The sequence below is a fragment of the Erinaceus europaeus genome, chromosome 11, assembly GCF_950295315.1.
Source record: "Erinaceus europaeus chromosome 11, mEriEur2.1, whole genome shotgun sequence".
Classification (NCBI taxonomy): domain Eukaryota; kingdom Metazoa; phylum Chordata; class Mammalia; order Eulipotyphla; family Erinaceidae; genus Erinaceus; species Erinaceus europaeus.
The window spans coordinates 79033967-79106055 of NC_080172.1; the positions used below are offsets into that span (position 1 = coordinate 79033967).

At 38.0% G+C, this 72089-nt stretch overlaps 1 pseudogene; it reads left to right on the forward strand.

Moving 5' to 3' along the window:
* Positions 1-21317: 21317 nt before the first annotated feature.
* On the forward strand, positions 21318-48429 carry LOC103120970 (small ribosomal subunit protein uS13-like; annotated as a pseudogene).
* Positions 48430-72089: the final 23660 nt, after the last annotated feature.

Here is a 72089-nt window from a genome sequence, read left to right on the forward strand (position 1 = left end):
GTTTATTGTAGGTACAATTAGAGGCCTGGGATGAAGGTGCACCTCTATCCTAGATATAATTTATACTTTCTGTGCCCAAAGTATGGGAGTACTTTAGATTTATGTGTGTTTCAAACCACTGTTAAGAGCTACTAAATCCACTTGAGGGCTAACTAATATTTATAACTTCTTGGCTGTTATTTTGATTTTTCTCTTGATCTGATTTGCTTTTGACAATGTCCTTTTCATCCCCAGAAGCTAGAGGGGGCTAACATTACACTGATCACAATGAAGATCTTCCGCTCATTGTCATTGAGATAGGGACTCAGACTTTGCTCATGGACTCAGGATGGTATTGCTCGAGCCCAGGAGTCCACATAGTCCAATGTTCATTATCACCAGATCAGCAAATGATCTCAACACACTATCAAGAAATAACTTTATTTTGCCCTATGATCCAACTTCTTTCATTGATCTAAGAAGAATTGTTAGTTTTTCAGTTTGTTCTTTTTTTTTTTTACTTGCTGTTAGAATGGAATGGCAACTTCCAAGCTTCTGACATGCTACACCATAAATCCTTTGAGAGCTGGGAATTGTTGACATAGTCTAGACTTGTGTTGATTGAATACTTTCAAATCTCTTTTTAGTTTAAATGTATCTTTACAAAAAAAGTATCCCATTGGTTCTTCTACTAAAGCTTTTTATAGCTAGTTTCACAACTCTTTCCTACATTTTTTTAAAACTTCTATTATCTTTGGAATTTAGAGAAATATTTCTTATTATTTGTAGCAATGTATTTGCCAAGTGAATATTCTACATTTGAAAACATAAACTGATGGAACTCAAAATTATTTCTTCTTCTATAATTCCAGTTACGTGTCTGGTTCCTTGTGTTTTTCACTTATTCTTTTCCCATGGTGTCTGGGAATGGCACCTTTTCTTATCGTTCTGGTCAAATTTTTATTCACAGACATCTTTATCTTTCCTGTTTTTCTATTTTAATTCTTTAATATTTTAAAATATTTATTTATTTCCTTTTGTTGCCCTTGTTTTATTGTTATTGTTATTAATGTTGGCATTGTTGGATAGGACAGAAAGAAATGGAGACAGGAGGGAAAGACAGAGAGGAAGAAAGATAGACAGAGAGGGAGAGAGAAAGATAGACAACTGTGAAGCGACTCCCTTGCAGGTGGGGAGCCGGGGGCTTGAATCGGGATCCTTATGCTGGTCCTTGCGTTTTAAGCCACCTGCACTTAACCTGCTGTGCTACAGCCCGACTCCCATCTTTCCTGTTTTTATAGAAGTAAATATTTCATGCCCCCCTGATTTCTTTTTTTTCTAATGCACTTTTAATTATCTATTGTTCATCTCTATTATATGAGAACAAGTTAATGTGAGAATCAAGACAAAATTTTATATTGGCCTTATCCATCATTACCTGTAGGACTCAAACTGTGCGACCTGATTTCCCTCTACTTACATATTCATAATTTGGTGGATTCAATTCACTCAGATGGCCCTTATTCAGAAATCACAACATTAAATAATCTAGTAAAAAAAATCACAAATGTGAATGGCTTATTATCAGTTGCCATTTGGATTCTTCTCATCAAAGAATGGAAGCTTTCAACATAATGGGATTCTTATTCTTATTGTTTTTAGGTTTTTGTTTTTTTTTGTCCCCATCAGGAGTAAAAGTACAGTTAATTGCCCAACTCAGTACAACTCTTTTTTTTTAATTGATTTACTAATGATCGACAAGACAATAGGATGAGAGGGGTACAATTCTACACAACTTCCACCACTGGAGTTCCATATCACATTCCCTCCATTGGAAGCTTTCCTATTCTCTGGGAGTATGGACCCAGGGTCATTATGTGGTGCAGCAGGTGGGAGATCTGGCTTTTGTAATTGCTTCACCACTGGACATGGGCATTGGCAGGTCTATCCATATTCCCACATTGTTTCTATCTTTCCCTAGAAGGGAAAGGTGGGATTCCAGGACACACTGATCAAGTCATCTGCCCAGGGAATTAGGCTGATGTTATGGTAGCATCTGCAATTTGGTGACTGAAAAGGATTAAGATATAAAGCAGAACAAATTGTTTCATAGTCAGGAACCAAAAGGAAAGAATGCAGCAAATGAAATTTTGGAACTTCGTTTTGGAAAAAGCTAGAAAGTCTATTTTAAGTATATTCCAAGGAGCCCATGACTTTACTAATTTTTCTTTTACCATTGTAGAATACTGACTTTATTAATTTTTTTTACTTGACAGAACACCACAAATTTAGCAGCTTAAACAATGTTCACTTATCATCCAGTTTTCACAGGTGAGCAGCTAGGGTGCAGTTTGATCAGGTTCTCTGCTTAGGGGCTCACAAGGCTGAACTTAAGGTATCTGCTGGGCTGTGTTCTCACTGACACGTGGCATCCTCTTCCATGCTGTTGACAGACAGCTCCTTGTGGCTGTAGGACTGAGGTTTAATTTTTTTCCCTCTGGCAGTTGATCTGGATTACTCAGTTCCTAGAAGGGAATTTTATGTATTATGACATTCCCAAGGGAATAACTATACTGTGATGCTTATAAGTCCTGTCCACGTTTCAGGGGAAGGGTATGTGTGCCAGGCATCAGAAGTCTTGAAGGACCATCGTAAAACTCCACTCAGTCATAGCCATTAAGCCATCAAACATGCTCAGGACCAAGATTTTAGCCATGTGTAAATCAGAGAGTGACAATGGGAAATACGAATGAGATTGTGATTATATCCCAGGAATTCTTTTTTTTTAATTATTTATTTTTTAATTATTTTTCTTTTTTTTAATTATATTTATTTATTTATTCCCTTTTGTTGTCCTTGTTGTTTTGTTGTTGTGGCCATCATTGATGTCGTCGTTGCTGAATAGGACAGAGAGAAATGGAGAGAGGAGGGGAAGACAGAGAGGGGGAGAGAAAGACAGACACCTGCAGACCTGCTTCACTGCCTGTGAAGCGACCTCCCCGCAGGTGGGGAGCCGGGGCTCGAACTGGGATCCTTCTGCCGGTCCCTGTGCTTTGCACCACATGCACTTAACCCACTGAGCCACTGCCTGACTCCCTTAATTATTTTTCTTATTGGGAGATTAATGTTTTGCATTCAAAAGTAAATATAATAGTTTGTACATGCATAACATTTCTCAGTTTTCCACATAACAATACAACCTGCACTAGGTCCTCTGTCAACCTTTTTTTATTTTTAATGTCTTTATTGGGGAATTAATGTTTTACATTCAACAGTAAAGATAATAGTTTGTACATGCATAACATTTCCCAGTTTTCCATATAACATTACAACCACCACTAGTTCTCTTGTCATCCTTTTTGAACCTGTATTCGACCCCTACACATCCCAGAGTCCTTTACTTTGGTGCAATATGCCAATTCCAGTTCAGTTTCTACTTGTGTTTTGTCTTCTGATCTTGTTTTTTCAACTTCTGCCAGAGAGTGAGATCATCCCGTATTCATCCTTCTGTTTCTGACTTATTTCACTTAACATGAATTTTTCAAGGTCCATCCATTGGCTGAAAACGGTGAAGTCACCATTTTTAATAGCTGAGTAGTATTCCATTGTGTTTATATACCACAACTTGCTCTGCCACCCATCTGTTGTTGGACACCTGGGTTGCTTCCAGGTTTTGGCTATTACAAATTGTGCTGCTAAGAACATATGTGTACACAGATCTTTTTGGATGGGTGTGTTGGGTTCCTTAGGATATGTCCCAGGAGAGAAATTGCATGATCATAGGGTAGGTTCATTTCTAGCCTTCTGAGAGTTCTCCAGACTGTTCTCCACAGAGGTACACCAGCAGTGCAAGAGGGTTCCTTTGATCCCAAAACCTCTCCAGCATTTATTACTGTTACCTTTCTGATGTATGACATTCTCAGAGGAGTGAAGTGGTATCTCATTGTTGTCTTTATTTGCATTTCTCTGACAATCAGAGACTTGGAGCATTTTTTCATGTTTTTTTTCAGCCTTTTGGATCTCTTCTGTGGTGAATACTCTGTCCTCTCCCCATTTTTGAATGGAGTTATTTGCTTTCTTGTGGTTGAGTTTGGCAAGCTCTTTATATATTTTGGTTATTAGCCTCTCGTCTGATGCATGGCATGTAAAGATCTTCTCCCATTCTGTGAGGGGTCTCTTGGTTTCTTTTGCTTTGCAGAAGGTTTTTAATTTCATGTAGTCCCATAGGTTTATGCTTGCCTTAGTCTTATTTGTAATTGGATGTGTTTCATTGAAGATGTCTTTAAAATTTATGTGGAAAAGAGTCTGCCAATATTTTCCTCTAAGTATCTGATAGTTTCTGGTCTAACATCCAAGTCCTTGATCCACTTGGAATTTCCTTTTCATCTGGTGAAATATAGTGGTTCAGTTTCATTCTTCTGCATGTTTCAACCCTTTTTTTCCAACACCATTTGTTGAAGAGACTCTGCTTTCCCCATTTAAGAGTCTGGGCACCTTTGTCAAAGATTAGATGTCCATAGGTAGGGGGGCTTACTTCCAGGCTCTCAGTTCTATTCCACTGGTCAGTGTGTCTATTCATGTTCAAGTACCAAGCAGTTTTGATGACAATGGCCCTATAATACAATTTGAGATCTGGGAGTGTGACGTTCTGTTTTTTCTTATCAAGATTGTTTTGGCAATTCTAGGTCTTTTCTATTCCCAGATAAACACTTCTGGCATATGGTCTATTCTCCTAAAATGTGGTTGGATCTTGATGGGGATAGCATTAAATTTGTATATGGCTCTGGGTAGAATATTCATTTTGATGATGTTGACTTCTTCCAACCCATGAACATGGAATTTCTTTCCACTTCTTTGTGTCTTTTTCAATTTCCTTGAGTAGTGACTCATAATTTTCAATATACAAGTCTTTCATTTCTTTGATTAGGTTTACTCCTAGATATTTTATTGTTTTTATTGCTATAGTAAAAGGAATTGCTTTCTGGATTTCAACTTCTTCTACCTTAGTGTTTGCATAGAGGAATGCTACTGACTTTTGAATGTTAATTTTGTAGCCTGACACCTTACTGTATTGCCTGTTGATTTCCAAAAGCTTCTTGATGGATTCCTTATGTTTTTCTAGGTATACTATCATGTCATCTGCAAATAGGGAGAGTTTGACTTCTTATCTTCCAATCTGTATCCCTTAAATTCCTTGCTCCACCTTGATTGCTATGGCAAGAACTTCCGACACTATGTTGAATAATAATAGTTATAGTGGGTAGCCCTGTCTAGTACCTGATATGAGGGGAAATGCTTCCAATTTTCACCATTGAGTATGATGTTGGCTGTAGGTTTGATATATATATAGACTCCACTATTAAGAATCTCTTATCTCTTTTTGAGATCTCTTACTTCTTTTTTAGTTGTCTCTAATTTGTCCTCCATCTTGCAAATTCTGTCTTCAGCCTCATTTATTCTATACTCTTTCCCCTCTACTGTTTTCTGGAGTTCATCTATTTTGTTACCCTGTTCTGATACTGTTTTAGCTTTTTCAGCTATTTGTGTTCTTAGCTGAGCTCTTTCAGCTTTCAGCTCTCTAATAGCCTTGAGATAGTGTTTTCTTCCAGGGTCTCATTTGTTGTTTCTGCATTTCTGATGACAATTCTTTCAAACTCTTTACTCACTCCTGTGATTATTTCCTTAACTAGTGGTTGGATGTAGACCTCATTATTTTCTGCTTCAATCTTTGGGGGGCTTTGAGCTGGACTCTTGTCCTGGTTCATTTCTCCAATATTTCTTCTTGTTGGTTTAGCCATTCTTATATAGTATGTTATGAGGTCCCTCTCTCAGTCCTTTTCAAATTACTGATCACTCTTGCCTGGACTGACTAATTAATGTCTAAGCAAGGTACTTAAAGGGTTCACAGTTGTTGAAATTGACAGTTATTTCAATAGTATTTTAATTCCTGAGTTGGAGCTCAGTGGCTTAAAAGTCTCTTTTGTTCTTTTTCTTCTTGTAGGCTATGGGAGCCTGAGGGCTTCTGAACTCTAAGTAGGCTTCTTAGCTTAATCACTGACTCCTGACCAAGAGATAAAGCAGGGTAGGGCAGAGATAATCCAATAATTATGCAAAGAGACTTTCACAGCTGCATCAGTAGGCCACTGAGGTATAGATCTTCTCCTGAGTTTCTTGGTTAGTTCTTGACCCCTGGTGTCAGCACAGGGCCTCCCTGCCACTGCTCCAGATTCTGAGGGCAGTAGCAATGGATACTAACAGTTGCATTTGGTGAGTCTTTGGGGAGTCCTCTCCTCCCTTCAGTCATCTTTTTGTTGGTGAAACAGACTGGAGGTGGTGTCTCCACTGGTAAACTGTTGGACTGTTACCAGACACTTAATCTCTCCCTTGGCTCCTCTCTGTCCATGAGCCACATGTGTTTTCACTCACCAGTGATTTGGTAGGTTCCTGAAGTCATTCTAGTCCTGTCTTCTTGCAGTCACAGATGGTTTCCTTTGGTATTCCTAGTTGACCCAGGAGAAGAGAGAAACATAGCTGCTGCTACTCCATAGCCCTGCCTCCAGAAGTCCTCAATTTTCATCCCTCTGTCAACCTTTTCCAGGACCTGTATTCGACTTTACTAATTTTGCCTGATCCCTATAACTAGCATGCAGGTGGACTGAATGTATTCTAGGAAGATGGTGTCAGAATTGAGAATAGGACTAGAACACTTGATCAGGGCAGAAAGTAGCTCCTAAATATGGGAAAAGTATATAAATACCATTGACTGTAGGGTCATCATTCTGACCTAGGACCCAATTCTATCTATATTTAGCACATGACCCTGTGCTACCTCTGCATCCCTGCCAGTCTCAACTCTCATTCCATTGTCATATCTAGGAACATTCTAGGATGCACTCATTTCAGGACCATTCCTTCTCTAGTGGCACAGTATGTTGACCCAGCCTCCCTTTCAGGGAGTGGGGCAGTTTCAACCGTTATTCTTCTACATTGAGGGCAAGGTTCCTATTGAGGCCTACAAGAGGGTTCACTCTGTTGTTCCTGATGGAGATGACCAGTGATGTGGAGAGAGGGATGTGTTAGAGATCTTGACCCATCATATCTATGTGGGAAGCCTAGGCTTCCCTTACTACGGTCCCAGATGAGGGGGTGGCCTGGTAGTGACCAAAAGGGACATCACATAATGGGATTTTTTTTTTGTCTCCAAGGTTATTGCTGGGGCTTCATGCCTGCACTACAAATCCACTGTTCCTGGTGGCCATCTTTTTCCATTGCTGTTATTGTTACTGTTGTTGCTGGTGTTGTTGTTGGATAAAATAGAGAAAAACTGAGAGAGAAGGGGAAGATAGAGAGAGGGAAAGATAAGCACCACAGACCTGTTTCACAGCTTGTTAAGTGACACCCCCCACACACACACACACACGTAGGTGTGGAGCCAAGGCCTCCAGCTAGGATCCTTGTGCCAGTCTTTGCACTTCACACTATATGCAATTAACCCAGTGAGCTACCACTCAGCCCACAATGGGATTTTTTACTATACACAGGACATTACTAAATTTCAGAAGCATATACACATAAAGTACCCATTCAAATTCTAATAGCTATTTATTTGTGACCTCCTGTTTTATAATCTTACGTTAAAGTTTCTAAATAATATGACAGCACATTTTAGACACTTGAGTGTTTACAAATATTTTCAATTTAATTATCATCAATAAAATATACTTATGATATCAAATTGGCTTACTCATTTTCAGAGATGTACACACATATTTATGTAACATTTATTATCTTTATCCCTACCTTTAAATTTTTGGTAATTTTCTTTTTCATTTAGGTGCAATTTAGATATGACTCATAAATATTTAGCCAGTCTACCTAGAAAATACCTTGATTAATATCCTGTTCTTCAAGGATTTGACACACTTAGCAAATTGATACCAATATTATTCTTAATTTATTATTTTTAGCTTGAAATTTAAATTAAATGTAATTCTTTATTGAACTTTTTCAGATAGAAACAGAAAGAGAAAGAAGAAACAAGGAGAGGAGGGAATAGAGAATGGAAAGGATACCACAGTACTAAGGTTTCCTCCTGTGCAGTGGGGGCCAGGCTCATATATGGGCTACATGCATGACATGGAAGGCACATTATTATCTCATTGTCTAGGTTAGGGATGTTGCAGGCTTTCAATTTTTCTTTTTTATGAGTAATTTAATATTCATTTACAAACTTATAAAATAATAGGGGTATAATTCCAGACTGTTCCCACCACCAGAGCTCTGTATCCCCATTCCCTCCACTGGAAACCTCTTTAGTTCTCCGAAGGTCACAGATATGGTCTAAATTTCTATAAGTATCTACAGTTATATATATTTGCCCTTTTTTTTCCCCTGTGGTCCTGCCTCCTCTTCCTTTCGAAGTCACACCTACACCTATTACTACTACCAAATGTCCTTCCCCTTTTCCTTTTTTCTCTCTGGGTACTGATGGAATTGGAGTTCAGAGTCCTCTGGCCATCTCCTCCTAAGACTTCTCTGCAAGTATGAACCACAATTCTTTGGAGGGTACAGAAGGTGGGAGTTCTTAAAACATATCCCCTGGAAGTTTCCAGATGGAGCAAATGTGTCCATAAGGTGAATTGAATTATATTAGTGGTGAGAGCAGTTCATTGTATCCTTATTATGTGACAGTAACCCTATATCAAAGAAAAAACTATTTTACAGATAAAGAGGCTAAATATCTTAGAAGTTATTTACTATGTTCACATTCTGCTACTGAGTGGAATATTCATGATCTGAACCTATAGTTTTGTAACTCAAGAGCCTATGTCCTTTCTTTACTGCATTGTTTCTCCATTATGCCTGAATTCTCTTTTCATTGATCATATTGTTCTCTTAATATCTCAACAGCCTATCTTATATTTCCTGTATAGATTACTAATATTTCCAGAACTAATTAAATTGGCAGAATAAATTCATTTATTAACTCTCTAAGTGGCTCATATAGATCACTGGGTGGTCATTAATGACATAACTATTAATATATGTTGCAAAGATGGCAGAAATGAATGAATCAACTATGAGGTGGGGTCACAGACCAGAGTGTTCCCCAGACTTCCATGGTGACGAGATCAAACCATTAAGTTTGTGGTGGTAAACATGAATTGAGACTCTGCTCTACAACTTAATTGGTGTGTAATATTTCACAACCCACTTAACCTCTCTCTTAACCTTTTTCTCATGTCTATTAAATAAAAATATAAGGATACTTACATCATAGTGTTGTCAAGAAGATTAAATGAGATAATGCATATAAAATCAGATTATGTTCCTGAGAGAACTCTATAAATTTAAGACTGATTATTATTTTATTAGAACACCACCAATAAATTCTTCTGATACTGAAACTACTTGGGGGAAGAAAGAAAGTATGCTGCATGTTGCTGTTCTATTATGTAAATCTTTTCACACTTGGACTCCTACATTGCTTTACAGTCTGGATCATGCTTAACTTTCTGTCTGCAACTTAACATCCTGCAAATGATTTATCACTTGCTCTACCATCTGTGTCTTCTGTTAAATCTAGGTTACAGTATAGTTCTTAGTATTTTGTGTCCTAGGAAGATTTCACTATATATTTTTTATCTTCTAATGGGCATATACGTCTTCAGTCTTCCTTTTATAATATTCTTCTATATCTCAGTATGAGTGAAAGGGAGTATATGAATTGATCAATAATAACAAATAAGCTTTTTGACTGTGACATATGCTGAGTACAATCAAGTCCCAGAGGGCAACACATACAGCATGGTAAAAGTCTGTCACAATATGTATGATTTATGTATGTAAATACTAGGTCATAATCAATCTTCATTTGAAGAAAATCACATATTTATAAAACAAAATAATTCAGCATTTAACATTACTTCTGCTATCGGCATTGTCATTTAAAGCTATTGTACTTTATGGCAGAATTAGAATAATCAATTATGGCACTTACCAAAAAAAAAATCATACTGGAAAAGCAAAATAAGATAGAGATAAAACAGGGCAGTTTTTTAAAATGACAATTTCTTCATTCCCAGTAAAATATACAGTGAACAGTAATTAAGAGGACAATTTTATGGCCAGTAGATAATATTTGGTGCGTCCATTTCCCAGGGGATATATACATAGCTGAAATACACAAAAATATCTCCATGTATTTTAATTAGTATGATTTGGTAGTATTCATTATAATAAATCACTTCAGCTATAATGTTAAAACAAAGATGTAGCACACAAAACAAAATTGAACAAAGGTTCAAATGGGATATTATTAAAATGTCAAAGTGAGTCAGCAGATGGGGTTTGTATGGCTCAGTGGATTAGTCACCAGGCCCCATTACCTTGGGGACTCTAGTGAAATCCAGTCTCAGTAGAATGATCAGAAAGTAAAAATAAAGGGTATGTGCAAAAGCAAATAAATCATTTCATCTGTATCCCCAGCTAAAACACAGAGGTGACTTTTAAATTTTTTTTCCCCTTTAATCACACTACATCATTACAGTACTGCTACATTTGTTTGTATCAGAGTTTTTTTTTTTTTCTTCTTCTAAGGCTTCCTGTAAGGTTGTATAAATGGAAATAGAGATTAGAAACTATGCATATTTGTCATGCTCTTCACATAACAGAGTCTGTGCATGCAGTGGCTGGATGAAAGCATGCTCTCTCCTTAATGGAACATCAGCACAATGTACAAGTGAGTGGGGAGGCACCACTCAAAAGCAGTGGCTTTGTAACAATTCCATAAAGAAGAAATTAATTTTTTTTTTACTGTCTTTCATCCTGGTCAGCTCCCTAAAGCAATTACTAGTACCTACTCTTTTTAGACACAAATTGAAATGTAGCCATTTACATTTCCTCCGAATTTTGACAAATCACTTTGACTTTTATTGCGGCTCTACAGTTTAACACACATCAAACTTCACAATCTGTACTGGCAAGTTAAGATTTAGAACACGAATACACATCCTGCAGGAAAAAAAAAATAATAATATGGGTAGAAAGTCCTTTCTTAGATTAAATAAAAGCATTGCTGGGTATTTTGTGATGAAATGAAAGTAATTGAACGTTACATACTAGAGTTTGTGAAGTATACCTACTGGATGATTTTTTGGTAAGAACTCAGAACTGTATGGGTTATACTCTACTACATAAAATAAACACTTGCCGAATGCAGAGTCTCCCAAATAAGTAGCTCTCAAGACAACAGCTGCGATGTTTTTATGAAGTTATCCTTGCCCTACAGACAGGAGTCAAAGCAAGCTAAAAGAGTAAGATATGACACTCCATACTGATCAGAGTATAGTGCTGATTTTTTGGTAGCATAAATAAGTACCAGATTCTATTAAAATTTAGTCTACCCTTTGAACCCACTAGTGCCAAATACATATATGATGTTTGTATGTATATGTGTTTCTAATTTTCAATATATATGACTATTTATAAGCAAAAACATTTTGAAAATAGAAGTCTCTTATTATTACACCATATCAAATATACTATGAATTGTTTTTCTCACTCAAAGACTGCTAAGAATCTACAAGAACCCATAGCCCAAGGGACTCAAACATGCCTGGTGAAAATTGGAAATCAATAGGAGTCTATAATAACAAGAAAACAGCATTATTTTCATTGAAGTAAAAGATGATACCCATTGCAGACTTTGTAGAGAACTGTTGCACACAGGCCAAATAATGACCCTCTTCTGCAGTTTTTCTTAACTGTTATTCCTAGGCTGGACACATTTGGTTGTTATATATAAAAAGAAAAGCAAATTATGAAATTAAATGAAAAATTTTTGTACTAAACTTGTGCTAACTTTATATTAAATATTTTTCTAAATTTATTAGGAATGTAATTCATCATCTGAATTTTGCATCTTTGTTCATTTGTACTCCTTGGACCAAAAGTGCAAATTTTCACAGACATTCTTCATTTGAAATATTTAGCAAATACATTCCATTCTGGCTGACGGTAAACTCCATTTCCAATACAAATCTGTAATTTAGTCTCCAGGGTGATTTGGTCCCACCCCTTGCTTAAGCAAAATCTACCAATTCAACTTAAAAATGAACATTGCTATCCACTAGTGGCCAAGCTAAACCAAACATTTAATTTCATTGCAAATGCCTATTTTTTTCCCAGTTGAAATTACAAAAGTCTTTTTTTTCCTGTTGCTCTTGATCTTAAGCCTATTACAAGATGTGTCCAATTCAGAGCTGTCCTTGAGCTTTCTAGCTAAGACAGACACAGTTCAGCCATACAAATGTATACTCATTATGAAAGACATGAATGCATCTATCCAGAGAAAGGCAGGTTCTGTACTCAATGACAGCCTCGCTCAAACAAACACAGAAAGAGATGTCACTCCAGACTGCAGTGCCTTCAAAAGATTTGCAAAATGTAAAGCAAAGTTAGCTTCAAAATATTCATGACTAGCCTGTCAATTTTTAAGCAAAGGGGGATGCCTGGGTTTGATGGGTGCCTAGGTCATTTCTCATTTCTCAAAAGACAATGCCTAGCCAAATGCCAATATGTTTCTAACACTTTTGAAAACATATTATAGGGTAGGGTACCAATTTATTAGTGTATATATAAATGTTGTCCATGTGGTATCACAAATATATATTTCAAATTGAAGACATTTTTGAAGTGGGGGGGTTATAGCTTGAAAATTCTACAAATCAACATTAATAGTTTTCAGAGAAATTGATAACTTTCTTTCTGAATGGGAAGTAAGTTACTAGTTACCAACGTTCTGTAGCCCATAAAATTCAGAGGCAATGATTTTTTTCTACAAATTATCATTTTTTAAAAAAAAAAGATTGCTTTGCCATAAGAGAAAGAAACAAAAACACAGATACTCTTAAAATGATACTGAGGAGTGAGCCTAATATTCTTTGAGCCTCAAACATGCAAGTCCTTTCCTATACCACAGAGAAATCTCTCTAGTCTTCAAATTGACCTCTTTTTGTTTGTTTGTTTTTTTCAATGTTCAGAGGGGTTGTTTGTTTGTTTGTTATTAGGCTGATATAATTTGTTGAAAAAGAAAAAAACTGAGATTTGGAAAGTGACCTGAGATAAATATCTTCCATGCCTAAGACCCTACATCCTATACCTGGCAACACATGGGAGCACCAATGGCAGAGATAAGAACTCCATGAATGGTCTGTGTTGATTTGGTATTTCTCCCTCCCCAAATTTTCTCTTTTACTCTGCTTCTGTCTCTCATAAAAATATAAAAATAAAATAAAATAAAAAATTGGTCTGGAGAGATCATCTTAAGGTGTGAAAAGATCTTGGACTTGATCCTGGGCAGCATATTAAAGAAGAGGGGCAGGTAGTGGCACACCTGGTTGAGCACACATGTTACAGTGTGCAAGGACTCAAGGTTCAAGCCCCCAGTCCCCATCTTCAAGAGAAAAGCTTTGAGAGTTCTGAAGCAGCACTACAGGTCTCTCTCTCTCTCTCTGTATCTCTGTCTCTCTCTGTTTCTCTCTCTCTCTTTCTCTCTCTCTCTCTTTCTCCTTCCCTCCCTTCCTCCCTCCCTCCTTCTCTGTCATCCCCTCAGTTTTTGGCTGTCTCTATCCAAAACATAAAGATAATTTTTTTTAATTATGGAAGAAGAAGAATAGGAGAAGGAAGAGGAGGGGAGGGAGAGAGGGAGGGGGAAATGGAAATGATGAGAAAATGCTCACTTGAAGTATAAATGAAATAGTAAAAGGCCTAGTATAATTCTGCACATAGACATTATAGTTAATAAACATTTGGGTTTTCTTTAAGTAATCAGAATTTTTCATAGAGTTTAATATATATCCCATCATTCAGCATTTGGATTTACCATGATACTTCCTTTAGAGAAAGATGCTTGTCCCTTTTACAAAATTAGGTATATTTTCTTAAGTGTGCAAATTCTACAACCTCAGGCTAGTTCTGGGTATAGGGAAAAAATATGATTTGGTATGAACCCAAGAACTACCCTCATAAGACTTTCAGAACTGACTTGAGTTGCACTTCTGGGTTTGCTGTATTTCCTAACAAGAATTCTTTCTTAATTCATCCCAATAATATTGTCTTTCTTAACACAGCACTGAGCCTTCTTTGGCTTTTACTTTCATTCACAAGTGGAAGTAGGAGTGGGGGCTGAGAAGTTTCAACCTTATAATTTTAGGCATTTTGGAATGTCCCTAATCTGCTCCACAGTATCAGAATTTTAGTGCTTCTACATTTTTTCCCCATAAGTTTTTATGATACTATCATACCTGCTTGATTTTTTTAACAGAAGATGACAGATAAAATTTACCAATAAACATGGCATTATATTTATTTTATATTCAAAAAACTAGCTGTATTGAACAATGCAGAGTTTTCTACTAAATAACAGTATTTTGTATACATAATGTAGAAATGAAAAATGAGATAACAGGCCCTGATAAGGGCAGATTGTATACTCTAGTGCTGTATGCTGATTTGTGCCTTGAATGTGTAATTCTTAGATTGTAATCCATTTACCATCTTTCTGTGACTCACCTCAATGAGATTCATTTTCTTGTCGGGCTCCTTGCTGCTCACAGGTAGTCTAATATGCCCTTCATTCTGAATTTTTATTTATTTATTTATTTTAAAAAGGAGACATTAACAAAACTAGAGGATAGGAGAGGTACAACTCCACACAATTCCCACTACCAGATCTCTGTATCCCATCCCTTCCCCTGATAGCTTTCCCATTCTTTATCCCTCTGGGAATATGGACCCAGAGTCATTGTGGGTTGCAGAAGGTGGAAGGTCTGGCTTCTGTAATTCATCCTGAATTTGTACCTCTGTTTCTCAGTTTTCACCAGATGCCATTTCCTTTCTGGTTTGCTTTACTAGTGACCCATCTTTATCTTGTTGGTGGCATATAAAAGAAGGAAGTCCTCGTGGACATTTTTTATTAGTGATTTAATAATGATTAACAAGATTTTAAAACAATGGGTACAATTCCACACAGTTCCCACCACCAGAGTTCCTTGTCCCATCCCCTCCTTTGGAAGCTTCCCTACTTTTTATTCCTCTCTGGGAGTATGGGCCAAAATGCCCCCATGGGGTGCAGAAAGTGGAAAGTCTGGCTTCTGTAATTGCTTTTCCATTGGGCATGGATGTTGGCAGGTCAATCCATGTCCCGTGGAAACTAGCCTGTTTCTATCTTTCCCTGGTGGGATACACTCTCGGGAGGGGAGGTTCTGGGATACACTGGTAAGGTTATCTTCCCAGGGAGGTCGGGATGGTGTCATAGTAGTGTTTGCAACTTGGTGGCTGAAAAGTGATAAGATATAAAGCAGGACAAATTGTTTAATAAACAAGAATCTAACGGCAAGAATAGAGCAGATGGGACTAAAGTGTGGGAAAAAGCTAAGAAGTCTATTTTAGGTATGTTTCTACTATGGACATAGAAGGAAAAGACAGGGGTGTAAGGAGGATTGCTTGAGTGCACGACTGGCAAAATAGCTCAGCTGGGAGAGCACCTGCTTGACCAAGCAGGAAACTTTGTTTCTAACCTCTGGTATACCACACAGGAGTACTAAGGCACATTGGTGCTATGTGCTCTTTCTCTCTGAAAAAGTAGGGGCAAAGAGGTGGAGAGCCCATGGGGGGTAAAAAAGTTAAATCAGAAACTAAGAAGTAAGTAACCCAAGGAGGCTCCCCAGAGTCCTGGAGTCCCAGAGCCCCCAAGCCCCAAGGCTTACAGCTGTTCTATTGAACAGCTGTAAGCCCTAACCTCCCTTGCCTACTCAAGAACAAGTGCTTGACTAAGGGTATTCCCTTCCCTGATATTTTATCACTCCTTCTTCTCAGCCACTGCTGCCTTCTCCAGAGGGTGGATGTGAGCTGCTCAGATGAACCAAGTAAGGATAGACCTAAAGGTATCTAGTAGAAAGGGTAAGTGAGAAGCAACCTTGGCAGTGATCTCCAGATGGTGCCTGAGAGTGCAGGGTTTTGACATATGCCTTAATGATCAGGATGAGCAGACTGGAGTTAATAGTGTGGGGGGTGAGAGGTGAAGAAGGAGTGTTTGTGGGGGTTAGGTGAGGGGGTGGGGGAAGGGTCTTTCCTGACTGCTGGTAAATACAAAAAATAAAAATAAATAAACAGTGAGAGCCTAGGAAAGTGTCTCAGAGGATACAGCCCTTAACCTTACCAAGAGTGAGGCCTTGGGTTCTATTCACTGAACTCCTCCTCCCTCACCCCCACATTCAGTTGACCATTTCTTTTTCTCAGTCCTCTGTATTAGTCTCTGAGTTTCTGAAGCTCCTAGCTCATGAGAAAACTGAGCTCCTAAGGACTCTGGCTTCCTCTTCTCTCTCAGGATCCCCTCTGTCCATGCTGCATTTATGCTTTGACCTAGTCTGGAATTTTTCTAAACCCCTTAGTCCTGGTTGAAGGGTTTCTCAGGAAGTGTTTGCAAGTCAGTGCTCCCGAAATCCCTGGCCATCAATGAGACTCCAGGCTTAATGCTACTCACCTTTATAGATAAAGGACCTCATGGCCCATTCTGATGCCTTTGCCCTGGATACCCAGTTTGCCATCACCCCTTAACAAGTCCTCATCCTCTGTTTTGCTTATGTTGCTTTTCTGCCCCTGCCAGTCCCTCTATTCCCACCCAGTTGGGTGCCAGGAACTTGCAACTCTATTACACTCTGTGTTTTTTTTCTCAACAACATCCCACCATACAGGTTACCATGGGAGAGGGGTGGTCAATATTTTAGACAGAGTGCTGTGTTGCAGAGACCCAATCTAGACTTCTGTCTCTGTGTGTAAATTCTATAGATCATGAAGGGAAAAAAAAATCACTTAAGATTGAACTTTCTATTTGGCCAGCAAACTAGGACTTTGAAATAGAAATTAAACAGATTGTCTAAAGATATAGTTATATTATGTATTATTATACAATATCTACATGATATTTCTTGCTCATCTGTATTTGAGGATAGAGAGTGGAGACTCAAGTTCATTACAAAAGACTTTTTTCACATTCAAAGATAAGTTCTAAGGGAGAGGAATATATTTGTCTTATGCACAGTTAATTAATAACGGTTAAATAAATGAGTGACTGTATCAACACATTAGCACAAGTTTCATTATTAAGTTGGATAACTATTATTCAGCATAAGGCACAGAGTAAGAACAAATAAGTTTTGAGGTCATAAAAGAATATTTCTATAAGAGTCAAATTGCATCCCTTGTTCTCTTAACACAGAGAACTGAGGAAGAAGCAGTCTACTTGTTTAAATGTGGTGTTAGCTATAAAGGTGGCATTGGTAGGAGACATTTGCCAAAGACATACTTATTCTGATTCTTATCAAATGATAATACAAAGAAGTATTAGAAACATAATGATAGTAGATCTATGAAGTTCAGAATTTCTATCTCTTCTTCATTTGAGTTCAAATATGAGTGGGAAATATCCAACATCTATCTGGAATCTAGATGAATAGCTGTTGGCCAGTAAAGCCAGTAAGGGGAATCTACAAAACAATGTATATGAAAATATATTTTGACTTTTTCCTTTTCTTGTTACCCAGCCCTGATGAGGCTTGCTACAAAGCTTTTCTTTAAAAGCAATATCAGCATTTTTACAACTGCTCTGACAACTAAGACAGTGACTTTTCAGAACATGTATTGAAGATCATTGACACATCCAAAATAATCTTTCAGAGCTAATGAATAAGGCCAGGGAGTTAGAACAGAGGAAGCATATCACATCTCATGTCTGAAGCCCTAAGAGTCTCAGCTTAATACTTGGAGCCACTATATGCTAGAGCTGAGCAGTGCTTTGGAGTCTCTCTCTCTCTCTCTCTCTCTCTCTCTCTCTTCTCTCTCTCTTATGAAATAAATAAATAAATAAATCTTTTTAAGTTATTTTTAATCTGACCCCAAATCCACATAGTATGGATGTTTCTCTTTCTTTCCACACAATACGCATTCCTCCATTCTTTGCCCAACCCCTTCCTGGGAAGCTCACCAATGTCTTTATTTTTATGAAAGAAGAACAAATGATCAAATTAATCCACAAGACAAGGTACAGCTTGCAATGAAGTATAATTAAAAGGTGCCACATATTTACCAACTGGCACACCTGTAGCTTAGCATATGGGACTAGAAAAACCCTTCACTCTGCTGAAAGAATCCAGCCACCTGCTGAGAAAGCTTTGTCAGTCTGACAGCGCCTGACTTAATTACTTCAAATCTAAAATAATTAATAACTTCCACATTTTCCAACAGGAAAGCTCTTAATACTGTTCAATAAAATAATTCATAGCATGCATAACTTGATGCAGCTAGAAGCTTTTTTATTTTTTCCTCCTGTAACTTTGGGTAAGTAATTCACTGCATATTTGAAATGATGTTTTCTTGCTGAGCCTCCCACAGGAATATGAGTTCAGATCATCACAATTCTTTCAACAAACCCAGTCTTCCTCAAATGCACTAGGGAGAGCCTTACTTTCCCATCCTCCTCCCCCTTACTAATCCTTCTGAGTCATGGACTTCATTGTAAATGGTCTGCAGAGAATTGTAGTCTCAAAGTCTAAATATCTGCTTAAAGTAAGTGTAGGAAGAGGCTGTGTGGGGAGATAGTTGAATGACAGAAAAATTACTAAGAAAAGGAAATCAAGATAGACAAGAAAAAATAATCATAATAATGAAATAGCAAAGAAGGATGAGTATGGGGTGGGAAAAGATAGCATAATGGTTATGCAAAGAGACTCAGGTGCCAGAGGCTCCAAAGACCCAGGTTCAATCCTCTGTACCACCATAAGCCAGAGCTGAGTAGTGTTCTGGTTAAAAAAAAAAAAAAAAAGATACTGGGTACTGTGCAGCAAACCCTGACAAAAGGACTTTTCAAACTTAACCCAATTACCAAATAATGTGATGATAACATTAACTATCCATTGTCTTTTTGACCCCTAAGAAAGCAGGAACCTCACATCTCCACTATAGGGCCTCTACTTCCCCCAGTCCTGGAACCCTTGGATAGGGCCCACTTTCCCGCATGCCTCTCCCAATCCATATCAAATAATATTGCATCTGCCGATCACAACCTAATCAACACAATGATTGCCACCACAACATGCTTCGCCTCAGACGGTGTCCAGAGACTTCACGTGTGGAATGACAACCCTTCAGCTTCATTACTCGGGTGAGACCTTTCCTTTCATGGTATACTCTGCTTCCATCTCAGGTGGTTCACTTTCTAACAAAGTCCCAAAACCTAGATATACACCAGTTTCTGTGAGAGAGAGCATATGTTCACACGTATCCGTAAACTACTGCAAAATATATACCTGAAAGCAGAAGTACACGAGAGTTTGCAGTGAGTACCCTCCTAACACTTCCTCTCCACTATTCCAAGCTTTGGGTCCATGATTGCTCAACAATTTGTTTGGCTTTGTATGTTAACTCTCTTTTCAGTCACCAGGTTCCAGATGCCATCAGGATTCTGGCCAGGCTTCCCTGGACTGAAGACCCCACCAATGTGTCCTGGAGCTCTGCTTCCCCAGAGACCCACCCTACTAGGGAAAGAGAGAGGCAGACTGGGAGTATGGACCGATCAGTCAACGCCCGTGTTCAGCGGAGAAGCAATTACAGAAGCCAGACCTTCTACCTTCTGCAACCCACATTGACCCTGGGTCCATGCTCCCAGAGGGATAGAGAATGGGAAAGCTATCAGGGGAAGGGGTGGGATATGGAGATTGGGTGGTGGGAATTGTGTGGAGTTGTACCCCTCCTACCCTATGGTTTTGTTAATTTATCCTTTCTTAAATTAAAAAAAAAAGAGGAGGAAGAGGAGGAGGAGTATAATAGGCCTAAATTTTACTTCACTATGATTTACTTTTATTCAATATCTTTAGAGGTTTGGACTATGGCTCCGGGTCCCTTGCCCCAATGGCCAGTGGAAGAGAGGGTCAGAGCAGCCCCCTGGGAGTCCTGGGGTGGCTCCGTGTAGGGAGCAAAATGCTCAGAGACAAGCAGTCAGCTCTGGGAGAGCCTCAGTGGGACAACTCGTTTATAGGGGGAGGGGGGGAATCAGGCAAATATATCCATTGCTGGGGGTGGGGGGTAGTTGAGGCAATTATTACCCAAACACAGAGCAACACAATGCATAGTCACATTTTTCCCTACAGACTATTTGATCATAAGTAAAAGGTTACCATACAAGGTTTGATCACAAACTTCACAATGTTAATTTTTCTGGAGGTAGATTGCAGGCACTTTAGGGCGGGGGGGAAGGGAGGCAGCTGAGCAATCAGGATGTTTGGGGTGGTTTTCAAGATAGCAATATACAGTAATCTATGGTCTTTGTTTAAAAAGGGAGGAGGGGTGGCATGTGTAGAGAGGCACCATGTCTGGGGGTCCAAGTCATAAATTCCAGAGGTCAGGAGGGACCTGCCATATCTCAAACCGCAGGGGAGAGAGTCTGGGGTTGACCTGCTCAGACTCTCATGGAAACAATGCCTGGACTTCCCAGGGAGTGGGCCCAGCCCCCAATATAGAAGTAGCTAAAATGTGGCAGGGGGTGGTAATGTTAGGGCTGGGCAGTGACACACCTGGTTGAGCACAGACATTACCAAGTGCAAGAATCCTAGTTCAAGCCTTCATCCCCTCCAGTAGGGAGAAAGCTTCAGTAATGGTGACGTAAGGCTGCCAGGTGTCTTGCTTTTTCTTGACTTCTCTATCTCTCCTTCTCCCTCTCAATTTCTTTCTGTCTTATTAAATAGATAAATAAATAAATAAACAAATGGATAAATGGATAAGAGCAAGAATCAAAGGCTAAAATTTTAGCAATTAAAATTTGGGGATAGAGGACCTAATGGGGGCTGTATTGTTATGTAGGAAGACTGAGAAATGTTTTGCATGTACAAACTATTGTATTTAATATTCAATGTAAAACATTAACCGCCCCCAGTAAAGAAATTAAAATATATAAAAAAAATAAAATAAAATAAAATTTGGGGAGATTTTAATGGTTTACAAAACAGGCTCTTACCTGAGACTCTGAGGTCCCAGGTTCAATCCCTGGCACCACCATAAACCAGAGGTGAGCAGTACTTTGGTATAAATGTGTTATTAATTAACAAATAAATTAATTTTTCAGGGTTGGTGAAATAGTTCATTTGAATATAGTGTGGTACTTTGCTATGTATCCAGACAGATTTGAGCCTAGCCTCCACTTCATTGAAGGAAACTTCAAGGCTAGACTTTCTTTCACTCTCTCTGTTATTATCTTCAGGAAAAAAAAATTTTTTTTGACAAAGATGTTGTCTGGAATCAGGAGAAAGGAAACTCTTGAGAGGAAACTCCAAGTTGGTCTTGAGTGTGAGAGTGAGAACCCCTTAAAGCTTGCTAAAATCTTCACTGTAGGCCCCATCTCCAAAACTTCTGATTCAATTGGTCTGTGATGGGATTAGGGATATGGAATTTTTGTTTTTATAATGTGACTCTAAGTATTACTGGTGTGTGTCACCTGCCACCCACTCTTTTAGAAACACTCCTGCTAGCATCAGCTCTGGTGTTTTGAGATCCCTGAATTGTCTGACAACTACTGATGCAACCATTGAAGAAACCAAATGAAATTAGGGGCTACTATAATCAAACCAATAATAGTCCTTTTTTTTCTTGTTTTCTGTTAAGTGAAGTAACAATGCATTATTACATTATGTAACTTTCAAGTGAGCACCACTAAAATTCAACTTCATTTAATTCACCACTGAACCAGTAAAAAGATATTAAGCAAGCAAGAAAAAAAAAATTGTGTGTGCCTCTTCCAACTAGTTAAACTTCATGTCAGCAATGAGGTAGCCGCAATGGCATCAAAAATCCTCAGGTAGACTTAATTTGTCTCAAAATACTGCTAGATCTTTAGGGGGAAGTCTTATAAGTAATTAAAGAAAAATCCCTCCCTTTGCATATTTTATTTCAAAAGTTGTTACTAGGTGTTATCATGAGTCAATAGATCTTAACCAGGAAAAGGAATTTTTACTCCCTCCTTTAGTTGAAGTGCTACCCAGTTTTCTGTACAGGGGTTTGACTGCAGACAGTAAGTGAAGATCTTTTCTGTTTATATACATCACTGCATATGCCACACCAACAGTGGGTCCCTAGACTATCAACACAGAAGAGGAATCCCACCTTCATAAAAGGGATGAAAGCACCGAGACTATCAAAATATGTCTCAGCATTGTTTCAGACAGTCAGTGAGAGGGAGTAAAATTTGAAGAAAAAAAAAAGAAAGAAAAAATTCTGACTGGTCTTGGTCTCTAGGTACCCTTTTCAATATGATCAAAACATCAAAGCATTTACTCTTGAGCAAAGAAGAAGGAAATCTCTAATTTTGACAGATCTATCTATTAATAATAATAATTAGTGAGCACTGAACTCTCCAGAGGAGCTAAGTTACTTCTAGTTATCACTTAGTGCTTTAAACACCAAGATTTTAGCACCAGGCAGCTCAAGGTTGAGGCCTACTATACCCTTTATTATATGTATGATTTGGAGACTGTCATTTACTTCTCTGAAGGTCAAGGTTTTTTATCAGTTAACTAAGGATAATAATAGAGCCCAGATAATAGTGTTGTTATGGAGAGTAAATGAAAAGTCTGATAGGTTGTCTGGTGCAGAAAGAATTTTTTTATGTCAGTTATTTTCACTCCCCTACAAATCCATGAGAGTAGGAACTGGTTTACAATCAGAGCCTCAATCCTAATACAGATCCTGGTATATATTTTATATTCTATTAATGATTTTGAAATAATATGAAAGAGCAAAGAATGTAGAGAGGGAATGAATGACAGACTGTAGATGATAAAAAAAAAAAAAATCTAATCCCAAAACAAAGAATGGGAAGTTTTCAGAGGCTGTATGTTGATCTAGAATGCAATAATATGTAAAATACACAAATTTATTTATTTATTTATTTTTGCCACTGGGGTTATCACTGGGGCGTGTGCCAGCACTACCAATCCATTGCTCTCAATGGTCATTTTTTCCTTTTTTTTTTCTTTCTACTTTTATTTGACAGGAAAGAGAGAAATTGAGAAGGGAGGAGAAGATAAAGAGGGAGAGAGAGAGATAGACACCTGCAGACCTGCTTCACCACTCATGAAGCAGACCCCCTGCAGGTGCGGAGCTGAGGCTAGAACCTGAGTCCTTGTGCATGGTGATATGTGCACTTAACTGACTGTACCACTGTCCAACCCCCAAATTCACTGCTTTTACAAGCAGATGATCAAGTGTCATTAGGTGGCATTGGTATCTCATCATGTCTTCCAGGGTAACTACAGCAAAAGAAGAGATAACAGGATTTCCAATCCTCAGCTTGCAAGTGACACACAACACCTCTACTTATATTGAATGACTACAACTAATAATACTTCCCAGATGTAAAGCCAGTAGGGAATAGAATGTGCCAGATGACAAAAGAAAAATGAGACCCACAGAGAAGCACTTAGCAGTCTCTATAATGCCATGCATCCTGATATCAAAGTTTAAGAAAAGTCACTTGTCAAAAGATGTATAAAATTATATATACTGATGCCAAGCAGATAGCACAGAGGATTAAAAAACATATTTTTCATGCATGAGGCTCAGTGATCCCAGACTCAACCCCAACAGGACCATAAACCAGAGTTGAGCAGTATTCCAGTAAAAGAAAGGACAGGATGCGAGGAAGAAAGGAAGGAAGGGGAGAAAAAGAAGGAATATAGATATGAAAAGAATCAACAAAAATAGTTATACTAAATTATTTTTGTTTCAAATATATATTTATTTATTTTTGGATAGAGCAGAAAGAAATTAAGAGTGAGCAAAAAAAAAGACAGAGAGAGATACTACAGCACTGCTTCATTGCTTATGTGGGTCAGGAACTTGAACTTGTGTCCTCACACATGGTAACATGTGCAATCTATGAAGTGTGCCACTGCCTAGCCCCTAGTTTTTTGGGTTTGTTTTGCTTTGTTTGCCTCCAGGGTTATCACTGGGGCTAGATGCCTGCACTACATATCCACTGCTCCTGGAGGCCATTTTTTCCATTTTGTTGCTGTAGTTGTTATTATTGCTATTGTTGTTGTTGGATTAGACAGATAGAAATTGAGAGAGGAGGGGAAGACAGAGAGAGGGAGAGAAAAATAGAGACCTGAAAACCTGCTCCACAGCTTGTGAAATGACCCCTCTGCAGGTGAGGAGCAAGGGGCTCCAGCCAGGACCCTTGCACAGGTCCTTGCACTTCGTACTATCTGCGCTTAACCTGGTGCACTGTTGGTCTGCTTCTAAATTCTGCTTCTAAGACCCCTTCTGTTTCATTGGTTTAATCCCCCTGCTTAACACTGTATTCTATTTACAAAACCACTGTTAACTAAGCACCACCCTGCCTCCAGGGCATTGGTTTAATCCTCACTGTTTTGCATGCTTTTTCCTTCTCCCCACCCCCTATCCTACGCACATCCTCTTCAGACCTGACACTTCTGCTTCCAGATATATAAGGACAGGATTGTGATTAGAGATAGCTTAGATTGCACTGCATTCCACATGAATAAAGACTGAACTGCATCTCTCTCTCCCGCCCGCGAAGCTAGCCTGGTAGTGCACCACCTCCTGGCCCCCAGGTTTTTTTTCATAACCTTATGGTATAGTTATTTGTTGTCATGTATGCTCAGGTGCATAGGAGAGGTCTCACTGAAGTACAATATATTTTGAGCTGAAGTAAGCATATCTCTTTCTATAACTTTTACTCTGTTGCTTTTACAGACACAGGCAAATATAAACTATAACATAAATAAATCCACCTTCTTTTAGTTTGCCTTACATAATAATCCTCTCCATTCACATTAATCTAAGCCCTAGAAGGTGAAAGAGAGATACAAATGTCTGTTGATACCTAATATTTCCAGGTTCCTCGGGGGAATGGGCTAGCCCATTGGCCCCCAGAAACAGGCAGAGAGCGGGGGACCTCGGGCCAGCAATGGCAGGAGTGAGCTCACTGAGTGGTCTTCCAACACACTGTGGCAGCGGAAGGAGCAGTAAACCACCCAGGGCACCGTGGCAGTGGACAGGGCACTTTATTGTTTTGGTTACAAGATTAAATGGGTAGCTGTGTGGAGAAGGCAGCCCAGCCAACCAATGAGACTAACATCTCCTTTTAAGGAAAGAGAGAACAAGCAAGGGAAAGGGTATAGAAAGTGATGTCGGAATGGGGAAATAGAAACTTAAAGAAGGCAAACCCTGCCAGAGGAGGGAGGGAGGAGGTGTTCTGTGGAGACTGATAGGTGGGTTGGAATTCCCCTGCATACTCCTGCAGGTCTTGCTCAATCACAACAGCTGACATGCCAAGGGGAAACTAACAGACAAGCTTCCAGGGGGTTAACCGTCCATCCTCAGCCACGCATAAGACCCACATAACATTTGCTGAGAGATAGCAGCATATTAGGAATGGATGTTTCTGACATATTATGTGCTCTGAAAAAGCCTTCGTTCTTATTGACAATACACGGAAACTTTGGCACTGAATAGCCAACTGACGTGGGATCAAGCCAACATCACCAAAGACAACTAAATTAATACAAAGTTATTTCTTCGGGGGTCGGGTGGTAGCCAGCAGGTTAAGCACACATGGTGCAAAGTGCAAGGACCAGCATAATGATCCAGGTTTGAGCCCTGGCTCCCCACCTGCGGGGGGGGGGGGGTCGCTTCATGAGCAGTGAGGCAGGTCTTCAGGTGTCTATCTTTCTCTACCCCTCTGTTTTCCCCTCCTCTCTCTCTTTCTCTCTGTCCTATCAAACAACAACGACAGAAATAACAGCAATAGTAATAACCACAAAAAAATAACAAACAACAAGGGCAACAAAACGGAAAAAAAATGGCCTCCAGGTGCAGTGGATTCTTAATGCAGGCACTGAGCCCCAGCTATAACCCTGGAGGCAAAAAAGGAAAAAAACCCTATAATGTGTGCACTAAACAGGGAAAATTTAAAAAAATATCTTACTTCTTCTGGTGATATAAATTCAATAAAGATAGCTATTAAATTCATTCATAGAACTTCATCAATATTTAAATTTGACCAGAATAAGTCACAGGTAATCTGGTCACAGTCCAAAACTACAACATAACTTTAGTTTGTATGATTTTTGGAGTAGAACTAGTTCTTTCTATTGTTCATACATTTCTGAGAAAACTATTAGGATATAAATGTCTTAGAATTAATGCACTTTAGTCTAACTCCATCCTAAGTGTTCATTCTAGCTTCATTTGGTGAACAACCATTTCCAAAATCTCAGTAACTTAGAGCAAACAACATTTTTACTTTGGTGGTTGAGGGTCAGCCATTGTGGATTGGTTTGACTTTTTTTTTCTGAACCAATTAGATCAGGATCAGGCTTATAGTTCAAGTTAGGAGCAGTTCTTTGTTGAGACATGCTATTCTCACAGCAAAGAGAAAAGCAAGGGTGCTGTGCACAATGCACAGTGTTCCTTAAATCTCCTGCTCAGATGTAGTATACATCATGTCCACTCATAAACTACTGGCTAAAGCCAGTCATACAGCCAAGGGATAGAGATGTTTATTCCCCTTCATTGAGCACACAGAAAGGTACATACCTCACCCTCAGGTGGGAATGTATAATCCTCTTGTAAGAAGAGTGCATATTCGAGAACAATATAATCTACCATGGTAAGTAACCAATATGAAATCTTTTTCATCTTAATATCCCTAGGGCCTAGCACAGGTGTCCAATGAATATTTATTAAATTGCATTGAATATTCATTGTATTGAATGAATATATCATTTCAGTGCAAGTCAGTCCTCTGAAAGAAAGCATTTTATTGTTATATCTATCACCTCTATTATCATCAAATGATATTTTTAATTATAATGTATGCCCAGTACATATCTGAGCATTCTACAAGTGACAATAGATTTTATCGATTACCTTGAGTAGTTTAGCAATCTGAAAGAGAAAAAAGGTAGAAAAATAATTCTGAGAAAAGACATTAGCATACATACTCGTTATTAACATAGAAACTGACAATTTTCTTTTTGAAAATAGTGGTGATGAAGCCAATCAAACACTGAAGGAATTCAAACTTGTTTATCAGAATTATCTTGGGAATTAAGATTTAACTTATAATTTAAAATCTACTAGGAACACTTTTGGAGTGGTAACAGTAGAAATAATAAGGATATATGAACAATTATATTCTGAGGACTTAGAAACTGTTTTCTTGGACCTGTTAATGTTGAAGGCAGTCAGTAAAATTTTTACAAGGTTGATGCACAAAATGAAGATTGAGTGTTCAGCCAGAATGAGCTCAGAATACAATTAAAATTGGGGGTGCATTTGGAAAATGGTTGGTTATGCTGTCTTGGGATAAAAGCACAAGCAAAATAAAATTCTGCCAGCCCCCTCTTAGGGATCTGCATATACAGGCTATGGTACAGCACACTTTATCACAGAAATCACTCGTTTTAATTTGCATCCATTTCAGAAGTTGGTCACGGGCAAATTCACACATCCAGAAACTGGCTTTTCCTCAAAGATACCAGTATACTACACATTACATTACAAGAATCCTGACTAATACCTTTATCCTCTAAAACAATGCAATCCCTCCCTAATTGTAACTGGAAATTGTACCAAAGTTATCATTTGTGCTCAGTGAGTTTGTGAATAAATTCATTATGCTGTTGAAATCCCAGCATTTCTTATCTCCTGCCACTTTGAAGACTCTGGTTATATTACTAGCACTGCCCTGTTAGCTGCCAGCTGCTGGAGCTGGAGGCAGCTAAGAAGTGAATTCTTAAGTTGAGAAATTCCTCCTTTAGGAAACTCAGTTTTTGACTTGCAAACATGACCCAGGAACCCAACGGAGCTATCAGGAGAACCACCTGAATCATCGATCCATCAAACTATTATAAAAGTCTATGTCTTCTCAAGAACAGATCAGAGTCAGGCTTAAACAAAATGCTGCCAGTAGTGGTAACCCTGTTTTCTGAGTAGACAAGACTAAGAGACCAGTTGTACCTTCGTTGAAGGAAAACTTGTACAAATACCAATCTGAAAATAGTAGCCAGTAAAGCCAAGTGAGCTCTTTGCTTTGAAATCCTTTCCTAAATATATCTGTCTTATGCATTTAAAGTTTGATGTTACCTTTGAGGGAATAAGCCAGCATTGCTGATTAAAAGAATATTTATTTTCTTACAATGCCACATAAGCCGCATACATTTGCCTGCTGCCAAACTATAATTAATTTCCTAGTGTGCACTGCCTGTCTCCAAATGTGTATGGAGCCACCTCGTATTTCTCATTAAAATGGATCCTGAAGGCACTTTGTTATTGTTTAGTCTCAGGGAAAAAAAAATGTATTGACAGGAGTTTTCTTTTTCTATCAACATCATTGTTTTATAAATGTTAGGTATAAGAGATTTTTTTTGCATATCTTTGAAGTATTCCTTATCAATAATTCATTCAGAATCACAAAGAAATAAAATAGCTGGGTGGTCGAAACTGTAGCAATGTTAGGGAAATCACATCTGCTTTTAAATCATATTACTGAGATAAAGCTTCATTGAAGTCACAGTAACATCCACAAGTCCATGAGCTTCCCTTTGTGCTCAATTCAGATACTCATTTTAGTTTAGTATTGAGATGTTTTAACAGCATTCCAGATGACAGCATCAGGGTGTGGGAATTCACATATTTACTTATATTATTTAGATGTCTTCTAAAAAAAAACCAGAGCATGTGTGCAGTCATCAGCCTTTGCCTTGTGTCATGGATAATTATCTTTTGATACTGAAATTTTGTTTATCCTATGTTTATACTATGCCCACCAAAAAGGGATTATTCCTTTTCAGTGATGATTAATGCAGACCGGTCTGTTGCTAGCACTACATAAATGTTAAATAACAGGCAATATCACTTTTGTAATGAGTAACATCTACTTAGCAAAAGAATATAATTCAATCTTGTAACACATTTGTCAAAAACATCTTCTACAGAATTCATATAAAAGTCAGACTGTCCATTTTACTTTTTAGTGTCTTATAAAAGACCAAGCTTGTTAATGATTCCAACAATAGGTTAAAGAAAAACAGCCATTAGCTCTTTTGCTAAAACAATCTTCCACTCTCTTCACTGATTTGAAAAGTTAATAATGCAAATGGTTATCTCATAGCATTGAGCTTTTAAGTTGAAGAACCTTTTTCTTAGAGTATAAAATAACAATAAAATGTTAGAGTACATATAAAAATTAAAAAATGCATTTTCTTGGCATTATTAGACATCTTGGAGACCTTGAAGTTAATCTTGTTTTAAAAAATATAAATGAAGTAAAATGTTAGTGAAGGAGTTCTGCTTATAAACATACATCTGAAAAATCTCTTTTTCTTTTATTGTCACCAGAACTTCACTTCAGGTTAATAATATTTAATATTTAATATTTTAATGGATAAAGGGAAAAATCCCACAGCACCAAGTCTTCCTCTAATTCAGTGGGGTCCAGGAGGCTAAAACCTATAGCATGTTCATGACAAAGCAGGAGCACTATCCACATGAGCTATTTTTGTAGCAAAAAAATTATCTCTTGACATACTAAGAAAACTATCCAAATGTCCTCTGAGGGTAATATAAACACCCTTCAGTGACTGCTTTTGAATCAAAAGCAATACCATGTTATACAGTATAAAAAGCATCTTGATTATCACTTCATCCTCTCAACCACAACAAAACACAACATTGTACAAAGCTATGTGTTGAATATAAATAAGCAATAATTTATCATCATTTTTCTTTGCCCTCCACAAAATATTTCAGTTTTTTTTTACTTTGTGCAAGTATTCATCACATCTAGTTCATTTATTCAAACTTAGTAGTGAAATTATATTTTGAAAAATTTAGAAAGTGACTGCATGGTGAGTGTGGAAATAATCTTATAAACACTATTAATTGTGATCTATTTTAAAGTTAAGATAACACCTTACTCTTGTGAGAATGTCATACATCAAAAATGATAGTAACAGGGAGTCTGGCGGTTGCACTGTGGGTTAAGCACATGGGGTGCAAAGCACAAGGACAGGCTTAAGGATCCCGGTTCGAGCCCTGGTTCCCCACCTGCAGGAGAGTCGCTTCACAGGCGGTGAAGCAGGTCTGCAGGTGTCTATTTTTCTCTCTCCCTCTCTGTCTTCCCTTTCTCTCTCCATTTCTCTCTGTCCTATCTAACAATGACAACATCATCAATAATAACTACAACAACAATGAAAAACAACAAGGGCAACAAAAGGGAAAATATATATAAAAAATAGAAATTAAAAAAATGATAGTAACAGTAAATGCTAGCGAGATTGTGGGAGCAAAGGAAGCATCCTGCACTGTAAATTGGTCCATTCCCTGGAGAACTCTCAGGAGGCTAGAAATGGACCTACCGTATGATCTTATAATTCCTTTCCTGGGGATATATATTTTTTTTCTTATTTATTTAAGAAAGGAGACATTAACAAAATCATAGGATGGGGGGGTACAACTCCACACAATTCCTACCACCTAATCTTCATAGCCCATCCCCTCCCCAATAGCTTTCCCATTCTCTATCTCTTGGGGATAGATCTTAAGGAACCAAACACATTCATCCCAAAAGATATGTGTATACCTATGTCTACAGCAGCACAATTTAGAGTGTCCAAAACCTAGAAGAAACCTAGGTGTCCAATAACAGATGAGAGGCTGAATAAATTATAGTATATGTATGCAATGGAATACTACTCAGCTATTAAGAATAATGAATTCACCTTTTCACCTCATCTTGGATGCAGTTTGAAGGAATCATGTTAAGTGAGATAAAGAAGAAAGAGTAGGATGAATATGGAATGATATCAATCATAAACATAAGTTGAGAAATAAGAACAGAAAGGGAAAACAATGTAGAACTTGGACTGGGTTTGATTTATTGCACCAAAGTAAAGGACTTTGGGGGGAGGGGAGTGGGGAGGTTTTCAAGTCCTGATGGAGGAGGACCTGGGCTGGAGGTGATTTGTGTTTTTAAGAAAACTGTAAATTTTACATATGTACCAATAATTGTATTTGCTGTAAACCATTAATTCCCTCAATTAAAAAAAAAAAACCTTGTAAAGAGAAGTGACTGCAAAGAAAAATAAAGTTAGCTTTACTTTTCACAAGTAAATATTGTAGGGCTAAAAAGAAGACATTCTGTACCCTGCCCACACCATTTAATTCTTCAGATACTAAGCAAATAGGAAAAAAAAAAAAAAATCAAACAATGTTGGATAGTATGCCAGCTCCCCCTGGCTTCTGCTTAACCATATGCCTATATAGGGATAGATTTAATCCCATTCAAAGCTTTGGTCTATTTACATAAATCACTTTTACATTTACATAAAGCACTCCAGGGCATTGGTGGTTCAGTGATAGGATTCTCGCCTGCTCTGCCCCCTCCTTGTCACACTCTGATTTTCACCAGTCACTTTTCTCTCCACCCTCTCTATGTCACATCCTGTTTCCACCCTACTTGGCAAGTATATATAAAGACAGCATTGTGAGTTTTAGGGTACTTGAGTTTAGCTTAGCTCTTCTTAGATTGGGCTGCGTCCTGCATGAATAAAGAGATACTGCCTACAGCTCAACCATGAGTCCCTGGTTGTCTGTTACCAGCCCGTGAAGCCAGCCCGGCAAAAACAACATAACCCGTCGAAAACAACAAAACAATCATTAGGCAGATTTATAAAGAAAAAAGTGAAGAGAAATTTCCTCAGAAATAGTTTGTGTCCCATGTATGTGGGAGAAGTCTAGAAATTTGAGTAACCTAGATACAATTGTAAATAGCTCTGCTAACACAGAAAGACTGAAAAGAAAAAATGGGGGTTCGGGGGAGAGCTAGCTAGGAAGAAAAATTACTCCCAAAGGTAATGGGGCAAAGTTCAGGCAGGCAGACTTAAATTCCTCCTTCTCTATTAATTAAGGACAAAGAAATGGAGTCTTCTCAGAGAAAAAGAAACCCTTACAGAGAAAACTCTTCCTGTGTATTGTTTAGTATTTTTGATCAAGAGCCCTTTCCATGAAATAAATCTTTTTCCAAGAACATATTTTGGAGTGAATGATTTTGATTTTGCTTCCCTACAAACACACAAATGAAAGCTTATCTCAACTTTTCATTTATGAGTTTTCAGCAATAGCAGGCAGTACATGGGTGTACCTTATACTAGGATCTAAAAAAACAGGTTTTACTCTATTTCATTGTATTCAAGAACCATGAAAACCACAAAGATTTTGCAAATTGAGTAATAAGTAATAAAATAGATTCAAGCTGCGTAATACAGTATTTTGAGAGGAACTGTTAACATATCATCAATGGTGTACAAATAAATTAAATCCAACATACTTTAATATTTAATCAGCTATTAGTCTAGTATAGAATTCTGGTTTGAATTTATGTCTGTTAGACTAAAAACTGGTTCTTAAATATTACTAATAGGATTTCCAGAACTTCTACGGGTTGACTGAACTACCACATACAAAGAATACAAATAGATGTTAATATCATTCTCTCTGTCCTATCCAACAACTACAACATCAATAATAACAACAATAACTACAACAACAATAAAAAAAGGGCAACAAAAAGGAAAATAAATAAAATTTAAAAAATAAGTAAAAAATGTAACATATAAATTTTTCCCATTTTTTTTCCTTATGGTCCTGCCTTCGCTTCCTTTCTAAGTCATATCTATATCTATTTCTACTTCCAACCATCCTGTCTTTTTTCTCTTCTCTCTTACATAAGAGAAACAGTGACTGGTTTCCTCTTTTGTTTTGTTTTGTTTTCAGATTTGCTTCCCTTTCAGTGATGGTCCTGGTGGAACTGATCAACTTCCCCTATCTTTTATCCCTCTGGCAGTATGGACCAAAATTCTTTGGGGGGCACAGAAGGTGGGAGTTCTGGCTTCTGTAATTGTTTCTCCACTGGAAATGGCCATTGGTAGGTTTTAGCAAAGATTTATTTAATATTAACTAGAAGCCATATAATGCTTAAACATTTTACCTGCATAACTGTGCTATTCCTTTCCAGTGCCCTATGAAGTAGATACTATTGTGCCATTCAATAAATGAAGAAAAGATTATACAGAGAAATTTGACATTTAATAGGGTACAGCTAGTGGGATACAGCTCTGGAGAGGTGAGGTTCCAGGACACAATGGTGACGTCATCTGCCCAGGGAGCTGACCCTAATGTTGTATGTTTATAATCACCAACTTTATTGCCATCTACTTTTCAAATTTGAATAATACAAATCCAAGGAAGAATATAGACAATTTATATATTGAATTACTAAATCCCTATTGATAAAGAGCTCAGCGAACACACAGTAATAAAGAACTTAAACTGTATACATTTAATAAAAACAATGTAAATGGGACGATTTACTTTAGTGTTGATTATAGTAAGGAGAAAAAAATCTCACTGATTTTAAATGGACATTTATCATACTGCTTTGCACGAATTAGCAACAAAGTATTTTATCCACACAGAATAAAACAGTTCTATTGCTGTATTTTGTAATTGTCAGATATCTACAATATGAAATTATTTTCAAAAAAGATAAAATAGCCTGGAAGCTCTGAAGAGGGGACTGTTAAATTTTTCAGATTTTATCAGAAAGATACTATCTATCAGGTTCAGCTATGGAAGCTTTCTGAAATTACCTTGGCTTACACTCAATTCCCAGCACACCTAAAAATGGTATATATATCCTCCCATTTTGATAAGGAATATCTATTCAGAAGTTTCAGCTAATCTATTTCTGAGAACATTCACCCAATGTTTCTAGTTCATTTCAACACATCTGTGTCAAATACTCCTTTAAGCATGCCTCTCCCACCCTCACTCTTTGTCCAATATCTCAAGTAAAAGTCAATCATACACATATATTAAGTGTGCAAAATAAAACATATGCATTAAAGGCTATATATTAGGAGACAGAAACCAATGTACCTTTTGTATGTTTGGGCTATGAGTAAGCAACACAATATGTCAAGTATCTTGACATTAAGTCAAAGAGTGTGAAGTCAGGGTTTAAACATTGTAACAAAATGCCTGAAAGATTGTAGGCAAAAATTCTTGGAATTTATGTCCTGTTAATTACTAGATTTTGGACCTTGGGAAAAATATTAGCATATTCTTCTCATCTGCAAAAGTGGGATATTTTTGTTCCTCAGCCTGAGTAAAGCCCTACCACTTCTGGGCATGGAACATTAGGAAAGTTGTCAAACCTCTCCATATAATCTTTTCTTCATTTGTTGAAGGGCACAATAGTATCTACTTCATAAGGCATTGGAAAGGAATAACATAGTTATATAGGTAAAATGTGTAAGCATTGTATGACATTTATTTAACAGTAAATAAATCTTTGCTAAAATAAATAAATCTTCACTACTATTTACACTCTCAGTAGAGGAAAGGATAGAGCCTGAGTGTTTTTTAGGAATCATTTCCTATACATTATTGAATGAATGATCATTCTGCAAACTACAACTTTAGCTGAATACTCTCCTATAGTTTCATTTTTACTGTTAGTATACAACACATTGTTATAAATTTGAGTTAAAATGGAGTTATATTTCTAATTGTCTGTCATTAGACAAGATTAGGAACTTTCAATAAATCCCAAACTATGTTACCAAGAGTTTTGCACACATATTATGAATATATACTTAAACAATTCACTTTTGCAGGAAAATTTGGGAAGAATTCAAAAGCTGTTAATTTTAAACAACTTTTTAAAAGAACCTTATTTTCAGACTTCTAATGGAGAAAGCAAACAGTCACTTTTAGGGTTTTTTCCCAATTAGAACCAGAATCATTCCTAATTCAGTGTCTTTACTAACCTTAAAAGAAAGAAAACATTTGGTCCACAAATTAATATTCTGAAGCAGATTCCAAAAATCACCACCAGCAAACTGTTTGCTAGCTACTATATGCTGTCTTTCTTTAAAATACAATATATTTAGTCATTTTATTGAGGGGTTAATAGTTTACAGTACAATTGTTGACACATGGGTAAAATTTCCCATACAATCATGAGAAGGGTCTATAAAACTTTATGTCATCCCTAACTTTAAGATGTACTTTTAAAATCTACCCTGCTGTGACTATCTAATATCTAATACGAATTTTGAATTTGTATTTAAATTTCTTTTAGTGTTTCAGTAACAATTCAAATATACTAATTGTTTTTGTTTTCTCCAGTGTTTCACATTTAATGCAAGATCTGAAATTACATTGATGTAACAGTAATACTCCAGGTCTAATCTCAAATTGTTTTGTAGAAAGAATAGTTTAATGTAAGTTTGGCAGAAGAAATTCTACTTTTCACATTGCAAAGACACCAGAAAAATACTTTATTTTTCATATTTTATCATAGTGCCTAGCCAATGTAAAGTAATGCTGTCTCAAAATGTATTGGGTCTACTGAAGTGTGTCTTCAGAGAAAAGGTTTTTTTCATGGAGAGGAACTAGCTTTGCCTGTGTGTCTGATCAGAAGATTATCTAGTTGAAGTGAACTGCTATTTGACACTAAGTGAGAAGCATCAGTAGAAGCTAAATAAAAACCCAGGAGACAGCTCTTGCTTTGAACTAAAAATGGAGGCAGCAAACCACCATGTGTAAATATCTAGCAAGCCCATCAGACTGAGGTCTCCTTTCGTTCTAGGAGGCAAATCTGCAGCCTATTTGCTAGCCATCAAGGTTTCCCAAAAGGAAATTCGCTTTCTAATGCTGGAGAGTGTTGACGATGACTTTAATTTCACAGGGGCAAATTGAAAAAAAGAGAGAGAGAATAAAATAAAACATTTTGCTTTTCAGTGGCACACATGCATCTGTATTTTTTGCAATCACTTCCTAATAGATTTTTTAAAAATCAGCTGTTTATTGGGGAAACAAGTATAAACAAAATATTCTTGCAAAGACTTCTCAAATAGAGAATTTAAAATCAAAATCTTATAACTATGAGAAGATAGCTATCTGAAATGTGTAGTTTAATTAATTAATACTTTCTTTCTTACCACCAGGGTTAACAGTGGGACTTGTCATTCACTGAACAAGGATTACACTTTTTTTTATCTTTTAATGATGGAAACAAAAAGAGAGAGAGGAAAGTAAAAAGAAAGAGAGAGAATAGGGGTGTGATCCAGGTTCCAGATGTCATCAGGATGCCAGCCAGGCTTCCCTAGACTGAAGACCCCACCAATGTGTCCTGGAGCCCCGCTTCCCCAGAGACCCACCCTACTAGGGAAAGAGAGAGGCAGACTGGGAGTATGGACCGACCAGTCAACGCCCATGTTCAGCGGGGAAGCAATTACAGAAGCCAGACCTTCTACCTTCTGCAACCCACAATGACCCTGGGTCCATGCTCCCAGGATAGAGAATGGGAAACCTATCAGGGGAGGGGGTGGGATATGGAGATTGGGTGGCGGGAATTGTGTGGAGTCGTACCCCTCCTACCCTATGGTTTTGTTAATTAATCCTTTCTTAAATAAAAAAGAAAAAAGAAAAAGAAATATAAAAAAAAGAATAGGGATGTGAAGAGAGATACCTGCTGCCAGCTCCCGTGCTCGTGAACCTTCCCCCCTGCAGGTGGGGACCTGGGTGGGGCTTGAACCTGGGTTCCTTCCCATGGTAGGTAAATGTACTTTACTGAGTGAACCACCACCTGGCCCCTGTTTAATATACTTTATAAGTGTCATGTAATTACCCTGAGATAACATGTATAGAAAAATGAAATTATGGACTATTTTTAGGTAGAAGATAGATTTGCCACTTAGATGTCAAATCTAGAATAATTCAGCTACCCCTAAAAAGAAGGGAATTGGGGTGGCGGGGAACAACTACTCCAAGCCTATATATCTTATGTGTTCCTAATAGGCAACCTGTGAATCTACCTTTTACACTGCCGAAGTTAGGTCCAGAGTTAGATCATGTTAGCATTACAACAAAATTAAAAAGTTACTATTTTTTTCCCTGTTAGCCAGAGAGATAGAAGTCACCCCAATAAGGGGAGTGATACTTTGGTTTCTCTCACTTTTTCTCTCACTAAAATAAAGATACAATTTTTTCCTTCATATAATCAAATAACTACTTTTAAAAAAGAACCCTGCGGCTCTATTTAAAAAAAAAAAAAGTAGGTGGGGGAGGGGATGCTGGAAAACCTCACTCCAAAGCTTGAGGGAGAATGACTGAAACTGTCTCCAAGAACTGTTGACAAGAAAAACATCAAGCTACAATGATCAAATACACTATTCAGTAAACAAGAAAATAGTATTTCCACTCAAGTAAAAATACACTGTGATTGTGTTTAATTAAATTAATTAAAACTTGGCCTTCTAATATTTTTGTTTCAAGAAATAATATGTTAAAGAATGGAGAAGATAGCAATTTAAGATGTCAACATATAATTCTCATTGTCAAAAATGTAGTCATAGAAGGGAGGGCTTCTAAAGTTAGAACCCAGTATAACTATTGAGCTGAACTCATCTTCAAAGGCTATACTAAACACTTAATTAGGCTATTTCTGCAAGGAAGGAACTGGTAAATCAATATAATCTAATATGCTTTTGGCAAGGGCAAGAAAGAATGATCACGATTGCTTGCCATGTGTTTACTCTTCAGGCCTTTTAATGGGGACCTTTAGCTAAAGAAAAATACAGTCAAAGCAGAAGAGTTTGAAAGAATTTTTAATAGAAGAATCCTGACTTCAGGAGACCAGCTTATGTATAGGACATATGTCATTATATAAGCCCTCCTTGGAATTCTTAACTACATTTTTAAATCCCATAAGTTTGATAAGTGCCTGCTTTCCCCCCCCCAAACCATTAAACAGAGGGAATAGAATGATCAGAAGATTTCATGCTTTTAAAGTATAGATATGTTACCTATGAAAGTTAGTGATATTTTCAGTATGACCAATTGTAATACAAAAATTTATTAATTTACAGGGCAACAAGAGTAAAAAAATTTAAATAATTTACCTAACATCTTCTAGTCTCTTTGTAAAAAGATTATGATAGGTCAAATATTTTTTAACATTTATCCTCCAGTGCATATAATATTGTTAAAAAATTATTGTAATTTGTTAAAATAGTAAAGAATTATTTTTTAGGATTTATTTATTTAATAGTTTATTTTTTTACCAAGATACCATACAGGTATGACTATCGGTGATTCTAGGGATAGTGCCTGGGACCTCTTTCATGCAAGGCATGTTTTATACCCTTGCACTATGTTTCTAGCCCAATATGAAAAACGTTATTTAGAGCACTAACAGTAGGTATCAAGATTGTGACAATAAGACGAAAATGGTTGAGCTCAACTCCACTCTAAATACAAGAACACTCACTGAGGATTTCTAGTGAACAAATGGGATGAGGGTGTCGGTGGATGGGAATTTACTAAAAGTAGATAGACATCAAGAGGGGAAGGAATTCTTGCTAAACTGACATAGAAGTATTTTTTGTTAAAAAGTAGTTCCGTTATATTCCATGGGGCCTGTGGCTATACTAGGTTTTTTTTTTTTTCCCTGAAAATGAAATCTTTTATGCAGGTGGATCTAAGTTATTGTCCAGGGAGATGATTTCATGGCTTGAAAAAGGGCCAGAAAGCTGGATCAGGGAAGAGAGTAGCTCCCAGATTTGGGAAAGGGGTATAAATATTGTTGACTGACTGTAAACCCCGTCAATTTGATGTGATCTGGGACCCATATTCAGCTTAGGAGCCTATGTGACCTCTGCATCCCTGTAGATCTGAGCTCACATTCTGTGGTCATGAATGGGAACATTCCACACTTCCCCAATATCAGGACCCATCTTCCTCAGTTGTAGCATAGAGTATGTTGTCCAGCCTCCCTTCAGAGGATGGAACATTCTCTACTGTTGTTGATCCAAGTTGAAGGCAAGGTCCTATGGGGACCCACAAAGGGGTCTATTTTGTTGTTCCTGATAGAGATGACCAGCAAAAAAATAAAAATAGTATAGCCACAGGCCCTTTGGAATATAACTAAAATATGTCTACTAGCTATCCACAAAACAGAGACAGCCCTCAACTCTTCATCTGCACTACTGCAGCATTTAGGTTCATGATTAGTCAACAACTTGTTTGGTTTTATATGTTAACTCTTTTTTTCAGCCACCAGGTGCTAGCATGATGCCAACCAGACTTCCCTGGACAGACATCCCCACCAATAAGTCCTGGAGCTCTGATACCCTGCCCCACTAGGGAAAGAGAGAGGCAGGCTGGGAGTATGGATCGAGCTGCCAAAGTCCATGTTCAGCGGGGAAGCAATTACAGAAGCTAGACCTTCTACCTTCTGCATCCTACAATGATCTTGGGTCCATACTTCCAGGGGGTTAAAGAATAGGAAAGCCATCAGGGGAGGTGATGGGATACAAAGTTCTGGCAGTAGGAATTGTGTGGAGTTGTACCCCCCTGCTTATCCTGTGGTTTAGTCAGTGTTTCCTTTTTATAAATAAATAAACAAAGGAGTTCAGAATAATCAAGTTTGGGCCATATGGAGTTCAAACAAATGATATCAAGAGTGAGGGAGGGAGGGACATTATCACAATTGACTTAGCAAGATTCTATCTACAACTAATCTATACAAACCCAGCAAGGGCAGAGGCAACCTGGAGAGCTAGTCAAGAACTGACTCCAAGGAACCGGACTCAAGTTCAATTAGGATAAGTTTATTTGTCAATGAGTAGGTTGCAGTACAACAGCAGGTACGAGATTAGAATTAGAAGAAGCAGAAAGTATAATTCAAGGTCAAAAACAGATTAGGAAAGCACAAAATAAGAAATTGCCCCTCAAAAGGAGAATTTCTTCTAGCAACTATATTATAGACAAAAATTTAGGCTTACACAAGAGTCAAATCGAAAGAAGCAAATCTGAATCCATTAAAGTTTGATCTCACAACTCAAATAGCACAAAAGAGCCCAGGAACAGAAAGAAAAAAAAATAGGTTCCTGGGTTCTTAAGAGTATCTAATAATCTGGGGGCAGGGGGAAATTGATCTTTCCTAAATTCTGGAAAAACAAATGAACAAAAACCCTCAAGCACATCTTTAGGCAGATTGAAAGGGGTAGATAAGTTGTGCATCTTTTCCCTAAACTTAGACTTCCCCTTTTGCAATCATGTTTTCTGCTTCTAAATTCTCAACAATTATACCTCCATGGGCCATTGTCAGTGAGAAATAGTTCTGTCTTATTTTTCTCATATTAATTCACTGGAGTTTCTACTACATAAGAGCAAAAAGAGAACAAGTCTCCCTGGTTCAAATTGCAAATCTGGATAAGCCACATCCTAACTGACTCAAAACTCAACTTCATTTCACAGCAGATTTGAAATATCAATTCCGGCTTTAGTGATATTATAAATTTACTTTTCATGGAAATTCAGAGTTTCTCAAACTCTATTGAACAAAAATATGACTATCTTGCTCTCTTAAAATGCAAATTCATAAATCCCACTCTCAAAAATATAATTTTTATTTATTTATTTTGGATAGAGACAGAGAAAAATTGAGAAGGGAAGATGATATTAAGATGGAGAGAATAGACAGACATCTGCAGCACTACTTCACCATTCGTGAAATCCCCCCCTGCAGGGAGCATGAACCCAGGTTCTTACATATTGCAATGTGTGCACTCAACTAGGTGTGCCACCACTTAACCCCTCAAAAATATGATTGAATCTTGTCTGGGATTTATAAACATACATGTTTAATAATACTTCCAGGAATACTCATTTTTAAGAATTCATCCAGGAGGGTCCAGGTGGTGGCACACCTGGTTGAGTGCACAAGTTACAATGCACAAAGACCCAGGTTTGAGACCCTGGTCCCCACCTGTAGAGGGAAAGCTCTGAGAGTGGTAAAGCAGTGCTGCAGGTGTCTCTCTGTTTCTCTCCTTCTCTATCTCCCTTCACCTCTCAATTTCTGACTGTTTCTATCCAACAAATAAATAAAGATAATTAAATAACAGAAGAAGAATACATCCAGGATAAGGGCAAGAGACCAGCACTCTTTAATGATGGTGTTTAAGTCACCTCATCATTTGGGACTTTAGTCAGAGAATCCTTGGATTCCCACATAGATTTGATGGGACTAGACCTCTAATAGGTTCCTCTCTCTACCATCACCAGTCACTTCCATTGGGAATATCATTATAAGCCCTCTTGTGGGTCTCTATAGGACCTTTCCCTCAATGTAGAATAACAGTGGTAGGGACTGGCCCACTATCCAAAGGGAGGCCAGGTCAACCTACTTTGCCGCTGGAGGAAGACTAGCCATGAAATAAGTACAGCCTCAAATGTTCCAAGCTGTGATCATGTACTGTGAGCTCAGACTGAAAAGGATGCAGAGGTTACACAGGCTGCTGTGCTAAATATGAATAGATACGGGCCCTAGATCAGAGGATAGGGTTTACAGTTAATGGTATTAATATACTTTTTATATAATTTATGTATTTGGGAACTACTCACTGCCCTGATCCAGCTTCCTAGTCCTATTCTCAACTCTAACATCATCTTCCCAGACAATACTTGTTGTCTACCTGTTTGTTACTATCGAGCTAACTAAAATCATGGCCCCCCTTGGAATTTACCTAAAATAGACTTCTAGCTTCTTCCAACATGAAGACTCTTAGTTTCATCTTCTCTAATTTTACCTTTAGGTTCTTGTTTATTGAACAATTTGTCCTGCTTTATATCTTGACTTGGTTAGAATTTTGGTCAGCAACCAAGTTACAGATGCTACCATGACATCATCCTGACTTCCCTGGGCAGGTGCCCTCATCAGTGTATCTTGGAACCTCAGCTTACCCCACTAGGGAAAGATAGAAACAGGCTGGATGTATGGATTGACCTGCCAATGTCCATATTCAGTGGAGAAGCAATTATAGAAACCAGACCTTCCACCTTCTTCCCCCCATAAAAAATTTGGTCCATACCTCCAGAGTGATAAAAAATAGGGAGCCTTCCAATGGAGGAGATGGGATATAGAACTCTGGTGGTGGGAAATGTGAGGAATTGTGCCCCTGTTATCCTAAAATCTTGTTAAGCATTATTAATTATTAATCACTAATAAAAAATTAAAATGTGTACATCCAGAAGATTTTGATACATTCTTTGAGAATTTATGTCTAGTCAAAATCATAGGTGTCAAAACTCTCCTGATTCCAGTAACCCATTATTTAGGTCAAATTGAAAGTAGTATTGGTGCATTGAGGAGTAAAAATTTTTATGAGAATGAATCTAATTAATATGTCTCATACTATAAGTAGAAGCACAATTATAAATCTGTTTTAAAAAATTGTGCTTTTAATCACTCTTTGACTAAGACTTATTTTCATAATCCAAGAAAAGGAATATTGTTGTGCAGTCAAAGAATCACATCCTCTGCTAAGTGCCACTATAGAAAGGTCACTGATTCACTATAGCCAAATGTATTTTTCAACTCCCAAAATTAAGGCAATCTATAAAGAAATGTTCATTTATTAACAACTTGTGTTTGACAGTTTATTTCATGTCAGCCTCCAGCTTTCCTTTGCAAGCTTATTTGCATAATGTGTTATTATGTCTAAATGGAAAACTAAATGCCTCCATGTGGTCTTTAAATGACAAGTGCTTGTCAGCTTCATGCAATATTCAGAAGTAATAGATCCAAATCACAACAGCACTCACTGAGATGTTAAAAAAAACTTGTTGTGTATCCTTCCTTGACAAATTTACACTTTGGTACAGAATTGTCAATTAGACATTCCATGTGTTAAACAGTTTAGTTCAACTGTGAAGGAATTTACTGTAGCTTTATTCTACAGTGTTCTAAGTAATTACAGTTCACATTACTTTAAAAAAAAATGAAGCAATTTGGGAAATAATCTCAGAATGACCTTGGCTAGATAATCTTCAAGAACTTTCATTATTTTAGAACACATGAAAGTTTTATGACAATATTTTAAAATTTGTATCAGTTTACTTATTTATTTAATGAGATAGAGAATCGGAACATCATTTCTGTATATTTGATATTGAGGATAGACTTTAAGATATAAAAATTTTACAATCTACCTATGAGTTACCTACCTGGTCACTGATACTGTGTTTAAGAATTTGAAATAGCCATTGTAGGACACTAATTTTTTTAAAATTTAATTCTTAGGACTAATGAAATGGTATTGGTTTTAGTACTTTTTATTTTTAACAAAAAACAGAGGATTTGGAAAAAGTTTTGCTGCATCTTTTTCCCCCTCATATATTTAGGATAGACCTCACTTTAACATATATATCCAGATTAACATTTATCTGCAATAGGATTGAACACACTAGATGCCCTCTACATAGCTCACTGAAAAGGATTCATTTTGTCTCAAGAGTCTTTTCACTTGGGAGGAAAACAGTAATGATGTAACTTCAAAATATCCATTCATGTAGCTTTTTTCATTTCATGCTGTCTTCCTTCTCTTCCCACTTGAATTTTCCTCAAAAAAATAATAATAACTAAATAAGTTAAGTCAAAAAATTCAAATCTGAAGTTACTGATGACCCTCAGTGGGCCCTCATCTGGAAGATGCTCAAGAAAGAGAAACATAAAACACTGATGGAGGCTAAACAATGGTTTAGCAATCCTTGGCACTTTAAAGCAAAACAGGGTAGGGCAGAGAATCCCACAGAGAGGCAAGATTGACCTGGCCACTAAAGAGAGGACCAAGAAGGTTTAATTTATATGCCTCCCATGGACCCTCTACACAAACTGAATGGGCAGGCATGGAATGAGAGAGCTGACAGTGTGACTGATTTCCTTGAGTGGATCACCCAGAACTTAGTTGATTTTGGACTTTGAGTGATGACATTCTGTACACCAAGTGTTAGTTGGTGGGAAATGTGCTTTTAGGGATGTTTGACCCTCATCCTGACCTAGAAAATGATGATGTGTTCAATAGGTTTTGTTGGGGAGGCATGGTTCTGGTGATGGATGGAAAATGAGTGGTCAGAAGCTGACCTCAGAATAACAGACCCAGTGAACCCAGATAATGGCCTTTAGAAGTCAGTTCCTATGAGATCTTAAAATATAGCCACAGAGAAAGAATCCAAAACAGTGTGATAAAAGTAAGCAGTTAGAGAGACTGATTTATAAAAGAGAAAAAGAATTTGATCCAGAACTATGGGAATCATGAAACAGTGAATACAGAAAGTAACTAAACAGCACAGTAGTTGAGTCCTCTTATTTTACAGAAAACAAAAGAGAACCAGAAAAGAAGTTACACATGATTTAACCAGCTGTTTCATGGAAGAGTTGGTCATACATTTGGATAATATATCACTTAATCATGGTTGTTTTCACTATGTTACACTGAGAAAATGTCAGTTTATCCAAGTCCTCACCAACTCTCCAGGCATAAAGTAAAGCTGGTTTAACATACAGATAGTACGTCTAATCCTGTTTCATTTACTATCCTAGATGTTCATGTACTTTATTTATTTTTATAAATATTAACATCATTAATATAGTATCAAGAGGAAAAATCCACAGACCAAATTGAGACTGAAAAATTATTTTCTCTGAGGGAGCCTAATAAACTATTCTAATTATAGTATACATCTGCTTGAGTTTCTTCTTGGCAGGATAACACAATATTAATTCACCCAATTAATCAACATGTATTTTAGCACCTATTCATATTCATACACACACACACATCTATATATATATATATATATATGAATCAAGAAATGGTGTATAATCTGGTTGGAGCACAAATGTTATCATTTGCAAGGATATGTGTTGAAACCCCTAGTCCTTGACTTCGGGGGGGAAGCTTTATGATTGGTAAAGCAAAGCTGAAAGTGCCTCTCTCCCTCTATGTCTTCGCTTCCCTCTCAATTTCTCTCTGCCCTATCAAATTAAATAATACACATATGTATTATTTAATTTTATATTATACATAAATTAAATAATACATACATTATGAATTAGGTGCCAGGTATTGTTTTACAAAAGATTGAGATAATAGCAATGAACAAGACCTAGGAAGTCCTTAAATTCATAGTACTTAGATTCTGGGGGCAAGCACTAACTATACCAAATAATTTATAGTAAGATCTTAGAAGTGATAAGCACAATGTAGAAAAATGAAGCCAACTCAGTGAATGAGAGCACTAGTCTATTCCATGATCATTATCCATTTAACTATTTAACTATTAGGATTAACTCATAAGAGAATTTTGCAGACTAAAACTGCATTTTCAGTATGTGATTTTCAATATCCTTTTTTGTCACATAACATACTTTGTGAAATGAAAAACAAAAGGAAAAAAGAAGGCAATGGATAGTTATTGTTACAACCAAATTATTTGGCAATTGGGTTAAGTTTGAAAATTCCATTGTTAGAATTTTCTGTATCATACAATATCTCACCGTAATTTATGTTCTTTTATGCTATTTATATATAGCGGTATCTTATAAAGTAACACCACTGGTTGCTTCTGTTCTCCCTGGTCAAAACTTTTAGGAGATTTACTATTTCAAAGAACAATTAATTATTATAAATCTATTAACAATTTTAACCCATTGTTAAAATTCAATCTGATTACTAATTTGAAGTCTTAAGTGCTTAGATTGAAGGAATTCAGCCTATGGTCTATGCATCAAAAAGTTTGAGACATTCAATCCATTTTCCCCCTCTCATATTAATTAAATAGTTCTTTGTGATATTGTAAGTTAATAGGAGTGTATATTAACACTATTCCCACCACCAAAGTTCTGTCCCCCCCCCCCCACTGCCACCGCCCAATGAAGCTGAACATCTACCCTCACCCTCCACCCAAGATTTTTACTTTGGTACTGTACTCCAAACTCAGTCAGATTCTGTTTTGAGTTTCCCTTTCTGTTCTTCTTTCTCAACTTCTGTTTATGAGTGTGATCATCCCATACTCATCTTTGTCTTTCTGACTTATCTCACTTAACATAATTCCTTCTAGCTCCATCCAAGATGGGTCAAAGAAGGTGGGCTCATTGTTCTTAATATCTGCATAATATTCCATTGTGTAATACCACAGCTTTCTCAATCATTCATCTGTTATTGGGCCCCTGGTTTGCTTCCAGGTTTTAGCTATTATGAATTGTGCTGCTATGAACACGCCCCTTGAATCTAAAATAGACCTACTAGCTATTTCCAAAACTGAGACCTCAAATCTTCATCTGCAATATCCTTGCCTTTAGGTTCATGATTAGTCAACAATTTGTTCTCCTTTTATCTTAAATCTTTTTCAGCTACCAGGTTTCAGATTCTAGCATGATACCAACCTGACTTTCCTAGGAAGATGACCCCACCATGTGTCTTAGAGTCCCTACTCCCCAGATCCTTGCCCTACAAGGGAAAGAGAGAGACATGCTGGGAGCATGGATTAACCTGCCAAAGCCCATGTTCAGCAGAGAAGCCATTATGGAAGCCAGATCTTCCACCTTCTGTATCCCACAATAATCAGGGGTCCATATTCCCAGAGGAGCAAAGAATAGGGAAGCTATCAAGGTAGGGGATTGGATATGGAGCTCTGGGGGCATTGTGTGGAAATGTATCTCTCTTATGCTATAGTCTTGTCAATATTTCCATTTTATAAATGAAAAAAAAATTTTAAGCAGGACAAATTACTTCATAAATAAGAACCCAAAATTAGAAATAGAGCAGATGAAATTAGGGATCTTCCTGTAAGAAGAAGTCTATTTTAAGTATATTTAAGAGCCAGTAACTTTTGTAAATTTTACTGGAGCCTGATAGTTAACATACAGGTAGTGTCACTGAGTATGCCAACACTCCCTTGTGGAGGCTGTCTATTTCTGTATCTCCTGATCTGCATGAAGTTTGTGTGGGCTTCTTCTGGTTGTTGTTTCTCTTAGTCTGTGCTCACAAGACCTTATTTCACTGTGTGTGTTAGGCAGTGCACAGTCCGTCATACTTATATTTGGAAATGCTTTGACCAATGCTGCAAGGTGCGTTTCTCTAAATATTTCCTTTCACAAAACTACTCGATAATTTCACTAATGTGGGATCTAGAAAACTGATACACATAAACTTTCAAAAAAAAATAGAAGCAAGCAAATTGTTTCTAAAACTGTAAGAAATATGGTGGTTATCTCTGGGAGGTGGGAGGGTGGAGGACACAGACCTTTGGTGGTGGGTGTGATGTGGAACTAGACTGTGTAATCTTAAAACCATGTATCCCCACTATTAATCACAAATAAAAATGAATATGAAAAAAGAAAGAAAAGAGGAAAGAAAAGAATTCCAGTTCTATTGTGAATAACTTTAAGAAATCCTGAATTAAATAATATAAAATATATGTATTTCTGTAAAACCCTTCAGGGGATATGAATAGAAATTTATAACTGGATCTCTACAGGATATGACCAGAGTGGTACCTTGATACTCCTTGTTAATTGGTTCCAGAAGGTATTATGAGTGGTGAAGAGGTTATATACTGAACAAACTCCCTGAAAGTAATAAAAATTTAAGTAATCTGAGGGCTGGGTACTGATGTACCCAGTTGAGTAAATTTTTCAATGCACAAGGACCTAGGTTCAAACCCCTAGTCCTCATATGCATGGAAAAAAAATTCACAAGTGGTGAATCAGTGTTACAGGTGTCTTTCTCTTTCTCTCTATCCCTCCCTTCCCTAAGATTTCTCTCTGTCTCTATCTAATAAATAATATACAAAATTAAGCAAACAAAAATATTTAAATAATCTGTTTCTGAATCCCTTCACATTTTACTTGATGATTTATAAATTTCTGGTTTTTTACAGTCTTAAAACTAGACAGATGCTCTTCCACAGGAGGCCTATATGCCACCAAGGTGCTGCCAACACGTCTCTAGTGATTCCTGAGAAATTCCAGCACATTTTTCGAGTCCTCAATACCACATCTATAAGAGTCAGAAAATAGCCTTTGCCATTACTGCAATTAAGTGTATGGGGTGAAGATAGACTTATGTACTGTTGAGGAAAGCTGATATTGACCTGACCAATAGGGCAGGAGAATTTACTGAGGATAAAGTGACATATGTGATAATGTTTAAGCAGAATCCACACCAGTACAAGATACCTGATTGGTTTTTGAACAAACAATAGGATGTGAAGGATGAAAAATACAGTCAGATCCAGGCTAATAATTTGGACAACAAACTCCATGAATACCTGGAGCAACTTAATAAAATTCGGGCCCACAGAGGGCTGTGCCACCTCTGGGGATGCTGTGTCTGTGGCCAACACATCCATACCACAGGACAGTATGGCCACACCATAGGGGTGTCCAAGAAGAGGAAATAAATCCAGGCAGTGTCAATAAATACTTTATATATCTGTGGGGGGGAAGCTAGACAGACATAAAAAGACAGATATAAAAAGCAATAATAAACTTCCATGATGGAGCTATGGAAAACTAGTCATGGAAACTTGGCTCCTTTGCAGGGAAACAATACTACAACAAAATTAATCAACAAATTTCATCAGATAACTGCTGGGATTTTTTATTTTAAAAAAGAAACATTATTATCTGAATGTTGGTGATTATAGTGAATGCCTGAAGACAGCAACAGCAGGATGGGAGGGGAGAAGGACTCAAGAAGACACATAGCACCACATTGCTAGTGGATGCCATAACAGCAATAACTTCAAGTTCACATAGCATATTTAAAGGCACTTGTGGAACCACTCACAAACCTTTAAATATGCTCTAAAAAGGGGGGGAGGGGAAGAACTGTGGACTGCCATTTAGAGTTGAAGAATTCATAAGCTCCTAAACAAATTCCAAGAAATTCTTTAGAGGCATCAGGGAACATAGTTCCTTTATAGCATCAGAGAAGCCTATCAAACTCTAAGATGTCCTAGCTTTCATAAAGACACTGGTGATCTGGTTAAGACTGACTGGCAGGAAAGAAGAGTGACTTTGATATCACAGCAGAGCCTACTTTTAAAAAAACCTGTCTGGAGAGACTTCCAGAGGCGGGGCTACGAGCAGCAGCAGATCTGTGTCTCTCCTCTCCTCTCCCGAATCAACTAGGAATACCAAAGGAGACCACCTGGGACTGAAACAAGACAGGACTAGAACAACTACAGGAACCCACCAAAGCACCAGTGAGTGCAAACACACGTGGCTGGTGACAGAGTGGAGCCTAGGGAGAGACTAAGTGGCTGGTAACAGTCTGGCAGTTTATCAGTTGAGACACCACCTCCAGTCTGTTCCACCAACAAGGGGACAACTGAAAGGAGGAGAGGACTCCCCGCAGACTCACCAAGTGCAACTCTGAGTCTCCATTGCTACTGCCCTCAGAATCTGGAGCAGCGACAGGGAGGGACACCGGGGGACAGAGATCTAACCAGGAAATTAAGGAGAAGACCTATGCCTCGGTGGCATAGCTGTGGGGCTTTGAAAGTCTCTTTGCATAACCACCTATCTCTGCCACACCCTGCCTTATCTCTTGGTCAGGAGTCAGTGATTAAGTTAATAAGCCTACTTATAGTTAGAAGCCCTCAGGCTCCCATAGCTTATAGAGAAGAAAAATAAATAAATAAATAAATAAATAAATAAATAAATAAAGAGACTTTTAAATCACTGAGCTCCAACTCAGGGATTAAAATACTATTGAAACAACTGTTAACTTCCACTACTGTGAACTCTTTAATTACCTTACTTAGACACAAGTCAATCCAGGAAATAGTGATCAGTAATTTGAAAAAAAATGAGAGAGGGAACTCATAACATAATATATAAAATGGGTAAACCAACAAGAAGAAATATTGGAGAAACTAACCAGGACAACAGTCCAGCTAAAAGCCCCCCAAAGGGTGAAACAGAAAATAACGAGTTCAACATCCAAACATTAGCTAAGGAAATAATCACAGGAGTGAGTAAAGAGTTTGAAAGAATTGTAATCAGAAATACAGGAATAACAAATGAGAGTCTGGAAGAAAACACTAACTATCTCAAGGTTATTAGAGAGATGAAAGCTGAAATAGCTGAGCTAAGAACACAACTATCTGAACAAGCGAAAACAGTATCAGAACAGGGTAACAAAACTGATGAACTCCAAAAAACAGTAGAGGGCAGAGAGAATAGAATCAGTGAGGCTGAAGACAGGATTAGCAAGATCGAGGATGATTTAGAGACAACTAAAAAAGAAGTAAGAGATCTCAAAAAGACATTAATAGATGCTGAAAACAACAACAGAGACCTATGGAATGACTTCAAAAGAAACAATATACGCATTATTGGCTTACCAGAGGAAGAAAGAGAGGGAGAGGAAGAAAGCATTCTTCAGGCCATAATAGCTGAAAACTTCTCTAGTCTAGACAACATCAAAGACATAAAGATTCAAGAAGCCCAGAGGGTTCCAAACAGAATTAACCCAGACTTAAAGACACCAAGACACATCATATTTATAATGGAAAGGAATAGGATAAAGGAAGTATCCTGAAGGCTGCAAGAGAAAAAAAAAAAGAGTCACCTACAGAGGGAAACACATAAGATTAGCAGCAGACTTCTCCACACAAACACGACAGGCCAGAAGAGAATGGCAAGATATCTATCGAGTGCTCAATGAGAAAGGCTTTCAACCAAGAATACTATATCCTGCTAGACAGTCATTTAAACTAGATGGAGGCATCAAAATCTTCTCAGACAAGCAACAGTTGAAGGAATCAACTATCACCAAGCCTTCCCTGAAAGAAGTTCTGAAAGGTCTTCTATAAACAGTCAGACCATCATAAATAGGACATATATCAGAACACTCTAAAACTCTACAAAAATGGCGTTAAAATATCTTCAGTCTTTGATATCAATAAATGTCAATGGCCTGAATTCACCTAGTAAAAGACACAGAGTAGGAAGATGGATCAGAAAATGCAACCCAACAATATGCTGTCTACAGGAAACCCACCTAACTCAACAAGACAAACACAGACTTAAAGTGAAAGGATGGAAAACTACCATACAAGCCAATGGCTCACAAAAAAGGACAGGAACAGCTATTCTCATATCTGACATGATATACTTTAAAATAGATAAGATTAAAAAATATGGGAATGGACACTACTTAATCCTCAGAGGATCAGTCAACCAAGAGGACTTAACAATTATTAACATCTATGCATCCAAAGAGAAGCCATCTAAATACATCAAACGTCTACTGAAAGAGCTACAGCAATATATTAACAGCAACACAGTCATAGTAGGAGACTTCAACACCCCACTCTCTCAATTTGACAGATCATCCAGGCAGAAGATCAATAAAGACATAAGGGAGCTAAATGAAGAGATAGATAAACTAGAACTATTGGACATTTTCAGAGTCATTCATCCCAAGAAACTGGAATACACATTTTACTCAAATCCACATGGGTAATTCTCAAGGATAGACCATATGTTAGGCACAAAGACAGCATCAGCAAATTCAAGAGCATTGAAATCATCCCAAGCATCTTCTCAGACCACAATGGAATTAAACTAACACTTAACAATCAACAAAAGATTAGTAATAGTCCCATAATGTGGAAGCTCAACAGTACACTTCTTAACAACCTCTGGGTCAAAGAGAAAATCAAGGAAGAAATCAAATGTTTCGAGACTTCAAGGAAAATGAAAACACAAGCTATCAAAATATCTGGGACACAGCATAGGCAGTACTGAGAGGGAAGTTCATAGCTATATAAGCACACATTAGGAAACAATAAAAAGCACAAATATACAACCTGATTGCACATCTTAAAGACCAATAAGAAGAATAACAAAGGAACCCTAAAGGAACCAGAAGGACAGAAATCACTAAAGTTAGGGCAGAAATAAATAGCATTGAGAATAAGAAAACCATACAAAAGATCAATGAAAGTAAACGTTGGTTCTTCGAAAGAGTGAACAAAATCAACAAACTTTTAACTTGACTCACAAAACAAAAAAGAGAAAAGACCCAAATAAATCGGATAGTAAATGAAAGAGAAGATATCACAACAGACACCACAGAAATTCAACATATCATGCGAGGCTTCTATGAACAACTATATGCCACCAAGATAGAGAACCTGGAAGAAATGGACGATTTCCTAGATACCTACCAACTTCCAAAACTAGGTAAAGAGTAAGTGGATAACATGAACAGGCCCATCGCAGCTAATGAAATTGAAACAGTTATCAAAAATCTCCCAAAAAATAAAAGTCCTGGGCCAGATGGTTTTACAAATGAATTCTACAAAAACTTCAAAGAAAAACTAATACCTCTACTTTTAAAAGTCTTCCAGAATATTAAAGACACTGGAATACTCCCTACCAGCTTCTATGAAGCTAACATCACTCTGATACCAAAAGCAGACATGGAAACAACCAAAAAAGAAAACTACAGACCAATATCTCTGCTGAACATAGATGCTAAAATACTGAACAAAATTCTAGCCAACTGGATACAGCAGTATATTAAAAAGATTGTTCATCATGACCAAGTGGACTTTATCCCAGGGATGCAAAATTGGTTTAATATAAGTAAATGAATCAATGTGATCCACCACATCAATAAAAGCAAGACCAAAAACCACAGGGTCATATCAATAGATACAGAGAAAGCCTTTGACAAAATACAACATCCCTTTATGATCAAAACACTACAAAAAATGGGAATAGATGGAAAATTCCTGAAGATAGTGGAGTCTATATATAGCAAACCTACAGCCAACATCATACTCAATGGTAAAAAACTGGAAGCATTTCCACTCAGATCAGGTACCAGACAGGGATGCCCACGATCACCATTACTATTCACCATAGTGTTGGAAGTTCTTGCCATAGCAGTCAGGAAGGAGAAAAGAATAAAAAAGATACAGATTGGAAGAGAAGAAGTCAAACTCTCCCTATTTGCAAATGACATGATAGTATACACAGAAAAACTTAAGGAATCCAGCAAGAAGCTTTTGGAAATCATCAAGAAATACAGTAAGGTGTCAGGCTACAAAATTAACGTTCAAAAGTCAGTGGCATTCCTTATGCAAACACTAAGCTAGGAAATTAAAATCCAGAAATCAATTCCTTTTACTATAGTAACAAAAACAATAAAGTATCTAGGAGTATCCCCACACCTATGGAAATCTAATCTTTGATAAGGGGGCCCAAAGGATTGAATGGAAAGAGGAGGCTCTCTTCAATAAATGGTGCTGGGGAAACTGGGTTGTAACATGCAGAAGAATGAAATTGAACCACTTTATCTCACCAGAAACAAAAATCAACTCCAAATGGATCAAAGACCTAGATGTCAGACCAGAAACAATCAAATACTTAGAGGAAAACATTGGTAAAACAGTTTCCCACCTACACCTCAAGGACATCTTTGATGAATCAAACCCAATTGCAAGGAAGACTAAAGCAGAAACAAACCAATGGGACTACATCAAATTGAAAAGCTTCTGCACATCCAAAGAAACTATCACACAAACAAAGAAACCCCTCACAGAATGGGAGAAGATCTTCACATGCCATACATCAGACAAGAAATTAATCACCAAAATATTTAAAGAGCTCAGCAAACTTAGCACCAAAAAAGCAAATGACCCCATCCAAAAATGGGCAGAGGATACGAACAAAACATTCACCTCAAAGGAGATCCAAAAGGCTAACAAACATATGAAAAACTGCTCCAGGTCACTGATTGTCAGAGAAATGCAAATTAAGACAACACTAAGATACCACCTCACTCCTCTAAGAATGGCATATAAAAAAGGACAGCAGCAACAAATGCTGGAGAGGTTGTGGGGACAGAGGAACCCTTTTACATTGCTGGTGGGAATGTAAATTGGTCCAGCCTCTGTGGAGAACAGTCTGGAAAACTCTCAGAAGGCTAGACATGGACCTTCCATATGATCCAGTAATTCCTCTCCTGGGGTTATACCCCAAGGACTCCATAACACCCAACCAAAAAGAGGTGTGTACTCCTATGTTCATAGCAGCACAATTCATAATAGCTAAAACCTGGAAGCAACCCAGGTGCCCAACAACAGATGAGTGGCTGAGAAAGCGGTGGTATATATACACAATGGAATACTATGCAGCTATCAAGAACAATGAAGCAACCTTCTCTAACCCATCTTGGACAGAGCTAGAAGGAATTATGTTAAGTGAGCTAAGTCAGAAAGATAAAGATGAGTATGGGATGATCCCACTCATCAACAGAAGTTGACTAAGGAGATCTGAAAGGGAAACTAAAAGCAGGACCTGACCAAATTATAAGTAGGGCACCAAAGTAAAAACCCTGTGGTGAGGGGTAGACATGCAGCTTCCTGGGCCAGTGGGGGGTGGGAGTGGGTGGGAGGGATGGGTCACAGTCTTTTGGTGGTGGGAATGGTGTTTATGTACACTCCTAGCAAAATGTAGACATATAAATCACTAGTTAATTAATTTGAGAGGGGGAAAATCAATTGTATGTCTCAAAGTTTTTCAAAACACAAACTGAATCTTTTTAATATATAGGCTGTGTATTTGATATGCGGACTCTCTCAAAAGCCTAGACCAAGCAGATCAGAAGCATCCAATAGCACAGCTATATACAAGATACTGGGTACTGTACAGCAAACCCTAACAAAAGGACTTTTCAAACTTAACCCAATTGCCAAATAATGTGATGATAACATTAACTATTGATTGTCTTTTTGAACCCTAAGACAGCAGGAACCTCACATCTCCACTATAGAGCCCCTACTTCCCCCAGTCCTAGAACCCTTGGATAGGGCCCACTTTCCCGCATGCCTCTCCCAATCCATATCAAATAATATTGCATCTGCCGATCACAACCTAACCAACGCAACAATTGCCACCTCAACATGCTTCACTTCAGACTGTGTTCAGAGACTTCACGTGTGGAATGACAACCCTTCAGCTTCATTACTCGGGTGAGACCTTTCCTTTCATGGTATACTCTGCTTCCATCTCAGGTGGTTCACTTTCTAACAAAGTCCCAAAACCTAGATATACACCAGTTTCTGTGAGAGAGAGCATATGTTCACACGTATCTATAAACTACTGCAAAATATATACCTGAAAGCAGAAGTACACTAGAGTTTGCAGTGAGTACCTCCCTAACACGTCCTCTCCACTATTCCAAGCTTTGGGTCCATGATTGCTCAACAATTTGTTTGGCTTTGTATGTTAACTCTCTTTTCAGTCACCAGGTTCCAGATTCCATCAGGATTCTGGCAAGGCTTCCCTGGATTGAAGACCCCACCAAAATGTCCTGGAGCTTAGCTTCCCCAGGGACACACCCTACTAGGGAAAGAGAGAGGCAGACTGGGAGTATGAACAGACCAATCAACGCCCATGTTAACAGGGAAGCAATTACAGAAACCAGACCTTCTACCTTCTGCAACCCACAATGACCTGGAACCGCCAAAACATGATGGGTGAAACAGAAGCAGGAAGAACAGACACTGATGGGTGAGAGAAAGGCAGTAGGAAAGTCTTGTCCTTTGGAGTCTGTGAATCACGTTCTCCAGATCGTGTCAGGTCACATTATGGGTTTCGGGGGATGGCTGTAATTGTGGGTGATGTCAGAGGTCAGGGGTCCAAGATGGATTTCTGGGGATTCTATATTAGCAGATGCTTCTTTATGCAAAGACTTGTCATAGCTGTAGTCAATTACTCATGGAAAAACTTTGTAACAAATTAGAAGTTTACTACAATTGATAACTCAATGATTATAATTGGTTTAGGTATCTTTATAATTTCGTGTAAAAGTCATCTTATGTGACCTCATGTAGCAGTCTCTATATAGCAAAATTTTCATACCAAATTTAAGTTACATATATTTATCCTTAACTATTTTTACATTGGGTTTTTAAGCAAACTCAGGTTACTAGAGTTAACACATTTTAGTGACAATTTTTTTTTTTGGTACATTTACAATGTCAGATTGATGCCAAATTTGTTGGGGATTAATTTCCACAAGATAGCTTACAGGACATTTTTGGGAGCCCTCCAAAAATGTCCTGTATACAGAATTTGTATTTTAATTTAGGAGATGATGAATTGTCACACTGACTATTTAGAGTTTTACCTTAAACACTCAGTTACTTTAATGAATTGATTTTACCTCTCCTGGTAAGAATGTAGCTTCAAAGTTACACTTTAACTGTTAAGTTAATGTTAACCAAACTTGAAACACGCATATTAAACATATAGTTTATAACACACAGGAGGAGAAAAACTTGTAACTAAGACATATCATTTCAAATGCGAATTTAGATCTACTGTCATAGTTGAACCATCTTTACTCACACAGTTTAAGACTAAACATTTCATATTTATATCAAGACTTAAAAAAGAAATCAAAAAGAGGAATAAACAATTTTTGGACTGTTTCTGGACATCTCCAGAAACCATGGCTGCATCCAGCCATTTTATATAAAGCCAGTTAACTTTCAGAGTACTCTGAGCACAATGGGTCGTACAAAAAATTTTGGCCACTCAACTCACTCATTTTTTTTTTTTAACTCACTCACTCACAAAACACAACTGGCCAGTCATAGCATAAGACATTCGGGGGGGGGGGAGAAGAGTTCTGTGAATCAGATTTTTTTTTTAGATTCTGCCATGTTGTATTATGGATCCTGGGGTGCATCCTGCAGCCAGTCCTCTTGCAGCCAGTCTTCTTGCAGTGTTTCTTGTTCTTCACGGATATCAACGCCATCATGTGGGTATTGCCGTACATGGTCGGCAGGAACCCAAACAGGCTTGGAGTAATTTTGTGGAAAAATGCATGCAAAACCCCTCCCCATAGTCAACAGGGGGTCAGGTCCTTTCCAAATTTTATCAAGTGGGTCTTTCCATTTGACTTTAATAGCTGGGAGGGTGGGTGGTATTTGCCAATGAAGAATAATAGGAGGTTGGTCTGAGTTTTTGTAAATATTAAAGAGATTTAATGTAGTTAAGGCTTTTGCCAGCTGGATATTGGGGGGGTAAATTCCCCTTTTTCTTTATTTAATTGAGCCTTAAGAGTTTGATGGGCCCTCTCAACAATGCCTTGTCCCTGTGGATTATACAGAATGTCTGTAGTATGAGTAATGTTCCAGAGGGAACAAAAATCTTTAAATTGTTTGCTGGTAAAAGCATCCCCATTATCCATTTTAAGTTGAAAATGTGAGCCCATTACAGCAAAACAGGAAAGCATATGGCTTATAAGCTTTTTTGAGTTTTCTCCAGTCTGAGCTGTAGCCCACATAAACTTAGAGAAGGTATCAATTGAGACGAACACATATTTTTGTTTGCCAAAGTTGGGTATGTGGGTAACATCAATTTGCCAAAGAGCGTTGGCTTTTAAACCTCGAGGATTAACCCCCAGAGTTTGAATAGCAGGTGTTTTGATTAGACCTGAACAGGAGGAACATGTAGCAAGAATACATTTTAATTGTGGCAGAGGAATATCAGGAAATCGAGCTCGAAGACCTTTAAGATTAATGGTGAAAAACTGAAAGCATTTCCCCTCAGATGAGGTACTGGACATTCACTACAGAAGAGATACAAAAGGCTAAAAAACACATGAAAAATTGCTCTAGGTCACTGATTATCAGAGAAATGCAAATAAAGACAACAATGAAATACCACCTCACCCCTGTGAGAATGGCATATATCAAAAAGGCCAGTAGCAACAAATGTTGGAGAGGCTGTGGGGACAGAGGAACACTTCTGCACTGCTGGTGGGAATGCCAACTGGTCCAGCCTCTGTGGAGAGCAGTCTGGATAACTCTCACATGGACCTTCCATATGACCAAGTAATCCCTCTCCTAGGGATATACCACAAGGACTCCATAACACCCAACCAAAAAAGAATGTGTACACTTATATTCATAATACCACAATTTGTAATAGCTAAAACTTGGAAACAATCTAGGTGTCCAACAACAGATGAGTGGCTGAGAAAGTTGTGGTATATATACACAATGGAATACTATGCAGCTATTTAAGAACAATGAACCCACCTTCTCTGACCCATCTTGGATGGAGCTAAAGGAATTATGTTAAGTGAGCTATGTCAGAAGCATAAAGATAAGTATGGGATAATCCCACTCATCAACAGAAGTTGAGAAAGAATAACAGAAAGGGAAATTAAAAAGCAGGATTTGATGAAATCTGGAGTAGGGCACCAAAGTAAAAACCCTGGGGTGAGGGTGAAGGTGAATGTTCAGCTTCGGGGGGGGGGGGATGATATGTTTATGTACAGCAGTGAGTAGCCCCCTAACACTTCCTCTCCACTATTCCAACCTTTGGGTCTATGATTGCTCAACAATTTGTTTGGCTTTGTATGTTAACTCTCTTTTCAGTCACCAGGTTCCAGATGTCATCAGGATGCCAGCCAGGCTTCCCTGGACTGAAGACCCCACCAATGTGTCCTGGAGCTCCGCTTCCCCAGAGACCCATTCCTACTAGGGAAAGAGAGAGGCAGAGTGGGACTATGGACAGACCAGTCAACATCCATGTTCAGCGGGGAAGCAATTACAGAAGCCAGATCTTCCACCTTCTACAACCTACAAGGACCCTGGGTCCATGCTCCCAGAGGGATAGAGAATGGGAAAGCTATCAGGGGAGGGGATGGGATATGGAGATTGGGTGGTGGGAATTGTGTGGAGTTATACCCCTTCTACCCTATGGTTTTGTTAATTTATCCTTTCTTAAATAAAAAATAAATTAAAAAAATAAATTAAATTAAATTAAAATAAAATAGCTTACTTAGCCTGCATAGCAACCCCTTACACAAGGAATCCCAAATCTAGATTAGGAATCTACCAGCTGGAGTTAAAGACTACTGATATAACAATCTAATAATTTTTGAGAGATTATATTGACATTTTAACTCGACTTTTTTATTAAGGTTAGAGTTGGAGGCTATAAAATTAATTAACCACACAGGAATATTTATTTAACTATGATAATAAACATGTTAAATTTTAAAAACTCAATAAACTCAAATTGCACTTATGAGAGTTAAGACACGTTATGTTATGTGACAAATGAAAAATCTTTAGGGTCCTGGTATCCTCCCCCCCCCCCCCCCCGCTTCTACATTCTGCTTCTGAGTGGTGGGCGCTGATCATAGCCAACCTATTCTCACCTTTATTGTCAGCACTTTGATGGACTTAGTTTCTAACCCATCAGCTTGTGCGGTGCCCAGTTTGGAACTGATAAAACCTGTGTGCTTCAGGACAAGCATGTGCAAGGAATCGGCCTATAACCTGTTAACATAAAATAAATGTAACTCCCTGCCCTCCATGTGGCCTCGGTTCTCATTCTTTGGTTACTTTTGAGCTATGTCACAGAATTTTTTACTACATGACAATGCTTCTCAGAAATTTTACAATGCCAAACAAAGCCTAATTTCTTGTGGATTTTTTCACAAAGAGAGTTCACAAAATATGCTTAGGCCCTAAGAATATCCAGGAATATCATATATATATATGTAATTTAGATTTCAGAGTTTTGAAGATGAAGAATTGTCATATGTTAAACAGTTTTAAAATTTGACATTTTAAACATCACTCTTATCTACACTGACTGATAAATTTTCATTTTAATATTACAAGGGAATAATTTTTGTTATTTGTTTTGTTTTTTCTTTTTTTTTTTTGTACATTTCTTTCATTGTAATTGATAGAAGACTCACAGGTGGGAGCTGTGGAGAAGAGAAGAGAGAAAGCATCAAGGGGGAGCTAAGATGGATGGTAGAGTCTCAGCAAGTAGGATTTAATGGAGCAAACATGGCTTGAAGAGGGAGGGAAAAGACCAAAAGGTAAAAAAATATATTGGAAAGAAACTTCAGACCATTTGTCATTTCAGTAAATGAAGAGATTTAGTGATTGGAAAATATCAGGGTCAAGGGTTTCAAGCTTGGGTCATTTGTGGGAATGGTCTAAACAGTACTGTGACCAGGTCAAGGTTGAGATACGTTTTAGATGTTTATCTGTACTAATTTTGGGAAGGCTGAGTTTCACCAGAATTTTACAAAGGCAACCAAGAGGAGAGTTTCCAGTGTGAAGAAGCCTGGAGCCATAGTCAAAATACAATGCAAAAGGGAAGCTTGGAGCCAGAAGCAGAGGAGATAGGAGGATGCCTGGGTGCAGAGTTGAAAATGGTGTGATCAAAGAAAGAAGACAGGCACCTCTTAGGCACTCAAGATCCTCTGGGAAGAAGCAGACAGGATATACAGTGGGTGAGGAGAAGATTACCTGGTTTGGGAGTCTTAATTCAGTACTCTAAATGGAGCCAACCAGGTGGTTGATGATGAAATCAAAATGGCAAATGGCCCTTTGTCTGGTCTTCTTGAGATGGCGGTGAGGAGAGTGAAAAAGAAAACAGGCATACCAGTAAGTCCAATAAATGATCAGGAAAAATTCTTTCCCCACTTATTTGACAGTGAAGCAGCATGGTCCCTGTTCCACAATGGAGGTCAGGCCATGGATCACATTACCAGTCACTGTTTAGTCTAATAAGCTCAGGGAGTCCCTGGCTCCCCAAAAGAGGTGATAGGGGAGAGATAAAAGTGATAAGATGGATGAGAAAGAGAACTTGTAAGGGAAGGAGTTCTCTGCATCCTCATCCAGGGACCTACTCTTGTGGCCAGGGTAGCCAAGACAGGCAAAAGCCAAGTCACAGAGTAAAAAGAAATGAGTTTTATAGGATTTTAGTTCTGGGTTGTGTCTATTCCTGGGAGACTGGTCATGGAGTTTGATCATAGGCCCTGTAGGAATTTTCTCTGAGGTGTCATTAGTGGATGCCTTTGGCCCTTGCATTGATGCAGGCAGTCTGCTTGAGCAAGATAGATTCTTTCCATGTGGGCTGGGGATCAGGTATAGGTAGGAAACCTTCATCATGGCACAGGGGGAGCTGAGCAGGGTCAAGTTCATGAGTTGATTATCTAGACCAGCCTCTCATAATTACTGCTACAATTATTCATGCATGATCAGAGCTACCCACCTACCACCATCCCAGACCCAAAGCCAGAAAACATAACTGGCCATTTCTTCTGTTATATGCCTGCTACAGAAAAAGTCCAGATTTGACATATGGAAATGTCATGTGTGGGGTTTTCTCCAAGACCCCTTTCTATTGTCCCAGAATGTCCCCACACTCTCCTGTAAAGAGCCAGCAGTCCTCTAGTCTATCTCAGCAGGCAGGCCACCCTCACTGTGGTGAGGAACCCACAGTGAGGGTGTGCTCAGGAACCCCAGGAGGAGAACACAGCCTGACAGCAGACACCAGGTACACTCTACAGGGAGTGTAGCCCTACTTCTGATACTGACTGGTTGTTGAAGGCCTGGGCTTTCATGTAGATGGGCAAGGCCTGCTGGAACTCCTCCTGGCTAGGTACTGGCAGGCCAGGTGGTATGAGACAGCACAGTTCCCAGTCTTCTTTGGCCATTTGATCAACCTAGAGGACACCAGAGAATCAGGCTGTGTCTTGGGCTGGGTAGCAAGCAATTCATCTCCAGGAAAGCTGCTACCTATTGGATGTTTCCCTGGAAGCCAACCAGGAAATATGGTTCTGCTCCAGTTCATAGTTTCTCAGTGCTTCATCCAACCCTCCCTGGCTCTTAGGCAGTACACCACTAGAACCACTAAATCCTTTGAGCAAATCCCCTACCCCCTAGCCAGCAGCCCCTTGATGCCATAGGAGAGAGACAGAGATGGAAGTCTCCCAATCCAAGTGTTGTGGGAGTTATTTTTGTCCTCAAATTATTAAAATGTCAAATTAGACAAATTACAAAGCATGCAAATGCTATAGTATAACTGTATTAGATATTATGTGCATTTTCATATCATACATTTTGATAGAATGCAGGTTAGAATTTTTATTTGCATTACACAGGTACTGCATTGAATATAGGCCCCAAATCAAACTGTTGAGGTTCATAGTTAATGGTATTTATAAACTTTTCCCATACTTGGAAAAAGTATATATAATTTATAAAAGTTATAAATACTGGATCTCTTCCCTGATCCAGCTGTGTGTTAGCTGTTGGGCTCAGGCAAAAATGAGTAGTCATGGGCTCCCTGGAATATAGCTAAAATAGACCTGCTAGCTTTTCCAAAACGGAGACCCCAAAGCTAATCTGCTGTATTTTTACCTTTAGGCTCCTGCTTACTAAACAATTTGTTTTGCTTTACATTTTAAAGCTTTTTCAGCCACCAAGTTGCAGATGTTTCCATTATGCCAGCCTGACTTCACTGGGCAGATGAATTCACCACTGTGTCATGGAACCCCACCTCCCCAGAGCCCTACCCCACAGGGGAAAGATAGAAACAGGATGGGAGCATGGATCAATAATGCCCATGTCCAACAGAGAAGCAGTTATAGAAGCCAGACCTTCCACCTTCTGTACCCCATAATGATCCTGGGTACATGCCCCCAGAGAGATAAAGAATAGGAAAGCTGGTGGGGCTCTCCTTCCTGCATGCTTCTCTCAATTCATACCAAATGATATTGCATCCACTGGTCCCAACCTAATCAATGCAATGAGTACCACTTCAGTACGTTTCACTTCAGACTATGTCCAGAGATGTCAGGCATGGAATGTCAACCCTTCACACTCATTACTTGGGTGAGACCTTTCCTTTCATAGTATTCTCTACTACCATTCCAGGTGTTCACTTCTTAACAAAGTCCCAAAAAGTAGATATAGACCAGGTCCCGTGAGATAGAGCATATGTCCACATGTATCCATAAGTTAGGGCAAAATATATACCTGAAAGCAAAAGTACACAATAGTCTTCAGTGAGTCAGTATCAAATTCCTAATGAAATAGTATCTAATTAGATTTAGATACACTTCTCACCTACTTCCTATTACAGTTCTCTTACTCACTCCAAAGCTAATCTTATCGAAGCAAGTACTGCAAAATCTGAATAAGGGTAAGAGACTGGCAAACTTTAATGATAATTTTTTAGTCACTATCAGCCCACCCCATCAGCTGGGGCCCTATTCAGAGAGTCCTGAGATTCCTGAACAGACGTGATAGGCCCAGACCTCAAATAAATCTCTCTGGCCTTGTTATCGGTCATCTCTATCAGAAACAACAAAATAGACCCCTTTGTGCCCCCCCCATAGGACCTTGCCCTCAACCTGAATCAACAGTGGTAGAGAATGTTTCATCCTCCGAAGAGAGGATGGACAACATACTCTATGCTACACCTGAGGAAGATGGGTCGATATTGGGGCAGCTTAGAATGTTCCTACTATGACCACAGAATGTGAGCTCAGATCTACAGGGTTGCAGTGGTCACACAGGCTCCTAAGCTGAATATGGGCCCCAGACCAAATCAAATAGAAGAGGCTTATAGTCAACAATATTTATACCCCTTTTCCATATTTGAGAGCTACTCTCTTCCCTCATCCAGCTTCTGGTCTTTTTTCCAGCCATGACATCATCTCCCAAGACAATAACTTAGATCCACCTGCATATCAGATTTCAGGCTCAGGCATTAAAAAAAAAAACAAAAACCTGGTATAGTCACAGGACCTTTGGAATATAACTAAAATATGCCTACTAGCTATCTACAAAATAGAGTACCCCCCAACTCTTCATCTGCAGTATTTCAGCCTTCAAATTCATGATTGATCAACAATTTGTTTGGCTTTGTACGTTAACTCTCTTTTTTTTTATTTTATTTATTTGCTTTTTTTTTTTATTTAAGAAAGGATTAATTAACAAAACCATAGGGTAGGAGGGGTACAACTCCACACAATTCCCACCGCCCAATCTCCATATCCCACCCCCTCCCCCGATAGCTTTCCCATTCTCTATCCCTCTGGGAGCATGGACCCAGGGTCATTGTGGGTTGCAGAAGGTAGAAGGTCTGGCTTCTGTAATTGCTTCCCCGCTGAACATGGGCATTGACTGGTCGGTCCATACTCCCAGTCTGCCTCTCTCTTTCCCTAGTAAGGTGGGTCTCTGGGGAAGCGGAGCTCCAGGACACATTGGTGGGGTCTTCAATCCAGGGAAGCCTGGCCAGTATCCTGATGACACCTGGAACCTGGTGACTGAAAAGAGAGTTAACATACAAAGCCAAACAAATTGTTGAGCAATCATGGACCCAAAGCTTGGAAAAGTGGAGAAGAAGTATTAGGGAGGTAATCACTGCAAACTCTAGTGTACTTCTGCTTTCTTACTTTGGTGCCATACTCCAAACTCAGTCAATTTCTGCTTTGCGTTTCTACTTCTTTTTTAAGCCACCAGGTTCCAGATGCTAGCAGAATGCCAACCAGACTTCCCTGGACAGACAACCGGACCAATGTGCCCTGGAGCTCTACTTCCCCATAGCCCCACCCTACTTGGGAAAGAGAGAGGCAGGCTGGGAATATAGACCTGTCAATGCCCATGTTCAGCGGGGAATCAATTACAGAAGCCAGACCTTCCACTTTCTGCATCCCACAGTGACCTTGGGTCCATACTCCCAGAGGGTTAAAGAACAGGAGGAAGAGATGGGATATGGAATTCTGCTGGGGGAATTGTATGAAGTTATACCCCTCTTATCTTATGGTTTTGTCAATGTTTCCTTTTTACAAATAAATAAAAAATAACTGTAAAAATAATAAATAATAAAAAAAATAACTAAACTGTTAAAAAAAAAGAGTAGAAAAGCTTTCAAGGGAGGGGATGGAATATGGAACCCTGGTAGTGGGGATTGTACCCCTTTTATCCTATGGTCTTGCTGATATTTTTTATTTTATAAATAGATTTTTAAAAAGAGAATTTATATTTGCAAAGATTTGCACTGTGTAGGCACCTCTTTAGTGACCTATATATCCATTTTGTTTACTAATGTACTGAGTTCAGTACTAAATTATCAGAAATGATTGAAGCATCCAACTTTAAAAATTAGTGTTTAAAGAAACATCTGTCACACATTTCCAAAAAAGAAAAATACTATGTTGAATTACAAAGCACATAGTTTACTTGTGAAGTGTATGATGGGCATTCTAAGGGATATTTCTATGGTCCACAAAAGATTCTTGTATTTGTCTGTAAATATGAGAGAAAAAAGTTGCTAAGTATATTCTGATGACATATAGTACAGTGTTTGACAGATGATACACAAAAAATTTGTGTCTAGCCCAGAGGACTCAGAACACCAACTCCATAAGGACACAGAGAGAGAAGAAACTAAAAAGGGAAGGACACTCAGAAGTAGTAGCTATGACTTAGAAAGGAAGAGACAGGACCATAGTAAAAAACTGGCAAATATATATATAAATATAGATAGATAGTTATAGAAATAATAGACAATCCATATCTGTGATCTTGGGAGAACTAATGTAGTTTCCAGTGGAGGAAATGGGGACACAGAACTCTGATAGTGGGAAAGGTGTAGAATCATAACCTCGTTATCTTATAATCTTTTAAATCACTAATAAAAATTTTAATTGTGTCTAGTAAATGAACAAAAGTTCCATACATTATCTCATATTACCATACTTACTTTTCACTAATAGATAACAATAGTCTAATTTTATTATAAAAGGTTTTTAAAGATTTAATTATTTCAGGGGCCAGGTGGTGGTGTACCCGGTTAAGCACACATATTACCAAACCCAAGAGTTTGAGTGGGTTTGAGCTCCCACTCCTCACCTGTAGGTTCCTATCTTTCTCTCCCTCTCTCTACCTCCCTGTACTCTCTCAATTGGTCTCAGTCCTATCTAATAAAAACTAGGGGAAAAAATGGATTCCCTGGGGCAGCAGATTCATAATACAGACACTGAGCCCCAGCAATAACCAATAAAAATGAAATACTTTTTAATATAAAATTTTATTTATTTTTTATTTATTATTTTATTCTTTTTGTTGTTGTTTTTATTTTATTTTATTATTTTACTTTTTTATTGTTTATTGTTTATTTTAAAAAAGGAAACATTGCCAAAACCATAGTATAAGAAGGGTACAACTCCACACAATTCCCACCACCAGAACTCCATATCCCATCCCCTCCCCTGATAGCTTTTCTCTTCTTTATCCTTCTGGGAGTATGGACCAAGGGTCATTATGGGGTGCAGAAAGTGTAAGGTCTGGCTTCTGTAATTGCTTCCCCACTGAACATGAACATTGACAGATTGATTCATATTCCCAGCCTGTCTCTCATTTTCCCTAGTGGGGTGGGGCTCTGGAAAAGGGAGGCTCTAGGACATATTGGTGGGGTTGTCTATCCAGGGAAGTCTGTTTGGCATCATGGTAGAATCTGGAACCCAAAGGCTGAAAAGAATTAACATATAAAACCATACAAATTGTTGACTAATCATGAACCTAAAGGCTGGAATAGTGTAGATGAAGAGTTGCAGGGGGTGGGGAGAGTTCCATTTTGTAGATAGCTAGTAGACATATTTTAGTTATATTCCTAAGAACCTGTGGCTATACTAGGATTTTTGTTTGTTTGTTTGTTTTCCCTGAGCCTTCAATCTGATATGCAGGTGGATCCAAATTATTGTCTGGAGAGATAATATCATGGCTGGCACAAAGACCAGAAAGCTGGATCAGGGAAGAGAGTAGCTCTCAAATATGGAAAAGGTGTATAAATATTGTTGACTCTAAACCCCATCAATTTGATCTAATCTGGGGCCCATATTCAGTTTAGGAGCCTATGTGACCTCTGCATCCCTGTAGATCTGAGCTCACACTCTGTGGTCATGAGTAGGAATGTTCCAAGCTGCCCCAATTTCAGGACCCAACTTCTTTGGGTGGAACATAGAGTATGTTGTCCAATCTATTTTCAGAGGATGGAACATTCTCTACCTTTGTTGATCCATGTTGAGAGCAAGGTCCTTCTTCTTCTAGCGTTTGCCCTTCTTCCGTAGCCAGTCAACAGCGTCAGGTTGAGCCTGACGTCTGCTTATTGCTGGCTTTGAAAGTGACTGGGATCCATGTGGATTCAGTCGGCTAGGAAGGATCGTCAGTTTCCCCAATAAATGGGTACTCACGAGATGCACCATCTTCCTCAGGTGTAGCATAGAGTATGTTGTCCAGCCTCCCTTCAGAGGATGGAACATTCTCTACTATTGTTGATCCAGGTTGAGGGCAAGGTCCTATGGGGGCCCACAAAGAGGTCTATTGTGTTGTTCCTGATGGAGATGACCAGTGATAACGGAAAGAGGGATCTATTAGAGGTGTAGGCCCATCATGTCTGTTTGGGAATCTCAAGCCTTCTCGACTAGGGCCCCAGCTGACAGGGTGACCTGATAGTGACTGAAGAGTCATCATTAAAGTCTGCCAGTCTTTTGCCCTTATTCAGCTTTTGCAGCTATCTTTCTCTCCCTCTCTCTACCTCCCTGTCCTCTCTCAATTGCGCTCTGTTCTATTTAATAAAAATTAGGGGGGGAGGATAAATGGCTTCCCTGGGCAATGGATTCATAATGCAGACACTGAGCCCCAGCAATAACCCTAGGGCACAAAAAGAAATAAAATTTTTTTTAAATTACCTACTTCCATAAAAAGAGATTGAGAAACAAAGAGGCACCAGAGCACTGCTCAGTCCTCACATACTGTGGTGCCAGACAGTAAAACTGCAACCTCTGGAAACAGGCAAGTAAATCTGGTGCACTACTGCTGTATTATTTCCCCACAACCTCTTTTTAAAACTTATTTAGGTGAAATTCATGTAGTATAACATTAATCATTAAATATTATAAATTATAAACCAATTCAGTAGCACTAACGCATTCATAATGCCATCTTATCATCATTTTATCTAGTTCCAAAATAATTTTAGCACTCCAAAAAAAAACTCATTTTCATTAGGCAGTTAGCCCCATCCCCCTCTTACACTGCCTCTGATACTTAGCAAAATAGCTCTTTATTTTAATCTAGTATGGATAATTTATAAGTAAAACTACATGTTTTTTGAATGTTTGTGTCTGGTTTCTTTTATTTAGCATATTTGCATGTCTGTCCACATGTTTCAGCATACATTCATTTTTATACTGATAAATAATATTTCATTTAGGTATATATTACAATTTATTTATTTCTTCAGTGATGGACATGGGCTATTCTTTTCGGTTATTGTGGATAAAGCTAATATAAATAAACACATACATGTAATTGTGTACCTATTTGTTGGACCATATATAATTCTATGTTTATCTTGTTGAAGACCTATTAATAATACTCTTGATATTTTATGAAAAATATCAGACTTCTAAAGCCTGGCTAAAATTTGCTATTGGGCCAGAGAGGTAACTTAGCCTGTTAGATCACATAACTTGCATGCCTGAGGTATGTACTGCCTTGTGCCAGAGCTGAGCAGAGCTCTAATCTCTCTCCCTCACCCTCTCATTTTCTTTCTTATAAAAAATAAATATTTTAATACTACCATTGACCATTTTTAATATATTTATTTATTTATTCCCTTTTGTTGCCCTTCTTTTATTGTTGTAGTTATTATTGTTGTTATTGATGTTGTTGTTGCATAGAACAGAGAGAATCTGAGAAAGGAAAGGAGACAGAGGGAGAAAGAAAAAGATAGACACCTGCAGACTTGCTTCACTGCTTGTGAAGCTACTCCCTGCAGGTAGGGAGATGGGGCTCTAACCAAGATCCTTACACGGGTCCTTGTGCTTTGCACCAGGTGTGCTTAACCTGCTGCGTTACAGCCTGACTCCCTTACTATTGACCATTTTAAGCAGAAAAAATAGAAAGACTGGGTCGCTAGAATTATGGTCATGCAAAAGGACTTCCATATCTGATGCACAAAAGGCCACAGTTTCAACCACCAGAACTGCCTTAAGCCAAATATGAACAGTGAGTGTTCTGGTAAAAATAAATAAATTGATTGACCAATTAATTAATGAATGAAAAAAATTATTTAATTCTGAAAAAAAACCAACTTGTGCTTATTAAAATAATTCTGGGAGTGATTCCGGAAAATGGCAGAATGAGAAGCTGCTTGAGCTCCGAAACATCTACTGGAAACGGTAGGATTTTTTGCCTTTAGTAGGACAGTCAATAAGGGGTCCTAGCGGTGACACCAAGGAGGTGACTATAACTCAATTTGGGTTAGAAAATAGAGTAAAAAGAAAGGGAAAAAAATTTTTTTTTAATTACTATTTCCGAAGTGTACCCTATCCCCCTCCCCCCCATAACCAGTCCCTGGGGACCAGAGATCTGCTCCTAGCACGCTCCCCTGCTGATCTTCTTTCTTTCCCAAGATTCCTGTCCCACCAGGGGGTGTCATTCATTCTAATTCTATTCCTTTCTGAAACCTTTGGCCTTTTTTCTTTCTAAGTAGCCAATTACAGATAAAATTTTCCACCAAGCAGAGTCTTAGGGAAAGACCATCAGAGGCTTTTTTTTCTTTTTTTGCTTTATTTTCTCAACAACCATCTGCCTCTGCTCAGGGAACCTGAGGCAATCTGGAGCCATCCAAGCTGAAGACAGGACAGGTTTTTTACTCTGTTCTATTTTATTATCAATACAAGATAAAAGCATATCCCGTTCCCCCTCTCCTTCAGGCTGACCAGAATTAATGCTTAGTGTATTTTCCATTGCTAGGGGACTGAGTGTCTTATTCACTGCTTAAGTAACTTGTTTTACTCTTCCTACCACCCCTACCTATTCTCTCCCTCCCCCCCACATAGCTAATTAAAATAATAAATAAATAAATTAATAAATAAATAAAAACTCTTTCCTTTCACTGCTCTTTTATTACTGTTCTTTTTCTTATATTTTTATTTTTTTCTCTATCTCTCTCTTTTTTCTTCTTTTCCTCATTCTTCTCATCCTTTCTTCCTTCCTCCTTCAGCTTTCTGAATTCACTGATACACATTTGGGAATTATTTTGGGGAAGAAATCTGACTCAGAGTGGACTCTCTCTGTGTGTATCTCTGCTCTACTTCTCTTTCTCCTCTAGCTACCCCTAGAATATACAGTGGATAGTAGATTTGCATAACTGGCTATTCCTGCTATTCTTGTCTATTCCTGAGGTATTTGTTTTTCTGGTTTTTTTTGTTTGTTTGTTTGTTTTACTTTCTTAACAGTCAGCTGCCTCTGATCAGGAGGCATGAGGCAATCTGGAACAGGTTATTTACCCTGCTCATTTTATTATTAATATTATATAAAGGTGTATCTCTTTCCCCCCCTCCTTTAGGTTGACCAGAATTAACTCTTAGGGTATCTTTCATTGCTAGGGGACTAGGCATCTTATCCATTATGAGAGGAAGTTGTTTCACTACTCCTACCTCCTCTACAGATTCTCCTCTACTCCCTCCTCCTAGCTAATTAAAAAAATAAAATAAAATAAAAAATAAATTAATCAATTAAAAAACTTTCCTTTCGCTGCTCTTTTATTACAGCTCTTTTTCTTATCTTTATTATTTTCTCTCTCTTCTTTCTCTTTTTTTTATCTTGTCTTCCTTTCTTCCTTCCTTCTTTAGCTTTCTGAATTCACTGATATTCATTTGAGAATTATTTTAGGAAAGAAATCTGATTTAGAGAGGACTCTCTATGTGTGTATCTCTGCTCTACTTACCTTTCTCTTCTTGATACCCCTAGAATATACAGTGGATAGTAGATTTGCATAATTGTCTATTCTTGCTATCCCTTCTTTCTCTTTCTTCTTCACTTGGACTTGGTTGCTATTTTTTCATGGACTGGAGACATTGTTTGGTAGTGATTAAACTGCTTCAATCCTGGCTTCAGTTGCTATTGAAATTTCAGAGGTTGGTGATTGCAATAGTCATAAAGGTATTTAGTATAGTGTTGCTTGTACTCAAACACAACAACTGGGGAACAACAGATCATAAAAATAAGAAACAAATAAATAAAAAAAAAATGGATAGATCAAAAACAAGTAAAACTGCTACTACAATGAATGAAGACAAGAGCCCAGAAGAAACTACAAATCAGCCAGAAGTAACCATAGATAAGAAAAGTATGCAAGCAATAAAAAACTTATTAATCACAGAAATGAAAACAACATTGGAGGAAAGGAATGGCAGTATTAGGGAAACAAAGGTTGAGACCCCCATGGAAAATACTGATTATCTTGAGGCAATTAGAGAACTGAAAGCTGAAATAGCTAAACTGAGGAAAGAAGCTGAGGGAAGGGGAAGCAGACTAACAGAAGCAGAAAACAGAATTAGTCAGACAGAGAATGAGTTAGAGAAAACTAAGAAAAAGGTGAAAGAGCTCAAAAAGAGATTGAGAAACACTGAAAACAACAACAGAGACATATGGGATGATGGCAAAAGAAGTAACATTCATATAATTGGTCTGCCGGAGGAAGAAAGTGAGGAAGGTGAAGGAAAAATTCTAGAGGAAATTATAGAAGAAAACTTCCCAGACCTGAATAACAGAAAGGTCATCAAGATCCAAGAGGCCCAGAGAGTTCCAAACAGAATCAACCCAGACCTGAAGACAAGAAGACATATCATAGTTACAATGAGAAGAAGTAAGGATAAAGAAAGGATCCTAAAGGCTGCAAGAGAGAAATAAAAAGTTACATAAAGGGGAAAACCCATAAGACTATCAATAGACTTCTGCACTTAAACTCTAATAGCCAGAAGAGAATGGCAAGATATCTATCGAGCCCTGAATGAAAAAGGGTTTCAACCAAGGATAATATATCCTGCTAGACTTTCATTCAAACTAGATGGAGGGATCAAAACCTTCTTAGACAAACAACAGTTAAAGGAGGCAACCATCACCAAACCGGCCCTGAAAGAGGTTCTAAAAGACCTCTTATAAACAAGAACTTCACTATAATACTTGCCATATATCAGAGCAAATAACAATTTGTTGAACAATGGCACTACAATACATTAAATCCATAATATCAATAAATTTCAATGGCTTAAACTCACCCATCAAAAGGCACAGAGTGGGGGGATGGATCAGAAAACATAATCCAACCATATGCTGCTTGCAAGAATCCCATCGGACACAACAAGATAAAGACAGACTTAAAGTGAAAGGATGGAAAACTATCA